Consider the following 66159-nt stretch of genomic DNA (forward strand, 5'->3'; position numbering starts at 1 on the left):
TATTAATGGCACCAGTTTGAACTCCTTATCAGTATAAAAGACACCTGTCCACAACCTCAAACAGTCACACTCCAAACTCCACTATGGCCAAGACCAAAGAGCTGTCAAAGGACACCAGAAACACAATTGTAGACCTGCACCAGGCTGGGAAGTCTGAATCTGCAATAGGTAAGCAGCTTGGTGTGAAGAAATCAACTGTGGGAGCAATTATTAGGAAATGGAATACATACAAGACCACTGATAATCTCCCTTGATCTGGGGCTCCACGCAAGATCTCACCCTGTGGGGTCAAAATGATCACAAGAACGGTGAACAAAAATCCCAGAACCAAACAGGGGGACCTAGTGAATGACCTCCAGAGAGCTGGGACCAAAGTAACAAAGGCTACCATCACTAACACACTACGCCGCCAGGGACTCAAATCCTGCAGTGCCAGACATGTCCCCCTGCTAAAGCCAGTGCATGTCCAGGCCCGTTTGAAGTTTGCTAGAGAGCATTTGGATGATCCAGAACAGGATTGGGAGAATGTCATATGGTCAGATGAACCAAAATAGAACTTTTTGGTAAAAACTCAACTCGTCGTGTTTGGAGGAGAAAGAATGCTGAGTTGCATCCAAAGAACACCATACCTACAGTGAAGCATGGGGCTGGAAACATCATGCTTTGGGGCTGTTTTTCTGCCAAGGGACCAGGACGTCTGATCCGTGTGACGGAAAGAATGAATGGGGCCATGTATCGTGAGATTTTGAGTGAAAACCTCCTTCCATCAGCAAGGGCACTGAAGATGAAACGTGGCTGGGTCTTTCAGCATGACAATGACCCCAAACACACCGCCCGGGAAACGAAGGATTGGCTTCGTAAGAAGCATTTCAAGGTCCTGGAGTGGCCTAGCCAGTCTCCAGATCTCAACCCCATAGAAAATCTTTGGAGGGAGTTGAAAGTCCGTGTTGCCCAGCGAAGGCCCAAAAACATCATACAGAAAACGTTTGACCTCTGTCATTGCCAACAAAGGGCATGTAACAAAGTATTGAGATGACCTTTTGTTATTGACCAAATACTTATTTTCCACCATAATTTGCAAATAAATTCTTTAAAAATCAGACAATGTGATTTTCTAGATTTTTTTTTTTTCATTTTGTCTCTCATAGCTGAGGTATACCTATGATGAAAATTACAGGCCTCTCTCGTCTTTTTAAGTGGGAGAACTTGCACAATTGGTGGCTGACTAAATACTTTTTTGCCCCACTGTATGGGGAACATTCTTGGGGCCATTTACAGAAAATTCCGGTTTTATAAATGTATTTTAACATGCAAGTAGACCAACAGCTAAACAAGTAGATAACAAATAATATATTAAGTAACACTAAACAACAAACTAATGATTAAGATTGCACAATGTATGGGCCAAACGGAACAGATAGAGAACAATAGAGCCTTTTATTGCTTGCCCATAACGCCCATGGCCAAATTGATATTCTTTATCCGTCAAAACAAACAGACAATAATACAATTTGGACTGCGACAAAAATCATGACTAGCTTTAATTGCAAAACTGCGGATACATTGCTGATAACTGTTTAACTGCAATACAAATATATTTTCTGTGCTTGATAGATAAATCAACCGATTTTGGTCGATTCATCTATTGAGCACAGCAAATGTTTTTGTATTGTTGTTAAACAGTTATCAACAATGTACCCGCAAATGTAAATTATTTAAACACAACATTCTATCTTGTTTAAGTTGCTCCCTCAATGATGGCAGGTGAATAGGTAATTTAATGTGATATAAAAATTATGCAAGGTCATTTAATTAGAATTGAATTGAGTTAGAGTAATGTGTATTCTGTCCTACTAGTCCGAGTGTATTCTGTCCTACCATTCCTAGTGTATTCTGTCAGACCATTCCTAGTATATTCTGTCAGACCATTCCCACCATTCCCAGACCATTCTTTGAGGGCCCTAAAAGACCTTTGAATCTTGGGTTCAGACAGAGGGACCACATCCGTTCCGAACATTCTCCAAGAAGGAGTTAAATTAACTGGCATTCCAGTTTTGCCCAGACCTTTGGATGGGCAAGTGTTCAAACTTAAACAATGGGGTTCATTTTGAGCGAAAATCCTGTTTAGTGATACCAGCCAGATAGAGTCATCTGTATGGCCACACAGGCAGCAAGGCACAGTATCTTCTGTGCCACCAGGCCCAGTGTATTCTGTCCAACCAGGCCCAGTGTCTTCTGTCCTACCAGTCCCAGCATCTTCTGTCCTACCAGGCCCGGTGTCTTATGTCCTACTCTGTCCTACCAGGCCGAGTGTCCTCTGTGTTAACCAGGCCCAGTTTCTTATGTCCTACCAGGCCCAGTGTATTCTGTGTTGACCAGGCCCAGTGTCTTCTGTCATACAGTGGGGTCTATATTTTCTTTTCCTTCTGCTCCTTTGCACTGTAGTAGCAAGGGAGTGAACTGGAACAATTGGAATCAAAGTGTAACGACCCCACCACACCACCATCAACAACACAGTTTAAGGGACCGTTTCCTGTTTCTTCATGTCGACTTTTATCATTACAGAGATGAGACAGCCAAGGTCTTTCAATTGGCATAATAATGTTGGACATATTTTGATGGTCTCCTCGGTGACCGCTGTATTATATTTGGTTTGTCTAGAAGTAAGTAAAAAACACCTTTTATATACACACATTAAAGTTGATTTTAAAAAGGACACTACATGAAACGGTTTTATGAATGTATTTTAACATGCAAGTAGACCAACAGCTACACAAGTAGATAACAAATAATATATTAAGTAACACTAAACAACAAACTAATGATTAAGATTGCACAATGTATGGGCCAAACGGAACAGATAGAGAACAATAGAGCCTTTAATTGCTTGCCCATAACGCCCATTGCCAAATTCATATTCTTTATCCGTCAAAACAAACAGACAATAATACAATTTGGACTACGACAAAAATCATCACTAGCTTTAATTACAAAACTGCGGATACATTGCTGATAACTGTTTAACTGCAATACAAATATATTTGCTTTGCTCGATCCATAAATCAACCGATTTTGGTTGATTCATCTATCGAGCACAGCAAATGTATTTGTATTATTGTTAAACAGTTATCAACAATGTACCCGAAAATGTAACTGATTTAAACACGACATCCTATCTTGTTGTAGTTGCTCCCTCAATGATGGTAGGTAAATAGGTAATTTAATGTGATATAAAAATGATGCAAGGTCATTTAATTAGAATTGAATTGAGTTAGAGTAATGTGTCTTCTGTCCTACCCGGTCCAGTGTATTCTGTCCTACTAGTCCGAGTGTATTCTGTCCTACCATTCCTAGTGTATTCTGTCAGACCATTCCCACCATTCCCAGACCATTCTTTGAGGGCCCTAAAAGACCCATGAACCTTGGGTTCAGACAGAGGGACCAAATCCGTTCCGGACATCCTCCGAGAAGGAGTTAAATTAACTGGCATTCCAGTTTTGCCCAGACCATTGGATGGGCAAGTGTTCAAACTTAAACAATGGGGTTCATTTTGAGCGCACATCCTGTTTTGTGATACCAGCCAGATATAGTCATCTGTATGGCCACACAGGCAGCAAGGCACAGTATCTTCTGTGCCACCAGGCCCAGTGTATTCTGTCCAACCAGGCCCAGTGTCTTCTGTCCTACCAGTCCCAGCGTCTTCTGTCCTACCAGACCCGGTGTCTTATGTCCTAATCTGTCCTACCAGGCCGAGTGTCTTCTGTGTTAACCAGCCCCAGTGTCTTATGTTCTACCAGGCCCATTGACTTCTGTCCTATCAGGCCCAGTGTCTTCTGTGTTAACCAGGCCCAGTGTCTTATGCCCTACTTTGTCCTACCAAGCCGAGTGTCTTCTGTGTTAACCAGGCCTAGTGTCATATGTCCTACCAGGCCCAGTGTCTTCTGTCCTACTCTGTCCTTCCAGGCCCAGTGTCTTCTGTCCTACTCTGTCCTACCAGGCCGAGTGTCCTCTGTGTTAACCAGGCCCAGTTTCTTATGTCCTACCAGGCCCAGTGTCTTCTGTCATACAGTGGGGTCTATATTTTCTTTTCCTTCTGCTCCTTTGCACTGTAGTAGCAAGGGAGTGAACTGGAACAATTGGAATCAAAGTGTAACGACCCCACCACACCACCATCAACAACACAGTTTAAGGGACCATTTCCTGTTTCTTCATGTCGACTTTTATCATTGCAGAGATGAGAGACAGCCAAGGTCTTTCAATTGGGATAATAATGTTGGACATATTTTGATTTTAAAAAGGACACTACATGAAACCATAAAAATAACATGTCATAAAAGGGGAGGAAAAGCCAGGGAGAAGAGTTGTGTTTTGAGCTTAGATTTAAAAATGGTGATGGAAGGAATGTCTCTGACGGAAGGCGGCAGAGCGTTCCAAAGGCGGGGCGCGGCCACAGCAAAAGCGCTGTCACCCCTCTGTTTTAGTCTAGTGTTTGGAACATGCAGGAGACCCATGCTACATGATCTAAGGGAGCTGAGTGGTGGTGGAAGAGCTCTGAAGTGAAGGGTGGGGCCAGGCCATTTAGGGCTTTAAAAACCATAAGTAGGTAAGAATTCTATGGTGAATGGGCAACCAGTGGAGGGATGCTAGGATGGGGGTAATATGATCCCGCTTTCTGAAACCAGTCAACAGCCTTGCTGCTGAGTTCTGGACCAGCTGTAGGCGAGAGAGGAGTGATTGAGGGAGTCCTAGGTGAAGAGAATTACAGCAATTCAGCTGTGATGTGATGAAAGCGTGGATTTCTTTTTCCAGAGTGTGAAATTATGAATAGGGTTTCATTTTAGCAATGACTCAGCTGGTAAAAGCTGCTATTGACTACAGCAGCAATTTGCTTTTCAAAGCAAAAGTCTGAATCAAAGATTACACCCAGGTTTCTGGTGTGGGATTTGTTGTAGGGGGAGAGAATACATAGGTTGGGCATGAGTGAGGCCTTAGATTTGGAGAGGCCAAAAATAATAACTATTCGATCTTTCATTGTTAAGTTTTGTTAAGTTACTTTCCATCCAAACGTTTACCTCCTCAAGGCAGTCAAGAAGGGTCTGGAGTGAGTCTGCAGATCTGAGTGGAAGGTATAATTGTGCATTATAGTGAAATGAGATGTTGTACTTTCTGATTATATTACCTAGAGTCAGTATGTATAGGCAGAAGAGGACCAGACCTAAAATGGTCCCCTGGGGGACCCCACAGGACGCAGGGGTAGAGGGTGAGGAGAACTGGCCGATAGACACTGTGAATGATCTATTGCTGAGATAAGAGGAAAACCATTGAACAGCTGTACCACCTATACCAACCCACTGCTCTAGGCGCGACAAGAGGGTGGTGCGGTCGACAGTGTCAAAGGCATCACTGAGGTCTGATAAGATCAAAATGGCATTTTCTCCAGATTCTAGGGTGAGGAGCAGGTCATTTGTAACTTTCAGCAAGGCTGTCTCAGTGCTGTGACGTGATTTTAAAACCTGATTGGACGGGCTCCAAAATCTTTGGAGTGGTTTCACTGGTCTGGTGGACCTCCGCAATTGCTGTTCTACCTCTCTCACTGGCTGAGGAACAGGCACAACATATGTCTCAGAATCCTGAGGACTTCCACTCTCCACAGCATCATCCCTGTGTTGTTCCTCTCCTTCCACAGCTGGGGACAGATCTATCCTTAGTGGTACGGGCATTGGCTCTCCTGTCATCGAAGGGTCAGATGGTTCTGCCTGCCATACATCCTCAGACTCCAGTGCTCGGTTCAAAGGCTGATATGCTCGAGCCACAGCCCTCAGCTCGCTGTGAAGTTCACGTTGAGGTGAATGGTGTCTGACAGCCTTTCTCTCATACACAGTAAAGGTCTGAGGTAGTATGAGCACTCTCCCTCATCACAGGAGGTGACTTGGTGGCTTCTCTGGGCTGAACATGATCTCTGTCTTTGTGGCTTCTTCTCCACGCCAGTATCACGTTCCTCATGGCTGACTGGCAAGTCACTGACAGAATAGAATAGAAAGCTTTATTGTCATTATACAAAGTACAACGAAATGCAATGAGCAGCTCCTTAAAAGTGCATATATAGTTATTGAATAAAAATAAATAAAAATTTAAATACACAGTAAAACGTAAATACACAGTAAAGACCACAAACAGACAACAAACATCAGTGCAGATCTGAGTTCAGTATGGTGACAGCTTTGGGAAAGAAGCTGTTCCTGAGTCTATTTGTTCTGGCATATATGGACCTGAAGCACCTACCAGAGGGCAACAGGTTGAAGAGATGGTAGCCGGGGTGGGTGGTGTCCTTCAGGATCCCTCTGGCCCTGCTGAGACAGCGGGAGCCGTAGATGGTGCTTAAGGAAGGCAGAGGGCAGCCAATGATTTTTTGCAAGACGTTTGCCACCCTCTGCAGTCTCTTCCTGTCGGCCTCCGTGCAGCTGGAGTGCCACACTGACACAGCGTAGGTCAGCAGTAGGTCTGGATGGTGAAACGGTAGAAGGTCACCAGCAGCTGTGTGTTTAGATGCTCCCTCCTGAGAACCCTCAAAAAGTGTAGCCGCTGCTGGGCCTTCTTGACCAGCACTGAGGTGTTGACCGACCAGGAGAGATCAGCAGAGATGTGGACTCCGAGGAATTTGAAGGACTGCACTTGCTCCACACCTTCACCGTTGATGTACAGGGGGGCAGGGGCGGCTCTGTTCCGTCGGAAGTCCAGGATGAGTTCCTTGGTCTTGGTGATGATCAGTGCCAGGTTGTTAGATATACACCACACACCAAGTTTCAGGACCTCATCTCTGTAGGCCGCCTCGTTTCCCCCTGTTATAAGGCCCACCACCGTTGTGTCATCAGCGAATTTTACAATGATGTTCTCTGGGTGGGTGGGACTGCAGTCGAATGTGTAGAGGGAGTACAGTAGTGGGCTCAGCACACAGCCCTGGGGAGAGCCAGTGCTGAGAGTGCGGGAGGAGGAAAGGGGAGGACCCAGTTTCACCTGCTGGGGTTGGTTGACCAGAAAGTCTTTTATCCAGGAGCAGGTGGGTGGTGGGAGCCCCAGGTTGATTAACTTGGGGATCAGAATGTCTGGTATTATTGTGTTAAAAGCTGAGCTGAAGTCACTGAAGAGCATCCTGATGTAGCTCCCCCCTTTCTCCAGGTGACTCAGCGCTGAGTGGAGAGCGATGGCTATTACGTCGTCGGATGATCTGTTAGTCCGGTATGCAAACTGGTGTGTGTCCAGGGTGAGGGGGGGAGACAGGCTTTGATGTGTCTCAAAACCAGTTTCTCAAAGCACTTGGTGATGACTGGGGTGAGTGCTACGGGGCGGAAGTCATTGAGGCTGATAGTGGGTGACTTTTTCAGCATTGGGATGATTGTGGCAGATTTCAAGCAGGATGGGATAACGGCTTGTTCCAGAGACTGGTTGAAAATGTCAGTGAAGACCTGTGATAGCTGGTTGGCACATGCCTTGAGCACCTTCCCTGGTACTCCATCTGGGCCTGCAGCCTTCCTGAGGTTAACTGCACCGAGCACCCGTCTCACGTCCTGTACCTCAAAAGTGAGTGGGGGGGGTGCTGGAGGCTGATGGGGGTTGTAGTGGTGGTTGGAGTGCTGTGGCTGAGTGCTGTGTTTGAGACTCAAAGCGGGCAAAGAAGCTGTTCAGCTACTCTGCCAATGCCGCATCTGAGTCCCCGGATGTCACAGCACAGCCTCTGTAATTGGTGATAGTCTGTATGCTTTGCCACACCTGCTGGGGGTTGTTGAGCTGTTCCTCTATCCTCCTCTAGTGTTCTACTTTGGCCCACCTAATGCCTCTCCTCAGGTCGGCGCGAGGGGCGCTGTACAATGCTCTGTCACCTGATCTGAAGGATGAGTCACGGGCCCGGAGGAGCGTGCGGATATGGCTTGTCATCCATGGTTTCTGGTTTGGGAACAACCGGATGCACTTTTCCACAGTGACATTCCCAATGCAGTACTTGATGTAAGACAGTACTGTGTCTACGAATGTAGGCTTCCCACTGTGTTTGTTCAAAGTAGTCCTGCAGTCGGGGGAGGGCATCCTCAGGCCAGGTGGTAATGGTCTTCTTTGTGGGCTTTGTTTGTCGACAGAGGGGGGTGTATGCGGGGGTGACGAGCAGGGAGAGGTGGTCTGACCGGCCCAGTTGGGGGAGGGGTACAGCTCTGTATGCACGCTTGATGTTGGAATACACATGATCCAGAGAGTTTTCCCCTCTTGTTGGGCATTTACCAAATTGATAGAATTTTAGTAGAACAGTCTTGAGATTTGCTTTATTGAAGTCCCCTGCAATAATGTGGGCGCCATTGGGGTGGGTGCGCTGGTGGTTATTGATGGCATTATGCAGTAGAGAGAGAGCTGTGTTTACATTAGCGTCTGGTGGTATGTAGACTGCAGTGATGACAACAGCAGCTAGTTCTCTAGGTAGAAAGAAGGGTCTGCATCTCACCGACATGAACTCCAGGTCAGGAGAACAGTGTCTGTCCAGAATAGTGCTGTTGTTACACTAAACTTCATTCACGTAGATGCAGAGCCCTCCTCCTCTGTTCCTATCCCATCTGTGTAGCGTGCGGCCTGCTAGCTGCACCGTGGCATCAGGGATTTGTGTATGTAGCCATGTCTCTGTGATGATGAGCACGCAGCATTCGCGGACATAGCGATTTCCAGCCAGTTGTATTTCCAAATTGTCCGTTTTGTTTACCAGGGATCTGGCGTTTGTAAGGTAGAGGCTCGGCAGCGGAGGTTTGAGAGGCTGTTTCCTTAGCCTAGCCAGTAGCCCAGCCCTGCAGCCCCGTCTTTGTTTTCTCTCGCGTTGCTGTCTGCGTCACCTGCCAGACCCGATAACAATCCACGGAGATCCAGCTGGTCTCGCTATCTCGTCAGGAATGTGAATGCGATGAAGGTCACTGGAGATGGTCATCTTCAGTTGGAAACCGATATCCAGTAAGTCCAGACGACTGTAGTGCTCAGTAGAGAAAGTAAACGCTGTGTGCGCTGCCATGGCAACCAATTCGCAACCGATTTACTGGAAAACCGAAAAGATAAATGTGATAAATGTGATAAACTGACGGGCGCTTTGTAAAGGTTTGCTTTACAAAGCGATATTCAGTAAGTCCAGACGACTGTAGTGTTCAGTAGAGAAAGTAAACAAACGTACAACACACAAAAAAAAACACAAAAAAAGGCACAAGTAGGGAGAGTTGTGAGCCGCTGCATCTGTGCGCGCCGCCGCCGTGACGACTACGACTACCAGGCAAGAGGAGGTTGCGGTGGAGAACCCGGAGGGTTCGGTCACCTGTTTCTGCTTGGACACGATAAACTGGACCATCTCCTAACCTCTCGATGACACGGTGGATCTTCCCCTCCCAGTAAGATCGGAGTTTGCCTGGGCCACCTCTCTCAGGCAGGTTCCTGACAAGCACACAATGACCTGGATGCAGCAGAACACCCCTGGCACCTTGGTCATAGTGCCTCTTCCCTTTCTTAGAGGACTTCTTGCTGTTTTCTGAGGCAATCCGGAATGCCTCCTGCATCCGGGAAGCCAAGGTCTGGGCATACTCCTGCCGTGTCTGTGCTTGCCGATCTGGGTCAAGGTTGAAGATCAGGTCGATGGGGAGCTGTGGATGTCTTCTAAAGAGAAGAAAGAAAGGTGAGTAGCCTGTTGCCTCATGTACAGTTGTAGGCATGGACTATGCAGGGAGGATGGTCTTTCCACTCTGCCTTCTTTTCCTCATGGAGCGTTCTGAGCATCTGGAGCAGCGTTCTATTCAAGCGTTCGAGAGGGTTCCCCTGCGGATGGTAAGGAGTAGTTCGGGAGTGAGAAATTCCTGCCAGCTGCTGAAGTCTCTGAAACAGGGTGTTCTTGAACTCCCGGCCCTGGTCATGGTAAAGCTTTTGAGGGTACCCGAAGGGTGGAATGAAATCGTAGAAGATCTTTTCAGCCGCTGTTTTGTCAGTCTTATTTCGAGTTGGATAGGCCTGAGCAAAACGGGTGAAGTGATCTACTACAACAAGGACGTACTCATAGCCTCCTTTACTGGGATCGAGGTGCATGTAGTCGACAGAGAGCAGGTCAAAAGGGGCACTGGTTGTGATTGAGCCCATTGGTGCTTTCTCATGAACAGCAGGTTGCTTTTGCTTAATGCATGAGCACTGGCGGATGACGTAGTCTTCAATGTCGCGCTGCATAAAAGGCCAGTAGAACCGCTGCCTTGCGAGGTGGTAATTCTTCTCAGCAGGCATGAGTGACCTGGAACCATAAGCAATAACCCAGAGTTTACTATCCTGTTCCTGGTAGAGCACAGCCCCCAAACCTTCATTGGATTCATCACTGTGCAGGAAAAATGGCAAATGGAAGTCGGGGTAGGCCAAGATGGGGGGGTTAATCAACATGTCAACAAGGCGGGACACAACAGCAATGTGTTCAGGGGTCCACTGAACTTGTGTCCTGTATTGTAACTGGCCACTGTTTTGGTCTTTCCGGTTGGACTTTGCTGTAAAAGGACTCTTGTTGGAAGCAGCAGGCTGTTCTTGGAGCTTAAACAGTGGTCGGGCTATTCTGGAAAAGTCCTGGATGAATGAGCGATAGTGGCCCAAGAAACCAAGAAGAGCTCTGACCTCTCCCACATTCTTTGGCTGTCTCTCCTTCAAATGCAACACCACTTCCAGGTCTTTGACGGCAGCTTCACACCCTGCTCTCGTAAGCGACACAGCACTGGTCTCAAGTCCTCAACATGCCCCTGGAATGTCTTGGAAAAGCAGAGGACATCATCCAAATAAGGAGAACAGCATTCATCCCTCAGACAAGCCAGCATGCCTTCCATGCAGCGCTGAAATGCTGCTGGTCTATTGGGGAGGCCAAATGGGAGGCGTGCCCGCTCATAAAACCCCCAAGGTGTGCTAAAAGCGGTCAGGTGACGGTAGCTCTCTTCAACAAAGCCTTGGTGTTAGGCACTTCCCTGGTCAAATATGGAGAACCATGAGTTGCCTCCTTAGTTGTCCAGGAGGTCTTGGATGCGGGGAAGTGAATGACGGTTGGGGATGGTTTTGTTGTTCAGCCCACGGAAGTCAACACAGAGCCGCAGGCTTATGTCCTTTTTTCTCACACAGACCACAGAAGAAGAGTAAGCTGAGGTGGATTTTCTGATCCAACCACGGTCAAGCAAGTTCTGAACATAGTCTTTCATCTCTCGATACAAGGGCTTTTGGATGGCATTTTAAGACTTTTGGAAGGGTGTTTCATCTGTGAGGTTGATTCTAAGTTGTAGGTCAGGAATGCAACCAATGTCAGCATTGTCTTTGGCAAACACGTCTGACTCGACGAACAACATTTCCTTAACTACTCTCTGTTCATCCTCTGCTAGATGTGATACGTCAACAGCAGGGTGCCACTTGTCTTTGACCTGTCTGATCTGTCTGTCTTGCTCATCGTTCACGTAGGTCACTGGATCTGTGTTTAGCTGAGCTGAAAAGGTTTGGACAATGTCACGCTGCATGCGCTCAGGACTCAGGACAGGTTTCACATCAGCCATTTCCTCAAGGGTGCCGAGAGTAGTTCTCTCGGTCAGATAAATGGCATGTCGGGTTGCATTTTGGATGGGAATTTTAATGCATTTTGATGACCCACAAGGAACATCGACTAGGGCGGGAAACAGTTCTAGACCCTCAGGGCAGGTGTTCTCTATGAGAGGCTGGAACAGCATGGTACGATTCCCTGATAACCCCCTAACCCGGCAAAGGATTTCATGGACTCGACCAGCAGGGATAGTGACACCTTTCCTTCCTGTGTGCACCGTACACAAGGCTGTCTCATCACTGGTTGTGATCTGGAGAGCAGAGACTAAAGCCTCAACTGTGTTTTCGGGGACACTCAAAGCATCAGTCAGGATCGCAGGATCGCAGGATCACATTAAAGAGCAACTTTCAAGTTAATTGTATAACTTAATTCATACAGAATCTTGCATGAAAATGTCAATTTAAAAATAAATACACAGGAATACAAATGTTTTACAACACCCACGGAAGAAAGTGTACCTATTAAATAAATGAGCTTGTCATTATCGTGGTGGTTGAGTAGGTTTGAGTTGTCAAAATGGTTAATTCTTGTGTTTGTTTTGGAGGCAACAACTCCAACTTGTCTGGCCATCGGGTCCAGCGATTTCCAAATAAGAAAGACAACCATTTCCGTGCTTGGATACGTTTCGTCCAGGCAAAAAGAAGCAACTTCGCTGCCTCCTTGGTGACGAGACACACGGTGTTGTGTGAAAAACAATTCACACCGGACAGCTACAACCAAGAAGATCTGATGGAATTGCGCCTGGGATTTCAACGAAGAGACTGGGTTAGGCTCGCAAATGGAGCTGTGCCATCTGTGCATGCAAGTCTACCAGCAACATCTTGCGGGAGTGAGTCTAGCACTAACAGAGAATCTGCGCGCCGAAAACGGGAGCTTTGCACAGTAAGTCTTATATTATACAACTATATACTGTAAAAAATGTTGCATTGAAATGTAGCCGCCCTGCATGTAAATTTTCCAAATGTATTTTTTTCTTGACGTTATAATGGATTAGTCTTGGCATTACTTTTGTTGACTGTAATGATGATAGTGAAGTTAGCACCATGAAGGCAGGAGAACCCGCCTAGCTGCCGTCAGCTTATAGCTACTCTTGTTACGTTAGCCCCACGAGGCTGCACATGAGCCTCCTGACACTTATTTATTGTGCTAATAACATGATCTTTTTGAAAACGCATCCAAGTAATGCTTTACAATATTACATCGGAGTTGCCTTGGTTATCTTTGAATGTTGGTATCAACAGGGCACATGCGAGGAATTCGAAAATATTAGCTGCTAGCAGTCATCTAAATAATGCATGAATGGGGGATTTTCATGAAAGGATTGCATTTTTTAAAGTTGCGATTTTGGTCTGTTTTCAGATTGTGGGAGAGAGTGCTGCCAGCAAAGATGGGGCGTGTGCAACTACCACTTCAGAGCCTGAAGATGATGGAGATGATGGAGATGGAGACATCTCTATGATGGACCCTGAGCCAGTAGTGGTCCATCGTGGATCTCAGTGCAACATACAATGTTTCCATCGTTCATTAGGTAGTTAGTTTATATCTAGGTTTCACCATACATGCCATATACAATCACAAATAAGGATGACATGTCAACATTTTTAATTTTCTCCATGGTTACTATTTTGCAATTTACACTTTTCAGACAGCAAACATTGAAAATTATGACCTTCATAATGTTAGAAAAAGATATTATGTACTGGGTTGCATTAGATACTACATGCGCTGTTATCAATGAATGTGTAATGGTGAACAACTATTAACATGAACCTCTTTCATCCAAGCTGTTCAGGTAAAGCCTCAGATGGTGGATGTGGGTGTTCGACTCCACTGGCCAGTCCTGAACAAAGTACGTGTACTAATAATTAATTTTGTTATGAGATGCGACAGACTATATGACAGAATATGTTTCATGCAGGATCACCAGCAGCCACTAAACTGGAGAGTGTGGCTGCCAGGAAAGCACTGGTGACAGATGTTCTCAGCATCAGACATTCTCCCTGGAGGCCTACCATTCCCTCATTCTGCACTTTGCTCCCAAACACACTGGTTTCTCTTTTCTTGGGATGTACAGCAGGTAGTGTTATCACTTAAAAGTATCGATACTAATAAAATTAGGTATTGTGACATTTTTTAATTTCAGGATATTGCTTTATTTTGTACTTTTGTGCACGTGCAACACTAACAGCAGGTAAATGGTGACGGAATGAATATGGCTAAAAAGTAATGTAGTGTTGCATAGCAGACCAAAATGTTATTGATAACAGCATTACATATTGTGCGCAAAAGTTGAGTCCTTGTCTTAGACCCATTTGAACTGAAAACATTGATCTCATGTATTGTATTTCTGTTGCATTAGACTGCGTTGAGTTAAATTTGGAGACCTAATGTTCTATCTACTTGTCTCCTACAGACTTCTCTTGGCGGCCCTACATTTCAACAGTAATGGCAACAGAGATGTAGCTCGAACCAGTGAGGGTGAGGCACGCTACGCCGTTCGCTATCCGTGGTTTCGGAAAGGTGGCTGGGTAGTCCGCCCCATCAAGGAGAAACCATCTTACGGTTAGTAGTTTCACTTAGTTTCTCAATATCTTTTGTGAATCTATCTTTTTTTTATGCAAGTCAACCATGTTACTAAATGTGTTCTTAACATTTCTCTCCTCAAGGATACGCAACAAATCTTATGGTCTCTCTGGTAGAGGAATACTTTAGATCATCACAGGCCCTACAAGAAAGCAGCGCTGTCTTTCCTTCACTTGCATTTTAACATGTAATAAAACATACGTGAAAGAAATTGTGAGAAAACACACGTATCGGTACTCTTTAGTTAGTTTATTAGAAACAAATAAATCTAATCTAATCCAATACATTTTACCAGTACAGTTTGTTTCACTATGAATTTATTCATCGTCTTCCAAACGGGGCCACTGGAAACCTTTATATCCTTGTCCTTCTCCTGCAAACTGCCTCCTTATTGCTGCAACAACACATGAAGGTATGGCTTTCCTGATGTCCCTGCCTAGAACTCTGTACGCCCAGCTGACAACCTGCCTGTATGCTGTGTATCGGAACTGTCTGGTGGAGATGGGGACATAATTTAATTTTGATCATACCATGTTTTCATAGTAAACAATTTCAATGGTAAATATTGCATGTCCTGTTGGCTGATATTCTACTGTCCTACACAACACCAAAGTTGTTTTTATAGGAGGTAAATGGAAACATCTGAGTTTAAAAACCTGCTTAACAGGATTTACTGTTTTGGTGTAGAAAAGCTTGTTCTTTAAATTACAGTTCAATTATTTTTGCTCAAAACCTACTCTGGTCTGCTGGCTTGGAGAGGGCCATGCTCCTGTCTGAAGTTCATTTAAGCTATCTGCAGCACAAAATGATTCAGACAGGAGGCTTCAAACCCTGGATGGAGTGTGAGGCAGGCAATATCTTCTTGGGGATCTAGGTTTTGGACAAGGGACCGATGGGCGTCAATCTCCCTACAGCACACACTCTCCACTGCTGACGGCATAGCCTCACATCTACCACACAAGCACCTGTTAAACAAAATGTGTTAAGATAAACTCACTCTCCTTCCCTTCTTGTTGCTCTAATAGTTGGTGTTGGTGCCTTGTAAGAAATGACATGTAGACTACTTATTTCCTAACGCTTAGGTAAGTGAGATACACCCCATCCTCCATTTATGCACAGTATAGGCTGTCAATTAGATGCAAATTCTCTGCATGCCTTACACCCAGTATCTGCATGTGACAATAAAATATCCTTGTAGCAATGACGATATTTACATGAACAGCATATTCCCGTCCTAATCGGAACACTAACTGCTTTCAGACACGTCCTCCGCAGTACTGTATATGCTATCTCATTTACAGCTATAGCCTACAGCATTCATTTAACATCTGGGATCTAATATAAAAAATGTGATACACATGTTGCTGGTGACAATTGCTAAATATATTACAAATATTGCAATGTGATAAACATGAAGACAACGTTAGCCACCATTAGCTATAGCCCGTGGACACTCACCAAGACACCTGCCCAATTCTCCACCGATCCTCCTCACACCACAACTCTATCTCTCTCCTCTGTCCATTGACCCTTCCCCTGACCTCTGCCTGACCCCTCTCTCGCCTAGGCGGCTCATAATTGTATGGCAATGGCCCATCGTAAGAGCTGACATTAACCCCTACTGCAATCTCTTCACTGTCTGACTCCATTACGAAGAGATGATGTTTACCTGTCGTTGCGTCACTACCGGTCACGTCCGGTTTTTTGAGACGCGGTAGTAATTTTTATCACAATTTCTTTCAAAAACTTTTTAAGTGCACATTTATGATTATTTCTTTCACGCAAATCGAGTTTCTACATTGTTTATCTACACGTTCATCACAGGGGTCTTCAAGTTGAAACATGGGCTTTAAGGGTATTGTCATGCTCTTTGACGATCTCGGCTATAACGTTGCTACCTAACAGGGGACAGTGACAACTCTGACAAGTAGGGGCACTCTAATTATGAAAGACCCATGGCGCTCACTACAAATCTGCAAGTCAACCTCAGCCCATCCATCCAGGGGAACTTGTGTAACCATTTGCTGCTGATATTTCAAAGGACTGATCGGGAAAGAGGGACTGAAATGGTTGGATTTTGACATGGGGTGATGCACTGTCTATCCAGGTTTTGCTGACCATCGTCACCTGAGCGCCTGAGTCTAAAAGCATTTCAATAGGCACACCGTTTCCCTATGAGCTGTGCAATGCGTTTCTTTGGGTCTGATTGGCATGGTGTGGCTGATGGCTTGATCTTAAATGTGGGCTTAACACTGTTCACGATCACTGGCTGCCCTTTTCCTGTGACCGCTTCCCGTTTCCCGATGACCTTTGTAAACAGCCAATGGCTCAGTGTCCTGCCTGGCCACAGATAAAACAATGGGGACAGCCCATGGTTCCGCTTGTTACACAGTCCTGGCATCTACCCTTTTTGTCGACTGACAGTAGCTGCGGACGACTAAATTAGGTACTAGGGCCGCCAGACTGTATGCGTTCTGCAGACCTGTCAACGAGGGTCATGTGTCTGGTCAGAGAAGACACTTGTGCAGTCAGTTGTCTGATAGCATCACGATTAGCCTCTAATTCAGCATCAACTAGAGTCGGTGTATTCATGTCAGTCTGTCCATTACCGTCATGTTGGGCAACACTTACAGTCACTGGTCGAGACTTAGATACAACACCCAGGTGCTTTAACCTCCCCTCTTCCTCAGTCATGGACCTAGTCATCTGTTTTAACAGAAAGGCATCACTAATCTGCCGGTCAGCAAGAAACTTTTTGATGTCATGTCTAACGTAGCTGTTTCTCTCGTTGACCTTGGTAGAGTATGTGAAGAAAGGTACCCTGTACAAGCCCCCTGTCGTAACTAAAATCTACACCATGCTGCTTTGACTCAAAAATAACTCTCTGCTTTAACCCCATAAGCCTATATAGAAATTGCTGTGGACTCTCCCTGTCGGGCTGTCTGGCATTACTTAACTCTTGGTAGAGCTCGGTTACACTTTGATCTCTGATGTGAGAGCGGAAGAACCTCTTTAACCCATTAACTGTTAGATCATCATTGTTAGTTAGCATTTCCCTAACTGTACCTGGTTTAATTATTTTAAGAACTGCTCTAATGATCTCAGCCTCACTAAACCCTTCTTGTAAAGCAGTGTCAATCTGCCTACAAAGACCCTTAAAAGACATGTCAGAACCTGTACCAGATATCTGACTGTAACGGGTTCCAATGAAATGCGAGCAGGCAGAGGTGTCGTCCCTCAGCGGGAGATCGTTTTAATTGTTTTTAACGAAAACACAAATACTCCAACAATAACAAAAAGGGTCCGTTCCAAATCGTCTCTTTAGAATCCGGGTGTATTTCCCTTGTTCGGGATCTCGGGGGTCCGTGCTCCGGGTTTCCTTCCTCAGTACAACACAAAGCAGGCACATAAGTATACACTCCCTGATTGGCCTGAGTGCGGACACCTGCTCGCAATCAGGTCCAATCCCCCCGGCCGATCCCGTGCGCTCCCAACCTGCCCATACTCCCCCTGCAGGCCAGACGTTGCACGTCCCCCCCCCACACTGACCACCGTGCATTTTACACTCTCTGCGTGGAAGCAGAGCAGTAACATCAGACAACCTTACAACCTGGTCTGTTACAGTGGAGGATAAGCTTGACTGAGTGGACACTGCGGGATCCAGCGACACTTAGCTGGGCTGGCATCCCTGGATTGTCAGGTGCATGGTTTTCCATTGGTGACGTGTGTGTGTGTGCATGTCCATGGAGGGCAAATCTGTGTTTGTGTCATTGGGCAATGGGTGCAGGTGAATGCCCATGGGTGACGGACACGTGTTGCTGTCCTTGGACGATGGGTGTGTGTGAATGTCACCCGCACCGTTCATGTGAACGGTGGAAACACCAACCTCACCAGACCTGGCATCTGTCAATGTCAGATCATGCAGCAGGTCCTGGAGGGAGAGGAGTTGAGCCATGCCTTCATCTTCCATCGCTTTCAACCTCTCGCTCCTGGTGTAGTCGAGAATGAAGTCGTACAGCTCTGGTTCACTGAAGCTCTCAGTGCTCTCGCTGCCATCTTCGACTGACCTGGCAACCAACTGCAGTTGATTGGAACTCAGCGCTGGAAGCTTTTTGTTAATCTGGAAGATCAGCATCCGCCGGGGGGTTGCGATGGCCATCGTGATGTCTCACTGGTGAATGTAGCTCTCTGGATGACTTTCAACACAGCAGCCTTTCCTGAAGCTTGGACCCCTGGTCTCACCGTCACAGTGACCGCTCACCCTGCTCTTGGATGCTTGATCCCGGACGAGCCCCCAATTGTTACCAGCGCCAGATCTAGGGGAATCTGGGCAGGTACAAGGCCCACAGGCTGGTTTACGCTGTGGGTAATACAAAGTGGAGAACAACAGTTTTCAATCTTGCTCAAGCAATCAACAGTTTATTAACTCCTTTCTGAGTCAAATACTTTAGAATATAATATATATAAATATAATATAATAAAAACAATAAAAAAAACAACACATCAATAATTGTATATCATAAATAAATAGCAGCATATATATGCAAATAGATGGCAGTATAAATATCACATATCTACATGACTTTAGAATATAATAAAACAATAAATAAACCAATACATCAATAATTGTCCATATCATAAATAAATAGCAGCATATATACAAATAGATGGCAGTATAAATACCACATCTCAACCGCCTCCACCCAACCGCACACCAACCAAACGGGACACCAACGGCTTCTGCCAGCTCACCAGCGACAACCGCTAGCAACTACATTCTAAACACTGCAAATCACACTTTCAAACACAACACAGCTCCCCAAACACAACATCAACAAACACACCGCCCATAGGACTGCGTGATAGATTAACCACAGTTCAATGGAATACAGTTTTCAATATTGCTGAAGCAATCAACAGTTTATTAACTTCAGCTACGTCTCCATGGCAACCCACTACGGCAACAGTGCACAGTTCCATCTAGTGCAGCGGTGTCCAAACTTTTTTCACTGAGGGCCACATACAGAAAAATGTACGAAGGGCCGGGCCACTTGGCAAAAATAACACATTTTTAACCATATGAAACCACAATAACTTGATGCATTTATATCTTTGTTTATAGATGACGTATTCATTATTTTTAACCAGTTAAATCAGGGCTTTTCTGTCTGTCTCTAACACCCTGAAAAGGGGAGAAGTAAATAATTCTCTTTCAACAGTATTTACATAAGTACATTGTTTTCGAAAAGAAAGTATTAAAGGCATTAATAATTAATTAAACTTCTTCACAATCAAAAAGTGAACTCAACAGTCTTATTGTTTTCTATACTTGTTAAGTAAAAGCAAATGTAACATGTAAGTATTACTATACAAACTCAAATGAAATGCAAAGAAATAAAATAAATATTACATGTAAAAAAAATATGGAAATTACACACCATTCGTGTGTAATTTCCATATTTTTTTTCTCATTTTTTCTCGCCCTAATGCGCCGTCTCATACTGTATTAACATATGAGTGCTGTGTAATATATATATATATATATTTTAATATTTTATTTATGGATTTTCAATATAATAAACAGGACAACAGACAAACTGTGACATTATAAAAAAGCACATCACTAGCTCAAAAGAAAATAAACATAGACAAGTAGACAGAGAGAAAAAAAAAAAAAAAAAAGAAGAATAAAAGGGCCCTGCTCAGAAATAGTATACATTGACATATAGGACATACCAGGTATTATATAAAAATCAAAAACATGGGGTTATGTTGACAAAGATGTATGAGAGTTAAGTGTTACTTTTCTTCAGTCTTGACAAATGTAGAAGAAATGGTTGCCACATCCTATCAAAGGTTGCAGAGCTGAGGGATACATTGTGTCGAATCCTTTCCATATGTAACAAATTAGTAATTTCCGAAAGCCAGGCCTTAAAGGAAGGTGCCTCATCACTTTTCCAATGAGATAAGATGTTCCTTTTTGCAATGACCATTCCATACTGTATAGTTTTACGGTGCAAATTGGTGAGCATAGAAAGGTGTCGAGAGCCACCTAGAATTGCGGTGAGAGGATCTGGAGAAATATTACAGTTATATACCTCAGAAAAACATTTGAAAATATCAGACCAGAATTGATTTAATTTGGGACAAAACCAAAATAGATGGCCCAGAGTTCCCTCCGCTGATTTACATTTTGAGCATATTGGGGATATAGAAGGGTAGAAGGAGTGAAGTTTAACACAAGAGTAGTGTAGCCTGTGGATAACTTTAAACTGAATAAGTTGGTGTCTCGAATTGATTGAGCAGCTGCGAATGTCACCAAGGTAAGTTTCCCAGTCATTGTCACTTATTGACAGAGCTAAGTCTTTTTCCCAAGCCTCTTTCAAATGGTGGGATGAAGTCGGGTTAAGTAAGTTAAAAAGGTTGACGAATCGTGAAGTAAGTCTCTTAGAGTCGGGGGAACGATTCAGAAGAGTATACAGATCAATGGGAGCTGGTAATGACTGAAAGTGAGAAATGTTTTTACGGACAAAATCTCTAACCTGTAGATAGCGGAAGAAATGCGCATCTGACAATGTGAATTTCTCTTTCAGCTGAGTAAAGGTAGCAAAAGTCTTATTGAGACAAAGGTCCTCAATGGTAGTGATACCCTTATTAACCCAGAGCAGAAAAACGTTGTCCGACAGTGAGGGTGGGAAACTGTGGTTTTGGTATAGAGGGGTGGAGGTGGAGATTTGAAGATTTGAAGAACTTGTAACTACAAAATTATTTCCAGGATTGGATTTAGGGGGCTGAGCTGAGGAGAAGAGGAGGGCAGGCAAAGAACTGATAGGGAGACTCTGTTCAATTGCAAGCCATGACGGGATGGAGGCATTAACATTACCTTGTCGTGGATTTTGCCAGTACATTAATACTCTACAGTTCGCAGCCCAATAGTAGTGGCAGAAGTTTGGTAAACTGAGGCCACCAGCTGATTTGGGTTTGGTTAAATGCTTTTTAGAGATACGATGCGCCTTGAAACCCCACACAAAAGGTAAAATGAGTGAATCTATTAATTTGAAAAAGGATTTGGGTAAGAAAATAGGTAGGTTCTGGAACAGATAGAGGAATCTGGGAAGAGTAACCATTTTAATTGCGTTGACCCGACCTATAAGAGATAATGGTAGCAGTCTCCAGGATTCAATATTCGATTTTAACTTATCAATCATGTCGAGGAAATTCAATTTATAAATTAGCTTGGGGTCTTTAGGAATTGTAACTCCTAAGTACTTGATTTTATCATAGACAATTTTAAATGACAAGTTTTTAAGAAAATGTGGGTCCAGATCACCTGTGAGCGGCAAGAATTCACTTTTATCCCAATTTACAGTGTAGCCAGAAATTTCACCAAATTTTTCAATGAGTCCTAATAAGGGGGGGGGGTAGAGACTTCTGGGCGAGACAGAAACAGAACAACATCATCCGCGTACAGCGAGATGCAATGGTCTACTCCTCCCAAAATTAAAGGGGCAATAGAAGGGTGATTCCTGATACTGATAGCCAGGGGTTCCATAGCAACAGCAAATAATAAAGGGCTGAGGGGGCAGCCCTGTCGGCAGGATCGTTGCAAAGTGAAGGCAGGAGACCTGTTGTTGTTGGTGATGACCGAGGCAGTGGGGCGAGCGTATAACATTTTGACCCAGGAGGCGAAATTCTCCCCCAAACCAAACTCCTTAATTGCAGATAAAAGGTATGACCACTCAACTTGATCAAACGCCTTTTGAGCGTCAAGGGCGAGAACGGCAATTTTAGAATCTTTGCTAAATTTAGTGTACATAATATTCGGTAGACGCCTAACATTAAAAAACGAAAATCTACCTGGAATAAATCCAGTTTGGTCTTCATGGATAATATCTGCAATACATTTATTAAGTCTGTTTGCGAGGATTTTAGTAAACACCTTAAGATCACAGCCAAGGAGCGCAATGGGCCGGTATGAAGAAGGGTCTGTCTGGTTCTTCCCTTTTTTCAGGATCAAAGAGATGTTGGCAGAGTAAAGCGTTTCTGGAAGCAGACCAACTGAAATAGAATGGTTAAACATTCTTAACATAAAAGGAGCTATAATGTCTAAGTATGCTTTGTAAAACTCAATGCCAAATCCATCTGGTCCGGCCGCCTTTCCATTAGGAAAGGAGCGAATTGCCTGTTTAACTTCCTCTAATGTTATGTCTGTATTTAAGTCTGTTTGTGCTGAGGGACTCAATTTAGGCAGGTGGAGAGTACGAAGGAATTCAGAGATATGTGATGTAGCAGTGGTGGACTTTGAAGTATAAAGATCTTCATAGAATTCACGAAAGCATTCGTTAATTTTCTCAGGATCTGTGGTAGTAGTTCCCGTTTTGATCTTAATTTTGTGAATTGTTCTGCTGGCCTGGATGTTCTTGAACTGGCGAGCCAGTAGTTTATCTGGCTTGTCAGCTAATTCAAAATGCTTTTGTTTTACTTTTAGCAGCATTAAGCTGACACGGTCAGAAAGAACAGCATTATATTTCGACTTTAATTTGATTATTTCATTAAGCTTGGTTGGAGAGGCGGTCGCCCTGTAGTCTTTTTCTAGTGGTTTGAGTTTGGCTGTGATATCTGCTAATTCTTTCTCCTTATCCTTTTTTATTTTAGACTCGTGGGCTATAATATTTCCTCGTGTAACAGCTTTAAAGGCCTCCAACAGGGTGGAGTCATTTACCTCAGATGTGTCATTTTGATCAAAGTATTCTGTTATTTTGTTGGCTGTTTGCTGGCGGAATTGGATGTTGTTAAGTAGAAAAGGATTGAACCGCCAGTTGAACGCAGCTTTAGTTCTACCAATATTGATTTTTAGTTCAACAGGGCCGTGGTCGGAAATTACAATATCATGATATTTGGAGGAGATTATATCCGAGGTCAAAATGGCGTCAGTCAAAAAGTAGTCAATTCTTGTATATGATTTATGAACGTTAGAGAAGAAGGAAAAGTCCTTATCATTTGGGTGTTGCAGTCTCCAGATGTCAACCAGGTTCATTGACTTAACTATATTATTAAGAGCAATACTGGCGTTAGAGGGACTGGTGGGGCGGGTGGAGAGTCTGTCAAGAAAGCAGTCCAGAATTGTGTTAAAATCTCCACCTGCAATTAAGTGAGTAGATGATAAATCCGGGATAAGATTGAAGACTTTCCTAAAAAAACCAGGGTCATCGAAGTTGGGCGCATAAATATTCAAAAAGGTTACATGTCGTGACAGAATGCGACCTGACACGATGAAATAGCGGCCGTTAGGATCAGAAATAGTTGAAATATGTTCAAATGGAACATTCTTTCTGATAAATATGGCTACACCTCTAGCCTTAGAAGAAAAAGTTGACTGGTATATCTGAGATATCCAAGCACATCTCAACCTCCATTTCTCATTATGTTTGATATGCGTTTCCTGCATAAAAATTATATCTCCAGATAGTGACTTTAAATGGGAAAAAACCTTGCCCCTTTTTAAATTAGTCCTTAAACCTCTGACATTCCAGCTGAGTAATGTTAAGCTGCCACCGTGTGGTGGGGTGAGAGGGTCATTAGCAACCATAAAAGGATGATAAGTATATGACCACGTAACATATCCAAAGCATAATTAGCGGGGTACATATTAAAAAGAGCAGGTAAAGAAGAAAAAACAGAAAAACATACAGATTAAATCCCTCCCCCTGTCCCCCTCCCCAAACGAGGTGGGACGAAAAAACCATGAACACTGAGAAACAGCTAGACACTGCAAGAAACCGTCGAGCTAGAATACTACTCCTGACTAAAGCAGAGAACATAACTATCTCCACACTCGTGTGAAAACAAAAACAAACACTTACGTATTTAGCGGTTAAATAAAACTCAATTCTTGATGAGACTGAGAAACATTAGAGTACCACTAAAGTGTCTTACACAGGTGACTGGGAGCGGCAGCAGGCTGGATATTCCCCGGCCGGGGGTACAGCTCACTCCGCAGCAGCGGAGGATGTGATGAATCTGTCTATGATAGTCTCGGCATCCTTGGCATCCTGAAATATTTTCTGCTCTGTACCGTAGTTGAAGGTCAGTCTGGCTGGAAAGAGGAGACCGTGTTTGACCCCGGCGTCCCTCAGTTTCATTTTTGCTCCATCAAAGGCGCGGCATTGTTCGGTGACTTCAGGTGAGCAAGTCCGGGTACACGCTGATCCTGGCACCGTTGTAGGTCAGCGGAGCATGCAGCCGAGCGAGTTTCAGGATTTTCTCCTTCTCTGGAGGGTGATTAATTCTGGCGATCATGGTGCGTTGACGTCCGGCTGCGGGTGGACCGATACGGTGCGCCCGGTCAACTTTGAGTCCGCTGGTGAAGTTGTTGGCTCCGAGGAGCTGCGGCAGGAGCTCAGTGACAATCTGTGTTGGGTTGCTTTTCTCAACTTTTTCTGGTAGGCCAGTGATTTTAATATTGCAGCGTCTAGATCGGTTCTCGAGATCTATTAGCTTACGTTTAGTTGACTTGTTGATTTCCAGTAGCTCCGTGCATTGTTTCTCCAGATCTGTGATGCGGGACTCGTGGTCGGCTGCAAAGCCCTCCAGGTCGGAGATGCATGATGTGTGGTCTGCCAGGGAAGTCTGGACTTGGTGGAGTGTGCAGTTGAGCGTGTTAAATCTGGTGTTCGTGTCTTCGTCCAGTTTCCCAATGGCAGCCATGACGCTAGCCAGCGTGGGCTGAGAAGTTGAAGGTCTATTGGCGCTAGCAGTGGCGCTAGCAGTGGCGGTACCTGGGCTGCTAGGCGGGCTTAGCTCGGGGCTAACGGCCCTGACCGTATTCATGGCAGGAACTGTCTTTCCGCTTTTCTTCGGGTTTGAGTTCGGATGCGTAGGTTTCTCCTTAGCTTTGTTTTTGTTGGAACCGCTCATTTTTGAGTAAGTGTTTATTTTTAGCAGGTATTTAACGAGAGTGTGGAGGAGCTACTCGAAGACACGACTACTCCATGCGGCGTTCACTAGCGCCCCCCTGTGTAATATATTTTTAACTCGCCTATAGTGGGAACAGCGTTACACTCAGTGGGAGCAGTGATGCTGCACTTTGGACTGAAGGATGGCTGGCAGGTCCGGCGTAAGTTTGGTGGTTGAGATGCGAAGGACATCACAGAGATGGCTGTCTGTCATTTTGCTTCTCAATCGGCTTTTGTTCAGGGTTAAAAGAGAAAATATTTGCTCACATATATATGTTGAGACGAACAGGCTCATCATTCTTTTTGCGTGGCGCGTCATCATAGGAAACTTGGCCTTTTCCCAGCTCCGGTAGAAGTCGGGTAGGGAGAGAAGCTGGTGCTGATTCTTCAGATGGTCATCACGCTGCATTTCGATCAGTTCAATCTGCAGACTCTCTTGCACTTCTTCTGCGGCCATCAGGAAGGGAGTCGAGAACAGCTTTATTTATTTTTCAATGTTAGAAAAATCGTGGAAACGCCAACTGAACTCTGTCATGAGAGTTGCGATCAGAGACACGTATTTATCCTTTTTAGCAGAAATATTTGCCTCTGGAAAAGCTGCATTGATTTCTGACAGCGTGGGGATATGCGCAACATTGAAGTTATGTAGTTGTGTCTCAAAGAGACGGAGCTTGACACAGAATGATTTCATGTGCACATACAGTTGTGGCACAAATTGGTCTTTTCCTTGTAGGCTCTTGTTCAGTGTGTTGAGATGGGCTGTAACATCGACTAAAAAAGCCAGGTCTGCCAACCAAAGAGGGTCATTCAGCTCAGGAAGAGGTCGGTCCTTCTCTTTCAAAAACTGGTAGATTTCCGACCTCAGTGAATAAAACCGCTTCAGCACGGCGTCGCGACTAAGCCAGCGCACTTCCGAATGGTAGAGTAGGTCCCCGTATTCAGCATCTACATCAGACAGGAAAGCTTGGAATTCTCTGTGGCAGAGCCCTCGTGCTCTAATAATGTTGACGGTTTTCACAACCGTGTTCATCACATAGCCAAGCTGGACTGTCTTGGCACAGAGGGCTTCCTGGTGGACGATACAGTGCATTTAAACAGCGGCGCCTCCGCACTCTCTGGCCTTTGCGCACACCAAAGAGGCCATTCCTTTACGCTCGCCTGTCATAGCCGGAACCCCATCAGTTGTTACTCCACACATCTTGTCCCATTTAAGTCCAGTCTTCTCAATTGCATCCGACACAGCTTCAAACATGTCAGTTACTGTTGTTTTGCCCTTTAAACTCCTCAGATCAAGCAGCTCCTACGTAGTGCAAAAGTTGTTGTCAAATCCCCTCAAAAATATCAATAGCTGAGCGGTGTCGTGGCATCTGTAATCTCGTCACATGCAATTGAATAAAAATCCAAAGCACAGGCTTTTTCCAACACTTGGTGTCTTACGTTTGCTAATAGGTCTTCAATTGTCCGCACAACTGTGTTCCTGGACATACTAACATTGTTAAATTCCTGCATTTTCTCAGGGCACATTATTTCAGCAACTTTTGTAAGGCACTGCTTTACAAATTCACCATCGGAGAAAGGTTTCCCATGTTGTGCAATCAGTTTTGCTACCTCATAGCTAGCTATTGTGGCACTTTCTTGTGTTTTGTTGGCCCGGCTTAAAAAACTGTTGTTAAGTTTGCAGGCTTGCCGCCATCTGTTTCACTTTAATTTGTCGTTCGGCACCAGTATAGGACATGTAGCTGCTCTGATCTTTAGTTTCATAGTGTCTTCTTACATTGTAATCCTTCATCACGGCAACACTTTCCTTTCAAATTAAACAGACACCCTTCCCCTTGACTTCTGTGAAGAAGCATTCATTTTCCCACCGTGGCTGAAATTTTCTGCACTCACTTTCGATCTTCCGTTTCTTTGGTTCTGCCATCTTTTCTTACGGGCGGGAATTTTTTACTTTGATTGCTCTTGTAATGGGGAGTCACCTGACTTGTTTGAACAATAGCTCCACCTAGTGGGATTACTAAAGCAATAAAGAAATGCAATAAAAATGTGCTGCGGGCCTATCAAAAGTGGGCCGTAGTTTGGACACCCCTGATCTAGTGGCATGAAAATAAATACAATAGCGGTTAATATTAACCGCTATTGCAATTAACCGCTTAAACCAGAAAATGGGAGGGGGGAACTGTTTTATAACACAAGCCATTTTCTATACCCGTTACATGAGCATTTGATCACATTATAAAATTAGTCAATTTATGGTAACAGGGGTAATTGTTCAATAGAAAGTGTAGTATACTATGCATGCAAATCAATTATTAAGTAGCTTTTACTTTTATTCAGGGCTGAAAAGTGCATTGACATTTTAAAATGCAAGGCAACTATTATTGGTTAGTTGAAAATAATAATCATCATTGAGATTAAACATCTCTTCCAGTGCCAAGACAGGCAGCAGTAGCATACAGTCACACATAGCATACACACAAAGCATAAAAAAATTAAAACAACTAAAAGAGTCCGCAGGGGGGAAGGGGGATATCAATATTGCCAGACTCTTCGGGAGGCTCAAGGAAAAGAGTAATATTAAGTTTGAGCAAAGGTGTGTAAAGACATTTCAGGAGGCTCAAGGTGGAGAGTAAGATTACGTTTGAGCAACAAAGTGGTCTTGTGGTGGACTCTATAGACATTATTCAACTGTCCTACTACTGTGTTATTGACATGTCTCTTTAAAATCACGTGACTTGTGTGTTGATATGCCGGTCGGCGCGATGTTTGAATTTAAAGTTTTTTATATGACAAAATGAACGATCTGCCGTTTCTTGTCGAGGTGAGAAATTGTCTCTTTTTGAGAAATTGTTCCTTCCTCTTAAAAACATAACGTCTTACCTGGGCGAGTGTGTCACTGCGTTGTGTGCGTGTGTGTTCTTAACTGGGCGTGTGTGTCGATGGCAGAGTCGGTATGTTTAAAAACATAACGTCTTACCTGGGCAAGTGTCAGGTCCCATGGCATGAACATCTCACTTTATGAGGTTTTCTAACATTAATATGAGTTCCCCTAGCCTGCCTATGGTCCCCCAGTGGCTAAAACTTGCGTTCGGTGTAAAACAAGCTAGGTATCCTGCTCGCCTTTGAAAAAATGGAAGCTCAAGCGAGCTGATTTGGAATGCTGCCCCATATGTCATCATAAGAGGCCAAGCTACCTCCCCTTTCTCTGCCTTGCCCGCCCAGAGAATTTTGCCCCCCAATGAGACAATGAGCTACGACCTTGCGAGTGCCACATGTGTTTGTGTGTGTGTGATTACACACAGTGTAACGTGCGTTACACAGCTTTACACAGTCTTTTTTATTTGGATAACCGCTCTGCTGTTGGTGTTATGGTGCATAAGATGTCGGTTCTCTGATGTTTCTGGTATTTTCACAACGAGACTGTAGTGGGGGTTATCTCCACAACGAAGCACCACCGGCCGGTAGCAGGCAGCGGGCAGCCGGCAGCCAGCAGCGGGCAGCCTGCAGCAGGCAGCCGGCAGCCGGCAGCGGGCAGCCGGCAGTGGGCAGCCTGCAGCAGGCAGCGGGCAGCCGGCAGTGGGCAGCGCGCAGTTCAGTCAGATTGATGTGGAACTGGAAGAACCAGAGACGTTGGAGAACCTGACGCAGTCGTTTGTGATTCATAATATCGTCTGGAGGCGCACCCAGTTTTTTGCGGTGATAATATCTATTATATGATATCAGGGCTCTCAAGTTTTCAACTGAGTTCAGAGTGAGATTTTTTCGGGGGGGTGGGGGGGGTGGTATATTACATGTGACTGCATACAAATGTTTCCACAGACATGGTGACTAAAGTATGATAGTAAGCATTATTGGCCCTTAACACTGATATTCAGAAACAACAGTGCCTTAAAAGGCTATTGGCTTAAGCAACACCAGTATAGGCATATACTTTTCCCTGAACTTTTAAACGTTGCAAACGTGCAAAAACATAATTATATATTCATGTGGCATTCAGTCCAATGCTTAAAATATATCTGTGGCATTCAGTAGGCCAACACTGTGGTAAAGCGTGTAAAGTATGGCCAAGTGTTTCTTTCTGTTCAATAGATAGAACTTTATCAATCCCCTGTAGGAGAAATTTGTTATTGTTTGTCCCTATAAAACAATAATGGTAAAAAAATGCTGGGCAGGCCCTTTCTGCGCCGTACAGGTGTCGCAGCAGTGGACGTGCAGCTCAACGTCCCGTCGACAGCCCGGCCAGTAGAACCGCCCCCGCAGGCGATGCAGGGTCTTGGCGTTCCCGTAGTGCCCCGCTCTCACAGAGCCGTGGACCAGCTGCAGCACCTGGGGACGAAGCACACGGGGCACCAACAGCTGCAGAATGTCCCCCTTACCCCTAGGGTCCTGCCAGCTGCGGTGGACCACCCCGTCGTGGAGCTGGAAGCATCCCTACTGGGAGTGGTAGGCCTTCACCTCAGGCCCTTGCGCCGACACCTCAGGCCAGCTGGGGCGCTGCCCCGCCTCCAGCCAGTCCCTCACTAACGGCAGGGTCTCGTCCGCCCGCTGCTGCTGCTCCAACTGACTCGCCGTCAGCCGGAGCCACCCCTCCGCCTCACCGATGGTCCGGTCAGCCTGAAATGCCGCACGGCCAGGACCACAGCCAACAGCTCCCGTCGGGTCGCGCAGTAATTGCGCTCCGCTGGACTGAGAGTGCGGCTGAAGTAGGCCACGGGACATTCCCCTTCTCCCACCCCCTTGGAGAGGACCGCACGACCCCCACGTTACTGGCATCGGTGTCGACGATGAAGAGACGGCCAGCGTCGGGGTAAGCCAGGACCGGGGCCTCGATGAGGACCACCTTGAGTCGGGCGAAGGCCGTGGCACAGGCGTTGTCCCAGACATATGGCCGGCCCGCCTCGGTTAGGCGGTGGAGGGGGCTGGCGACCGTAGCAAAGTCCTTAATCAACCGGCGGTAGTACCCCGCCAGGCCCAGAAAACTCTGCAGTTCACCTGTGTTGGCAGGGATTGGCCAGTCCTGGACCGCTGCCGCCTTGGCCGGGTTAGTAGCTACGCCATGCTCGTTCACCACGTGCCCCAAGAACAACGTTTCCCTGGCCAGAAGGGAACATTTGGCAGGGTTCAGCCGCAACCCGGCCCGGCGGATGGCTTCAAGAACCTCCCGCAGGTTCGCCAGCGCCCCGCCGAAATCGCGGGCGTGCACCAATAAGTCATCCAGGTACACGATACAACGACTCCGGGGAATGTTTGCCAGCAACCTCTCCATCATCCGCTTGAACGTCGCCGGCGCATTGCATAGTCCGAACGGCATGACCCGAAACTGCCACAGCCCCTGCCCGATGGTGAACACAGTCTTAGGTCTGGCCTCGGGCTCCAACTCCACCTGCCAGTAGCTGCTACGCAAGTCCAGGGAGTTGAACCAGCAAGACGCCCGATGTAGTCCAGGGCGTCGTCGATCCGTGGAAGCTGATACGAGTCCTTCCGAGTAACTTCGTTGAGGCGCCGGTAGTCCACGCAGAACCTCCAGCTGCCATCCTTCTTCCCAACCAAGACGGCCGGAGCCGCCCATGGACTGGACGAGGGCTCGATCACCCCCCCGGCAGCCATCTCGCGGACCTTCTCCTCCGCCACCTGTCGTTTGGCCAGTGCTAATCGGTGGGGCCGCAGGCGGATGGGCCGAGCAGAGCCGGTGTCGATGGCATGCTGCACCAGCCCTGTCCACCTGCAGTCCTCATCCCGGGCCGCGAAAATGTCCCCGTACTCCTCGAGTAACAGCCTCAGCTGTTGACTCTTCTGTATGTCGAGGCCAACTCCACTGCGCAGCCAAAGCGCATTGATGGCCTCGGCGGTCTTGGGGGAAGGAAAGACAGCAGACACAGGGCCGCGGGGAATGCAGGAACCGGGCAGAGGCCGAGGCTCCCGGGGCACAACCTGGCGACTACTCCGCTGGCCGCCAGAGCCCCCGTGCTCTCCCCGTCCGAGTCCCCCGTCCAGTCTCCGCGCCGACGGTGATTGTTGCTCCGGCCATGTCCACCCTGGCACCCCAACGGGTCAGCAGGTCCAGGCCGATGATGCATGAGTCCCGGATGTCGGCGAGCCAAAACTCATGCATCACCTCCTGGTCACCCACCCGGACGGCCAGCCGCTTCCTCCCCCTCATCCCGGTCTCCTGTCCCGTCACGGTCGTCAGGCGGACGCTGGTCACCGTACTCCCCCGAGAGTGCGCCGGTGGTGCCCGGAAAAACGCCCGGACGCACCAGGGAGATGGTCGACCCAGTGCCCACCAAGGCCGTGCAGGGTCGACCGTCGATCCTGCAGCGGAGGTAAAGGTCCCTGGCGCGGCCCGGACCGCCAACCAGAGCACACCAACCGTGGAGAGGGGTTGGAATACGGAGCGGTGGTCCCCTCACTGGGCCGCTCCGCCGTAGTTTCCCGCTGGACGAGATGGTCTAGCCCGTGGTGCCGGTGCCGGGCAGTCACGGGCCAGGTGGCCTGGCCCCCCGCACCGGAAACAGCGCCGGTCAGCTCCGGACTCCCGTCGGTCGTCGGGTGGTGGACGCTGTGGTAGACGCTGTCGGGGACGCTGGGGCGAAGTCCAGGCCTGGAAACACTCCGGGAGGCACCGGATGGCTGCAGGTCGGATAACTCCTGCTCCGCCCGTTCCGCCACGTCGAGTGCCACCTCGAGGTTGGGGGGCCCGGCGAGGCGGACGTGCTGACCCAGCCACGGCGGTGCGAGTCCCAGGATCCCCTGCGCGACCCCGGAGGAGTCGCCACAATATGATATTATTTAGATATAGAGCTCCAGGACTGTAACGCAATTGTTGTACACTTCTTTGTTATTTGGATAACTATTCTGCTGTTGGTGTTATGGCACATAACACGTCGGTTCTTTGATGTCTCTGGTATTTCCACAACGAGACTGAAGTTGGGGTATCTCACCCATCATTGAGCCCCGCCGCCCGCTGCCATGAGGCACCACCACCATGAAGCACCAGCGCCCGGCAGCGGGCTTCGGGCAGCGATATGCCATAAGAAAGCTTAGACTCAAAGGAGTCCAAATGTATAAGCCTCATCATTTTGTGAGCGTATTTCGATGAACTAGATGTGAAGGAATAAGATCAATCAGTTACCACCACACACACACACACACACACACACACACACACACACACACACACACACACACACACACACACACACACACACACAGAACTCAAAGCCTGGTGTGAAACAGGAAGGAGCATGTACCCTGGGTGAGGAACGTGCTCAGCAGTTGATCCGTGGCCACGGGTTTGATGTCGGTGCGAAGGTTGACAAATCTTCCCACCACTAGGGGTGCTCTCCTGAAGCCCAGGATCCTGTGGCAAGTAGAGCAGCCGTGATGTGAGACCGAAAGTAACAAACCACCCTCATCTCCCCCCACCCCACATGGGTCATGGAATAATACCTGTCGAGGTGGAACGCAGCCACCTCTGCGTTGTGTCTGTCGTAGCCTGCGTACGGTTCCCCCTCCACCACATAGTCTCTGTTGTAGGCCCTACCTGGGAAAAGACGTAGGAATTGTTGAGGTCTTATCGCTATATAAACACTATTAGTGTGCCTCTTTTTTCCACCCCATATCTTTCAGTTTTTAGTATTGGCTAACAAAAGCTCTACAATTCTAAAATATATTCAAACTTGATCACATTAGCTGTTTGTTTAACTCTTCACTTTATTTGTTCCAAACCATTTTAAATATTTTAAATAGTATGCATGTTTACTCCATTTAGACTCTGTTCAGATCCCTTCACTTGATTAAAGCCATTTAAAATGTATTTTCGTCTTATAATATGTTGCTTTACTTAAATATATTTTCAACCTCACTTTGCACTACGGCACGAACCGCATTTTCTGCAGGAAATGCATTTTCTAGTTTACTTTATTGGTGATGATCAGCTGGTTATTAATATTTATTAACAGCTGAAGGTGATAGCAGTAAGTGAATTGCGGATGTTCTTTACAAAGTAAATCTTCATTGCTAGATGCTATCTGTGTGAGAGTCTGTCTTTTGACATGTTCATTCACAAAAACAAGGATGGATGGCGGTTGCCTCTTTCAGTTCAATTGATCATATTTGAGTGACATCTAGTGGAAAAGCATCAAAAGAACATTGATATTCTCAGAGACGGAAGTTGCATCCCCAAACACAAAAAAATGCTATGATGAATTATTAAATCCTTCAATGTTTCCATAAAACAGTCGTTATATTTTTGCTAGAAATATAGGCAAACAGAAATATAGACATTTCACAGCATTTCAAGTAAAGCAGGAACAAAAATACAAATATTTGATTGTCGGGGCTGAAGAGTAAAGTAATCATATGTATTTTTAGATAGATGCAGTTATTTTAGTAGTTGACAGGGGGAGCTAAATAGCTAATACCAAGACAGAATTGCTTTATTTTAATACTTAATTGAAAACTGCAAAGGTCTAATTTACGTTGATTAACTGGTGTAATCAACGTTGAGAGCTACACTAAGATTCATGGTATTTATACATCCATGGCAACTCCTCATATGTTCTTATAACACATCCATGATAATATATACTATGGGTTTATACCAAAAGCCAAATGTTTGTTTTAGCTGTTCTGAGCTATGAATATCATTAGGTTATTTTTTAGATTCAAGTATAATGTTAAGTAGTCGTTTTTATTTCATACGTACCATTTTAAGCAACATTTTACTTACATACCTGTGGTTTCCACAATCCTATCAGTGACGCACGTCTGCAATTCGTCAGACTTGTGGCTTCAATGTTTTCTGTTTGACCAAATCTAAATTTCTCATAACAGGAACACAGTGTGGTTGAGTTGTGAACTTCTTGAATAAGAGGAGGCGAATAGTTCAGTGTACATAAGTCAAACCTTCCATTTAGCATGGAACATTATATTTGTCACGTAGGAACTATGAATTTTGGTCAATAATGAAACTGATTAGGGAGTCCAACACCTCCATGATGGGTCTCACTGGGGTAACAATGTCACATGCACATCATCTTTGAAGGGGAAAAAAAAAGACCACAGAGATAGAAGCTTGTAACTATTCACACAGGAAGGAAGTCGAGTTTGAGATGTCTTTTGTTTTTGAGGTCTGCTGTTTCATGGTCTTGCATGTATCAACTTGCACGCCTTAACACAGTACACAACTATTGCTAACTTAGGGGCATGCAAAATGCCGTGCAATTTTTACACCAAAACATGGAACATAAAAATGTACTTCAATGTATTGTAAATGTCAAAAATAACAAAAGGGATGAGCACTTTCTAGAGAGGTGCAATGGCAATCTAGATGTTAACTGTAATGTAAACAATCATCATTTGAATATCTATTTTCTTGTTTCATACAATTCAAACATTTTATTAACAGCGTCTTGACAAGGTCGCAAGCCCACACCAGAAATAAATATTAAGAGATCAACAAAATAAATCATAATTCACCACTTTAGTGTTTTATGCAGTGTCATAAAAGCTGTCATTTGTTATTAACAATTATTTATCTATGAGCTTCACAATTGCCACATCTGTCACTTTACACTTTATAAATGCGGTCAAGTCCAATATATCTATTCCTTTTTCTACTTGCTTCAGAGGGCTTCAGTGATTAGATAATGTCAGAATCAGTCTAATACCATGATGCCTAAGTCTCAAACGGGTAAGCAAAAATCATGAGGGGAGAAGTGGAACCTGAGAGCGAAACTAAAGAGGTCGACATAACTGAAACTTTCTATAGTTGTACAATCATCTGAGCTCAATCATGAGAAAATTATATAAATGTTTCTGGCTGAAAAACACTTTATTGCATGAAAATAATGAAATAATTTACACATGTATTGTCAAAGTCATTCCATGCTAGATTTTGTAGAGACCAAAGAAGTTGGCATAATGATTGTGGCTCAGTTCCATGGGGTGGGAGACGTTAACAAACACTCTGTCCTGCTTCTCAAGTTCCAGTGCGGCCGCCAGGTAGCTGTCTGAGGTCCACACGCTGTCCTCTCTGTCGTTGCACGCATCCTTTCTGTTGGCCACCATCAGCATCAGTGGGTCGGCACGCCCGGCTCGCCTCACAAACACACTGTGAACAAAGGGGTGTGTCGGGGAGCACCGCCTCATCAGCTCCACCCTGGAATAGACATGGTGGACTCCTGTGTGATTGACCAGGAGAGCTCCATCCTGATAGACGATTCCTCCCTTTGTGAATGCGCGGCCCGACTTGGGCTCCCACAGAAGGTGGGTCTTTGGCGACAACATGTTATGGATACGCCCTGCGGGACAGACAGGAATGGATTTCACAGATTGAAACCAAATGGTGTGGAGCAGAGGGGCAGAGAAGAGAGGAGAGGACGATAGGCGAAAGGAGAAGAGGTGAGGAGACGGGAGAGCAGGAATTGAGAGGTGGACAAAAGAGGTAAGGAGAGCGAGACGCCCTCAGGAGGGGTTACATATTGATGGTGAGACAGAAGAGGATGAGAGAAAAATGCATGAGATGCGAAGCAAAGAGAGGAGAAAAGAAGGGATGATAGGGGACAGAAGAGGTGAGGGGGGGGCAAGGAGAAGTAGGTAGTAGAGGAGAGGTGAGAGGAGGAGAGAGGAGGGCATGAGAGAAGAGAGGAGAGGAGGCTAGACGGAGGGAGAGGAGGTCAGACGTGAAGAGACGAAGGGAGAAGTGGAGGAAAGAGATGATATGATGAGTGTAAAGGTCGGCAGAGGAGGTTACTCCTACCTATGACATGTGCTGCAGGTCTTACTTCATCCATAACTTTCTCCAACACTGGTTTTTCAAGCCCTGAAAGAGCAAACAATCATTTTAAATCTGCAATCCCTTTAGACAATATATTTGCCCTGTATTTACTGAATCAATATTTTGCGATTAATTGAGGCAACGTCGGTCGTACAATAAAGAGACTTACCAACTTGCTTTTCATGTCTGAGAATGCTTGTGTCTGCGGAATGCATCCTATCAGTCTGTCGGATGAAAAATAAGGAATTATATCCATAACACATCACTAAGCCCTTTTAGTTCGAAATAAACATTCCTATTATAGATAGACATGACAATACATGACAAATGAAACTAATGCAACAAATTGTACTTAATAATAACCCTAGAAAATGACACCGTACAATCAAATCATTTTTGTCATTAGTTACAAATTTCTTAATTCAATGCAAAACAGGATCTTCCATTTATCATTCTGAATATATTTTGAGTTTGACTGTACATGATGTACAGGTTTTACTGCACATTTGATACTATACATTTGATTTGACTTAGCTTATACTTTTTCTTATAAACCATTGGAATCAGAAGCTACTTACTTTATGTATTAATCGCAGATCCGCCTGTAAATTGTGAATCTGGTAAGCTCCAAATCCCAAGGTGGTAAACACCAGTAGAAACAGAAGCAAGAGAACTGTTGCCCCACTGTGACTGATGCCCAGGCACCCATTACTTTTCCTGCGGTGGCTCTCATGGGCTGCAGGGGATGACCAGTAAGGGGCCATTCGTGGAGGGGGGACCGGTGGGCAATCCGGATCTTGATGCCCATCCACATGAAAAACTCCAGGATATCGATGTCTCTGATCGTAGCTCATGATGCACGACTAAGAGCCAAGTGAATATATGTGTTTGATTGTGTGTGGAGGCCAGGCTTTACATGCTAGAGGTGTGTGTCTATGCTGAGCAAAAAAAAAGAGGTCTGTGTCAGAAGCCACAGTTTCCACCCACAGATACATACATGAACTGTCACAAGTTCTCACACCGCCACTGCAAACATTAGCTTTCACATTTAAGGATTGGTGTCTTGTCATTTTGACGACTTAAAAATGACATATGGCTAGTTAACTTTTGCAAAGAGCATCACAAAACTGATAAATTCAATAAAATATTGAATGCTAATATTCCTCTTTAAGATTTTTAACTTCGCTTGATGTCTCATGATTTATATTAAGTCACTCAGTCACATGCACGAAACTATTCATTCTCCAAGACAGAGAATGTTGGTTAACATTGATAGAGCACTTTCGAAAGTACAGAATCTTAGTGGGAGGATATTGCTGCCACATGAAAAGACAACAAATCTGAATTGGCTTTTATTCTGGTTGTGTGCCAAGAGATTCCAGGAACAAAAAGGCAGCCCACCAAACAGACAGAAACGACAGAGATTAATATTCTCCTTGCTTAATATCTCTGGACTCCGTAATTTACTGGAGAGCTAACTGGTAAACCTCCTCTTTGCACTCAATGAAGAATGGAACACAGTATTGTGGGATGAGTGGGGCACCTGGGCTTGAAGGTCCCCTGGGAATCAAATGCTGCCTCACTATGGCCACCCCAGTTTCCATAAGACTCTTACCATTCTAGAAGGCCTGTTCACTTGCTGAGTACAGAGATTGCTTACCGCTGACGGCTTGGTGGGCTGCCTGTGGGTTTTGATTTAACCTTTCTCATAACCTCATAACCCAAAACCAAATGTGCAGAGCCGTTTCAAACTTTTACGACTCATTAATGGCAAGTCTTCTAAAGCACATCTTCTCAATAATTAAAAAAAATGGTAATCGATTATTGCATAAATATTCTTTTTTTTACTTTGTATATATTTCAGTTATCCTAACAGCAAAAAATGATAGGAGATAATAACTTTTAAAATGTTGCCACTCAGGAACTATTATTTCAAAGAAAAAAAACAAGCAATAAAAAAATGCATCCCCTTTAACACCATTATATATCTATAATTTTTTTCCCCCCGTCATCTATGCAATGACATTAAAGAACCAGTCCAATTAACTCAACCACATGTTTAATTTCAACGAACTCTGAGCGGTGAGTGTGCACTCTGCAGGTCTGTTCATCAGGATATCAAGGTCAGGCCTAACCATAGACTTGGTTATGTGCAAGGCATACAATGGTGTTTCCCAGAACTCAATGGTATACACCTCCTACGGGCTGGTTAGACAGTTAACTCCTCCCGGCGGAGAGTCTCAAACCAGCAGTAGTCATACACGGTGCACAGTGGAGCATGACTTATTCTGACTCAGCAAGCAATGCCAATCTTACATCCGATCAGAACAAAACCAACACCCCTACCAACCACAATCCCTCTCATGTTCAGTTATGTTACTATGGTTTGCTGATTATGACTACATCCACCAATTCTATCACGATGGCTGATATTCTACCTGAGAATTACAATGTATTTCCATGCAGAGGTTTCAGCAATTGTCTTGTCACATTATTTCCACCATAGATGAAAATCAGTTTATTTTATTCAAGTTAATAAATGATTCAAGGGGAGGTAGGAAAAAAGACACAATACAAGAACGGATTCATATTGGCATAAATCATGTGTCAGACTCCTCATCTGAAGAGGAGTAATAGCTGAGCCCCAGGAGGACATGGCCAATTCTCTCTGCCTTTGCCCCGATGTCACTCAATGTCTCTGGTAGCCTCTCTGTAGTCTTTTTTCCGAAGCCCTGACCTGCTGTCGGTTTGTTAACAATGACTGCAGGTCTTCCAGCAGACTCCCTCACTGTCTCATGTACCCCAGTCGCACGGGTTGTTTGACCAAGAGTTCTGAGGCTCTGGCCCAGGAGGGAACCAGAGAGGTTTGGCAAGCCGGCGTGCAGTGCCTGGGTAAGGTTCTGTGAGGTGTGTGAAGCACCCGAGTGAGTTACTGGCCCTCGAAATCCAGCAACCGCCACTGCAAGGCGTGTATGGTTGAATGACAGGGGCAGATCCTGGTCGACATAGACCGGCTCTGAGCTTTCTACAATAGGGTTGAGTTTGGCCTCTGGTTGGCTCATATGATCCTCTCTCACTTTGGATAAAGACTTGTTACTTCCATTTTTGCTGGCCAGGTCCCTTTCCACTCCGCTCACTGAACCACTGGTGTCCTCCATCCAACCACAGCGTTGCTTCTTAACTAAACAACAGAGAAAAGAAAGAGGTAAATACTTAAAAGTATGACTGCATTATAATCTTTCTAGTCCCCCCTGCAAAATTAAAGCATTCATCGGCTTGAGGTGTGTGACTGATTAAGTCTTTTGGGTGACCAAACAATCTGTGTAAAAAGCAGTGGTTGGTAAAATGCCGAACCAAGTTGTTTAGCTTTCTAAGTAGCTAACATAGCATGATAGATTTTACTATACACTATACATATATATATATATATATATATATATATATATATATATATATATATATATATATATATATACACACTATTAATGTTATTTCATCAACTCTGTGGGTCAATGATATTCAGAGCTGCTTGATTGTTAAATTTAATCAACAAAAAATAATTGAATATTAGTAAATAAAGTATAAAAAACTGACTGGTGGTGGGCAGAGTGTCCCACGTGTCTGCTCTCTTCCTGCTGTAGGCCCGAGGGGTCCATGGTTTGTGTTTACAGGTGGGGTCAAGAGCACGCAGTTTGACGATAAAGCGCTTATACTCGTGCTCCAACTCCTTGATGCAGAACTGAAACTCTGCGATTTTCCTCTCGGGGTAGTGGATGAGCTGTGACTGCTGTGGGTTTTTTAGAGAGCAATATCTTTGATAACGTTCCACAATAATCTGCAATGGCCACAGAACGTATTACAAACAATGTGCTTGCCTACCTGCAAGTAATACTCTATTTCACTCTTAATGCTGGGGATCCACTTTTTCACAGAGGAGGCAGAGTTAAGAGTAGACTGGGAGAGAAAAGTAGGTTTTCATCAGAGAACATCCATATAGATCATCATGAATGTAGACGGTTATTGTTACTGGTATTGTTACATGATATTTGTCATTATTTACCAGTTTGGGTCTGGGGGCGTGTGCATCTTTAATTCGGCCTTCTGCAAATGAAGGTATTAAAAATCAAATGTATTTGTCGCATATACTATTGTTATTACGGGTTAAGGACACATATATGAGAAATACATGATGCATTCAGCGCCAATAGCTTGGTGAACTACCAATAAGGAGAATGTTTCAAAGTTGCCTGTTGCAAGAATTAACATGTTGTATGGATAGCTAGCTAATCTGGTTTATGTTTAATCTGAGTTCATCGTTATCATAAATGACAAAATATAGGTTAAAGCGACTTGCCATCTCTCTCTTTCTGAAGCCACAGTCTATTCAATCGCCCTTGTTGTTTCTCTTCGTTCCTAGCCATTTTTTTCTGGAAATGGGCTAATGCACATGGACTCGGACCAAAACAACAGTGTCACGTGACATAGGGCATCGTCATTCAGCACCACGCTATGGTAGGTTACATAGTAAAGCATGACACAAACAATGGACATAAACATATGAAAATAACATTTTAATTATTTACATTTTCATTATCACAATCCAAAAAACAAAACCAAAACCCCCGATAAAATTAATCTGAACCAATGGTTTACATTTCGATGCTATTTTACACTTCACTATAAGTCTGATGGCTCCCCCGTATGGTGAGCAGGTGAAACTGTTTCAACATGGATTGTACAACTGGGCTCATGCATCTGCGCTACAGCCGCACCCATCTACACAGCTCCCGTTATATATCAACAGCCCCAAGACTGAAATTGAGGTCACATAAACACACAAACAGAATATCTTGAACTTGAATAACTATTCTCTTGAGCTTTTTCTTTATTTTGTTTTGCTCCCCACATTGCCAACAGGAATTAAATTGCTGAAGGTTAGGCCTTCAGCAAGAAGCAGTCACACTTGACTTTGTCTCTTGGCTGTCGTCTATTTAATAAGAACCATCTTTCTCTTGATTATAGCTACAATATCCCTGTGTTCCTGTGTGTCTTCGCTCTCTGCCACCTGTAGTGGAGTCTTCCCCACGTTATTAACAGCCTGCAGGTCAGCTTTGACCCCCTGCCTGCCCTTCCCTGGTTCCCAGCTCACCAGTTCCCTCACTGCATCCCTGCGGCCAGCCCGGGCGGCGCAGTGAAGGGGAGTGTCTTTACAGTTGTCTAGCGTGTTGACCTTTGCCCCCGCCCTCAAGAGTGAGGCAACCGCCTCGGTGTGGCCCTTCTCGGCGGCGGTGTGGAGCGGCGTCTTCCTCCACGTGTTCCTCTGGTCTACTCCATGTTTCTTCTGCGCCGACAGGAGGAGCTTCACCGCCTCGTCATGCCCCCGGGCTGCCGCGTAGTGAAGAGGGGTGGAGCCATGCATGTCTTTAGCCCCAACCCTCGCCTTGTGCGCGAACAACGCCACCACAGCTTCTGTTTTCCCCGCTGCTGCTGCCAGGTGCAATGGCGTTTTCTTCTGCTTGTCGGAGGCATCAGGGTTGGCTCCGGCTGACAGCAGCATGTTCACCACTGGGCTTTCTGCCTGGGTCGAGGCCGCCCAGTGCAGTGCTGTCCTGCCCTGCCGGTCCCGGACCTCGGTGTGAACCTTGACCTGAAGCAGGCGGTTAAGTGTGTCCGCATGGCCACGCCGGCTGGCTAGATGTAGAGGGGTGCTTCCATCTTGGGCCACAGCATTTGCCTTTAAAATGAACACCAAAACGCAAAAACACCTGAAGTTCATGATGAAACTACACACAATGAAAAATTCAAAATGAAGATGGTATTTATTTTTATCTCTGAATTTACCTGGGCTTCAGCTTTTAACAACATCTCAACCAGCGCTGGGTGGCTGTGGAGTGCTGCCAGATGTAGAGGTGTGTATGCCTTAGGCCCAGCTGTGTTAGGATCCAATCCCTTCGCCAACAGAGCCTGTACCAAAAGCTCACTGCCGCTACGCACAGCCAGGTGTAAGGCTGTGGCCAAGTTTGGTAGACTGACATCCAGTTTGGCGTTTTTAGCTGCCAGAACTCTAAAGAAACACATGTATATATATATGTATACATATGAATGTTATCTTGTGAATATGTTCATGTATAAATGAATATTAGTAGCAGAGCTGAACCTATATTGGAAGAGTCTGAGCATTGCCAAAAGGGAAGATACCTGAATGTGTCTGTGTGGCCCAGCTCAGCAGCCAATAGGAGGGGAGTGTATCCCTGTTGGTCACACATGTTGACATCAGCACCACCGTCGATTAGAATATCCACCACCGCATGACAGTTCTGTTTGACTGCTGAGAAGAGAGTGGAGCCCATAGCTTCTGGACTGAGGGCTCCTCTGGAGTGAGCTGAGGTTGAATAATGATTGATTACTTATATTTTAGGAAACACAACCAGATATCAACGAGGTGATGATTGCATCTGATGAAAATACATTTAAAAAGTACTGGGATCATTCTTTTACAAAAGAGAAAAAAATTGTTTTTCCTGTTCAATGTTTACTCAGAACATGTATAGCATGGACTCTGAATATTCATGCTCACCTAGCAGTAGCCGGAGCATTGAGCCATTGTTGAGGTTCACAGCTTCATTTAGGACCACTTGGTCCACTGCAGCCCCTGCTTCAAGAAGGACTCCTGCTGTCCTTTCATTGTTCCCACTCACGGCATAGAACAGCGCTGTTTTATCCTGCCTGGTTCGGACATCGACGGCAGCCCCTGCCTGCAGCAGCTTCCGGGCCAGGTTCTGGTCATCCTCCTGGGACGCTCTGTGGAGGAATGTGGGCTCCGTCTGGTCCTCAACCCCTCTGCCCCTCTCCTCCATCAGAAGGGCTCGGGCGCAATCCAAGTCCTCGTTTGTTGCCGTCAGGTGGACGGGATTCTTCCGCTGTGCGTCCAAGGTGTACAGACAGGCGCCAGCTTTCATGAGAGCCCGTACCACCTCGCCGTGGTCCCTGTTTGCCGCTCTGTGAAGGGGCGTTCGGCCCTCCTGATCTCTCAGGTCCAGTCTGGCCCCTCTGCGTAGGAGGAGCCCCAGGAGGGATAGATGGCCGTGTTCGGCAGCTACATGCAGTAGGGACTCCTGGAGAGAGTTGACAGCATTCACGTCCACGTGGTTCAACATCTTTTCCACTATGGATGGCTCCCCTCCTGCGGCGATGATGTCATATATGTCAACTTGCAGGTGTTCTTTCAGTTCACGTCTTCCTATTTTTTTAGACGACACGCGGGCCCCCCTGGCTTCATTTCGGATCACTGAAAATGAATCGGGCCTTGAGGATAAGCGTTTTGTCTTCTGAGTGTAATGTTCCTGAGGTTTCCTACCCAATCCTTCCTTATCCCGTTCCAGTAGGTATCCAATCAACTGCCTTTTAGGATCTCCAATCTTCCCATTGGCTGATCCCAAGTAGGCCTTGATTTGATTGTAAAGCTTTGGTTCAGCCTGCATGAGGCATGGATGGAAGAATTTCCGACATGCCCTTTCACCCCTGGCCAACACGATATCCAGGACAATGGAGTTTTGCTCCTCTCGGGTCCTGATGTTCAGAACCACAGATCTCTTAGCTTGGGTGACCACCCCCTCTGTAACCAGGAGATCCAACAACGCCTCTGTATGCCATATCCCATATTTCAACTCGCTCCGCTTCGCACCGACCACCTGGATGGCGTAGGGATTAGAGTACATTACTGCTGCCTGAGTGGAATGAAAACCTTTCACTTTGTTTAGCATAGTAATTCAAATGTTAAGTCTTAATAGTCAGTACATCCGGCTTTACACTCTGCAGGCCACTGCTCTATTCTGTCTGTTTATTCATTACTAAGTGACATATCACACCTTAGCAACCAGGTAGGCATATAGGGCAGCTATTAACAATGCAAACACACACAAAGAATCACTGCTCAGGTAGCATAGCCATAAACACAGCCCTAATTATAGCATAACTGAATGTTGATTCAAAATGTAACTACATTAAAATTAAAATTTATCACAAAAGCTTATTTAAAGAATTACTTGTCGAAAACATATTGTGTTAGTATTGTCCCTCTTTTGCGTATGACTTCAACGTAAATTTGTTATGTGCCGTGCTTTTTTTAAAGGACGGCTTCAGCATTATTTTGAATGTATTGATGCGCGCGTGTGATTTCTACACGGCGCTTAACCACTTGCACTGAAGTGAGTCACTTCCCGTAAACCACGCCTAAAGTGTTGACGTAGATCTTCCGACTGCTCTCTACTACCTTATATGGTCGTAAGGGGTGTTCTGGATGATGTCATCCGCACCAAATTTGGGCAAGTTCAATCTAGGACGGTAGTATTTATTTTTTCAAAATAACTTAAAGAAACGGTGTATAAAAAAATATATGTTCTGTTTTACAATAACGGTTTGCAAAAGCCCTAGGCTATAATACATTATAAAATTAGCCTAATCGAATAAATCCAATCACACATTTGCAAGATAAACAAATACGTTATCAATTGGTCTACACTTGCAAAATTATGCACGATAGAGGGAGACATGTCCTTACATTAGTTTGATCGACTGTGGACTAGTGCTAGGGTTTGGATAGTGATGTAAATTAGGCAAATGTGTTTCCTGCCGCCGTTTTAAGCGGTTTGTAATTCCCGCTCCCTTAAATAGTAGGCTTCCCATCCATAGGTGGGTTTTATTGAGTATTGTTGGGCAGCCTCATCAGAGAAATACCTTATTAATGGTCCAGAATATGTGAAATTACGGCATCATTTTTGATTTGGCTTGACTATAGCGAGTGTCACTTCATTTTTAAGAAGCACCGCCGCCTAGTGGTTAGAGTAAATATCACCCTGTTGGCGCTGTCAGTTTTTTTTTAGGGCTACGAGGATACGAGGGTCTCTCGTTTAATCCTCACCTTAGTAAATACGTCTCACGTGATTTAGTACGTTAATTACACCCTATCGCTCTGAATGATCACGTTTGTTGGCCTACTTTTAGAAGGCTACCTTGCTTTCAAAAATATATACCCAAAATAGGGGAACTATCTATAAGAGTGTAGCCTGCTGGACAATATTAAGCCTACATAGGCTTATACTGAATATATTGCATACGTTTAGTGTAGGAGAGTATAGAATGCCAAGTAAATGGTGCGATTTGATTTGTGAGAGTGTAGGCTAACCTGGTCCTTACATTTTTCAAACGCAATGCATAATGTTTCGCTATTTTGATAGTGGGAGATAAATGGGAAAAATCCTAACTTGAATCTTATGGTCTCCGATTTTGACCCTCGATGGCAGGGGTATGGACGGAGGCAGGGCTGAGGTATCAGGTTTTAAATTGAATTGAGTACAATATGCAATATGTGGCCAAGTGAGGTTCTACAGTTCACACATTGGCCTAGATTGGTCCGTTGGCCTGAATAAACACTATCACTTAGCTCGGATCAATACAGACTCTAATGGAATTTACCTCCAGGTACTGAGAGCTAAGAGCTCTTGCAACATGTTGCAACATGTTTTATTGTGCTAGCTCTGAGCACAAGTGTAGCCATTCCCTACACACGCACACAGTTTTCTTTTTGTATGGGTTTATTTCATACCTTAAATATTAATTCGTTTCTGAAATCTCAGAAAACCAACATAAAAAAATGATACAGTATTATTACAAAACATATTACACAACATAAGTATCCTACTATATACATATCACAATGAGTGAAACCCCATTAAACAACTTTAGAAATGAACAAGTCAATCTTGAAGCTTTTCCAATGTAAATAAACAGTTTCTTGCAATTAAGAAAAGTACATTGTACTGTATTAACTGTATTAAGAAGTCAGGCAGCTTTGAGTCCGCTTCTCAGCCTTTCCGAGGGGGCAACACGCCTGAAGGGGGCGTCTCGTGGCTACAGCAGCAGCAACATACACCACAACAAGAAACCAACCAATAACCACTGTCTATTGCAGGATCTTCTCACCCGTTAATACTGAATTTCTTTGATGGTCACGATCAGGCCCATGCAGAGTTTGTTGAAGTTCGACAATGGGTCTGAGCCCTGCTCTTCTGCTTTGTTTAATAGACAAACCCGATGTCCTGCGTGGTGTTGTCCACTCACGGGCTCCACTGTCACTGCCCACAGCCCTGTCGGTTTGCGCCACTTGGGGCTGAGTGGCACTCAAGAAAGTACTGGCCCCGGTCCCGCCAGTCTCTGCCATAATCCCACCAAGTCACGACTCCGGGAGATACAGCCCTTTTCACTATCAAACGATGTTTCCATTTCGTTCAACTTCTACAGTCTTTGCTATTCACCCCGATGTGCTTCTCAAAAGGTCTGAAGTTGCTGTGTAAGCATCAGTTGGCACCCGCTGTTCACGTGGTTCATCACCTTCTGCTTCAGTTGGGCCACCTGCTCGCGCAGCATGTTGGCGGTGGACGAGAGCTCCGAGTTCTGACACTTGAGGTTCTTCACTTTGTCCTCGAGCCTCGATATTCTCTCCAGTTTCCTCTTCCTGCACTTGGAAGCGGCGATGCGGTTCCTCATCCTCTTCCTCTCCGCCTTGATGCGCTCCTGGCTCTCCATGTTGATCGGGGAGAGAGGAGGCGTCTCCCCGGGCATCTCCGGGACCGTCTGGGGTTCCTCTTTGAGCGCCGTGATTCGGGACAGCGGAGCCGAATGATGCTGCTGCCCGTACATGGGAAGTTGCGGGGCGGCGGAGAAAGATATAGTCGGGGGGGACGTTGTGTAATTGGGGGCCGAGACCGTGCTGATGGCCGGGTTGAACGTGTTTAAGTCCTCGTACACGGGCGACTCAGATCGCATGGTGCTATTGTTATTGTATACGGCGGTGACACCGGCCGCGGAGGAAACAGGAGGTGGTGGTGGCACAGCGTTGTTTACCCCGGCGGCTGGCGGGGCCGATGGGGCACTCACAGGAGTTCCGTTGGGCATGTGCTGGTGATGCAGTTCTGCCAGTGCCCGGACGAACCCCTCCGCGAATCCCTCCTGCTCGTCTGTGACGTTCTTGGGGCAGATGAACTGCGTTGGAGTCGGCGTGGTCGTGATGAGGCCGTTGCTGGACTGTATGATGAGCCGCTCCAGCTCCGGGGAGCCGAGTTTCAGAAGACCCACGTCGGGAGAAGTCAGAATGTCGCTGGCTTTCGCCCTGAGGTGAGGCTTCAGGGTTCCCGATGGATCGGCGAGGTTCAGTGTCATGTTGTGTTTCAAGGGCTTGGGGTTGTTGTATGATCCGTAACCCGCGTTGTCATGTTGAGAGAAGGCGTTGAGCGGGTCGTCATAAAAAGTAGTTTCCATCCTGGTAGACATAGAAGACAAGCCCACAAATGTCAAGTCTCTTTAAAAACGACTTCTAGTCCTCGTCTCCGGGTCTGTCAGCTGTCAGTGGAAGATCATCGGATTCCCACGCAGTCCTGTCTGAATCGCCAAAGTTTGAAAGTTGAGTTCGGTGTGAAAATCTCTATTCTGATACGATATTGACCTTCTTTGCAGAGCAGATGTCTGTGAGACTGCTGTAACGGGAAAGCGCTGTTCTCTATAATATAAGTGCTCTCTTAACAGTGTTATAGTAAAAAACACCAAGTGCTGTAGCTGTCTTGCCGGGCGCTACTCTGAGGAGTCCCGCGCGGTAGTTTGGTGTATATACTCTGAGCAGGACAGCGTGGAGGCAAAACTTATCTGCGAGCCCTGGCTGGCTAAAAATAGCGATGATGTCATGCTTGGGCTCTCCCATTGGCGGAGGTGTTTCACGGGGCGTAGCCGAATATTCAGATAAGGTTCGTTGCCTAGACGACCACCCAGAAGAATCTAACTATCGCGTTGGATTGTAGGATGAGGTAATGCTGGGAGACGCGCGGTGCATTCTGGGATGACGTATTGTTTTAAGTGGCGGGATAGTTGGTAGCCTTCAATATTAAACACACATTTTAAGGACTTTTTCCCCAAAATGCTTTCAAAGTAATAACCTATATCAATTTTATATGTTTATATTTAAACACACTGTTCTAAATTTCCGTTAAGCGTTTAATAGCATGATCATAAATTGACTGCGTTCTATTCTATTCTATATTATATTATATGATATTAAAAATTTACCTTTAAATTCACTATGCCTCTACTTCTATAAATAGACTGTGTTCTATCGTACTCTAATTAACAATTATTCGCCGAAGGAGAAGTGAAGTGGGGGAATTATTATTCGCCGAATGCGAAGTGAAGTGAAGGGGGGAATAGCCCCCTCGACCTTCGGTGTCGGGGGGAGCCTGAGGTGACGAGACGATTGTCACGCCATGAAAACAATATCCCGAGTTTGAGATCTCAATCATGGGATATTGCCCAATATCCTGAGAAAGTGAACCAATCAAATTGCGCCGTAGGAGGTTCACGTGTAGCATATACAATCTACTTTATTATATTAAATGATATTCTAAATTGACATTTAAATCAACTGCCTGTAATTGTATTATTATAAATGGACTGTTTTCTATTGTAGTCTTATTTAATATAGGCCTACTAGAATCTACTCAAATATATTATTATATCATATTATATCATATAATACATATCAATCATATTCTATTCTATTATATCGTATATTAAATTCAAAGTTTTAATTTCAATTAGTCTCTGATTGGTTGATTTTCTGATCACTTTCTGTTGATATAAGTACCTTATTGTATGATTATAGGCTGATTTGACTGTATTGTATTGTATTCCCCAGTGTCCACACTGTAAACGGTGTCCTAGAGCAAGATACCCCCTGCTCCTTAATGAAATCTCACTCACTGGAAGTCGTGTTGGATACGATTGTCTGCTGAATTAATTATATTAGTTAAATAGTAAATATGATTCTGTTCAATAATAGTTATTTCAGAACAATAATATTTTTTCTGAAATTTCTCTTTATATAAGCCTCTGATAGTAATAATAACCAAAAAGTAATCATAATAATAACAACAACTACTAATGCTACTACTTCTACCACCACCACCACTACTACTACTACTACTACTACTACTACTACTACTACTACTACTCCTACTAATGCTACTACTACCACTACTACTACTACTATTACTACGACTGCTACTACTAATGCTACTACTACTACTACTACTACTATTACTACTACTACTACTACTACTACTACTACTACTAATGCTCTACTACTACTACCACTGCTACTACTACCACTACAACTTCTTCTACCACTAAAAGTACTACTACTACTACCACTGCTACTAATAATAATGATAGGAATCCACTGAAATCCAAACAAACAGAAAGCAAACAAAAAAAAGAGTAAAAAAGTCACTAGGGGGATTGTGTCGGGGCAGCCACCCAAAAAGCTCTGTCACGGTAGTATATTCATTATATAGTATATTCATTTAGTTATTGACCTATTACATTATACTCTGTTATTGTATATTCTATTGCCAGTAAATATGGCAAATAAGAAATCAACGAGAGAGAGAGAGAGAGAGAGAGAGAGAGAGAGAGAGAGAGAGTACAGTCTGTGTGTTTGAGGCAGGACTGTTTTAATTGTCATTTTGACAATTTCAGGGAGTGTCCATGTTATTATATTTTGACAGCCTTGGTGGTCCCTTGGAAACGGGCATATACGCAGGCAGAAACACACACACGCACGCACGCACACAAATACACACACACACACACACACACACACACACACACACACACACACACACAGCTTAAGGTAACATAAGGTTACCTTGAAACGTATCCTAAGCTTTTATAGCTTTTAGCAGACCTCAGATACAGGGCCAACGTCAAGCCTCTCATTCCCTGCTCTCTTTCTCTATTCTACTCCTTTAAAACAATGTTCCATGTTGACATTTATGATCTATCTATCTATCTATCTATCTATCTATCTATCTATCTATCTATCTATCTATCTATCTATCTATCTATCTATCTAGCTCTCTATCTATCTATCTATCTATCTATCTATCTATCTATCTATCTATCTATCTATCTATCTATCTATCTATCTATCTATCTATCTGTCTGTCTGTCTGTCTGTCTGTCTGTCTGTCTGTCTGTCTGTCTGTCGCGCATTCTGTCTCTCTACAGATAGCTCCTTCTCTTTAAAATTAGAAACATATTTTTGTTAGCCATTGCATTGTTCTCCTGGAGAAGACCCACCATATCAACTACCTTCTCCTTCAGCTCGAAAAAGGAACCATCTCTCTGCAGATGGCACCTTTCCCAATGCTCTTGTCATTGTGTGTAATTAGTGTAGTGCAGTCCATTATCTCCAGGCACACAGTTGAAAATCACAGTTTTTTTTAATGGCAGGGGGTTAACAAGTGTGCCTTACGTATTCCTCCTGAGACCTCCACAGTCCAACTGTCTGGGTCACAGCTTGCCCCGCCATCTTTACTACCCGGCATCTCCTGGGCGCCACACCTAAATATGTCCCACTTGTGTGACAAGTAAATCACTCCCTTGGCCTTAGTCGGCTCACAAGAAGGGCCAGACACAGGGAGAATAAGAACATAATAGACCGCAATATACTTTTTATTGCAAGTAATGTTTTCTTTATGTACCGTGGTCATTCTTTGAAAATGAAACATGTCTTCTATGATAGCAGTAAAGTAGAATATAATCTGATGTAATTGGTGGATTTATATGGTGGGGTAGTGATAGCTTGTTGATTTAAGTGGTTGAGAGTTATCGATTTGCTTTATTGATGTCAAGGCTGCTTCTTCAAAAGAAAGGAACAATGGAAGAGTTTGTAATTAGGCATATCTTTTTCATTTTCATGTAGAGGACTTTTTGGTAGATACAATTGTAAACATGACCATTCATACACAAAAGCTTACCTACATAACACATAGGAATACATAACATTCCATTACAAATCTAAATAAAGCGAAAGTACTATAACACACCCTGGAACCCTAGAAACATTCAAGATGCAAAAAAGAATGCTTGCCAGCCAGATAGTCCATGTTTAAAATGTAACCTCGCTTCTGCCTTCCCCTTTCATTTACTTCATGGCAGTTTCATTGATTCTGTCATTGTTTTATAATGGTGACTCACAGAGGACAACCTGGGTTATTTAGATGCTTGTTCACCTTCAGCTTTCATCTGACAGACCCTAAAATATTCATCCTCTTTGGCATCCTCCTTCTTCTATTCATGAGCAGCGCGCTCCTTCTGAATTAAATGGCATAACATAATGATGTGAGGTCGTGTGGGGGGGGGGGTGTTCAGAGAAAATTTTTAGCTTCATCAATTTTCTCTGAACACGCTTGAATACTGCTAGGGTTCTGTCAGCAGTCTCCTTCAGGCTCTTAGAGGGTTATCTTTGCCAGCAGGCCCAGTCCTGCAGCAGGAGGGGGTCCCTTTTAAATGTTCAGCTGTGAACCTGCCCCAGGCCATTATTATACCATACCAGTGTCATGATTTTTCCCCACGGTCATTTTCTTTATGAAGTAGGATGTAAACGTTCATATCGATAGCTCATCATCTTCTCTGTTGGCCAAAGCTCTATAAATCCATTGATCAGTTTATTTTAAAGGTATACTGTTGTAGTCAGACATTCTCCTGTTTGATGGAAAAAAACTTTAGATATGGGCAGATAATCAAACATTATTCATTATTACTGTAAGATAACAACCAAAGCCTCTATTAAATAAAGGATTTATGTCGGGACAAACCTCAAATGTTTTCCTGCTCTGATGCTTTATATCCTTTATCTTGTACTTGAATTGACTGCTTACATCTATTATGTCGTGATTTAAAATGAAGACCATATATATGACTTTTTACCTGTGTCCTCTATTACATGTTTACTCACGCAAAGTGTCACATAGTCCTTTTACTATATCAACACCTATTTGGTTTCATTGACAGAACATTCATTTTCACATTAACAATGTGTTTCCTTGTGCGCACACTACATTGAATATTAATCTAACATCATATTTGCTCTCTCTCTCTCTCTCTCTCTCTTCTCTCTCTCTTCTCTCTCTCTCTCTCTCTCTCTCTCTCTCTCTCTCTCTCTCTCTCTCTCTCTCTCTCTCTCTCTCTCGTCCTCTTCCCCCCCTTCCAGGTGTTATCAGAGCCAGTAGCCAGGATTTGGACTGGCAGGATTTCCTATGTGTTGGAAGCTTTTGGCCAAACTGTATTGTTTGACGTGTTTTCGTACTACCTCTTTGAGGAACGTTCGCAATGGTGCACTCTCCATCTTTGTTTTGGTATTGATAAAATCCATGAAATAATTAAAGTTGGAAAACCAAACAGCCGAGCTGCCAACCTCCCCCCTCCCCCACCTCCCCAACAACAACAGCTGACTGTTTTAGTCAGTCAAGGGGATGAAAAATAACTATATTCTACCCTATGGCCCCAGATGGGAGAGACAGGCTGGCTTAGGTAGTGAGACAGGGAACACGCACAATGCTGTTTCCCTGTTGGAGCAGTTGTTGTTTCAGCTGGTTGAAAAAAATGAAAACATTCCACTGTGTGGATTGTGTGTCCGGCAGGCTTGTCTTGTTTGCATCTGTTTCTGAATGTGCACGTGTGATTGTTTGATGTTTGTACACGTGTATTTATCACCACAGCTGGTGTATATAAATGCATATGAGTGGAATTTTTGAGTGACACTATTTTGCTTATTTCAACCACACTATGTGGGCAATGCATGCAATAATCATGGTAATAATTAATATTATAATTATTAATATTAATAATTAATATAACCGCAAGCGGTGATTAACGGGGTCCGAGCAAAATTAAAAAACGAAGTAATGGAAGATATATTAATTAGTGCTGTCAGTTTAACACGTTATTAACGGCGTTAACGCAATCCAATTTTAACGGCGTTAATTTTTTTATCGCACGATTAACGCTCTTTCGCATTGGCAAACGTTGTCGTTTTTTCACCTGCTGTCCTGCAATAACTAGTAACGTTAGAAAAACTACAACACCATACCGGATCTAGCTACACCGGAAACAAAACAACAAGCACGCCGCACAAACTTGTTGGGGCAAGCAAGGATAAGGAGCGGGTGAAAAAGTCCTTAAAAGTGTACGTTTGTGTTTGTGTGTCACTCTGTTCGAGCCTGCACGAGAGTTCAATGCTGTTACGTCTTTCTGACCAATCGCAGTTCAAGGCCCACCTGGGCTGTACCACTTCGGGAGGGGCCGCTCAGTTACTCCCCTCTAGACAAAATCGACTTGGTGGAGACGCTGACAGTTTGTTGCGTCTGTTGTATTGAGTGAGTGAGAGGTTGCGGGCGCACAGCTCAGGCTGCCGGACGGCGCTGCAAGGAACTTTTATGAATGCAATATTGTTATCCTGCAGTAATCAGCCCGACAGCCCCAAAATGTTAACGGCCCACCGGGAATTCTCAGACTCTCCCGATTACCACTCTGCCACCGTGTGCGTGTGTTTGTGTAGGCGTTATTCGGTAGCCTATAGGCCTACGTAGGGTAGGAATATTCATACTGGTTTAAATAATAAACGTTATAGTATTTCCCATCTTTGCTGAGCAAGAGTTTTGTTCGAAAGTTCAGTGATTGAAACAAATAAAAGCCTGGGCTATTGAAGTTTTCATGCACCTACCCGATGTCAAGTGAACCGGGTTGAATTCACTGCGGGTCTCTCTTCTTACTGTCCTTCTCAACACTCTCTGATCTCACTAAAAGGCTAGCAGCACGAAATCAAGGGATATTTAGAATAGAAAAAAAAAATCGTGAGTTAACTATGACATTAATGCGATTAATCGCAATTAAATATTTTAATCGCTTGACAGCACTAATATAAATAAAACATTTAATTGTCATATTCAAGGAAAGACGTTCCACTTATAAACCTGAACTGCAGCCTCATTCACATGGTCAAAATGTCTATTGATAAGCACACAACATCCAGAAAACTCAAAGCACACATTTCTCAAGTGAATTAAGGGCTTTCTTCAAAGCATTTACCTGAAAAACCTTTGAAATTCTGGGAAAATTAAACATTTTTAGTCAAGAACACTAACGGAAGAAGTATAATTATGACAGAGTAAATTATGAAGGAAAAATGGTTAATGAAGAAGTTCCCCTTAATGCCATACTGTGTCTTGGCAGTCCGATTCTTGATTGCCAGAATGTTGATTGCCAGATGAATTTCAGGTGCTGTTCAATGTTGTGTTTCTTAAATGAGTGGCAAGGACAGAATGTCATATTCAGCTTGTTCATAATGCTCTAATTAGGATTCAAACTCTCAACCTAAGGATCACCAGTACACGGCATTATCCCATTGAGCCACTGACATTTCTGAACTGCAAGACGCCTCATTCACATGGTGAAAATGTTGATTGATAAGCACACAACATTAAGAAAACTCCAAGCACACATTTCACAAGAGAATTAAGGGCTTTCTTAAAAGAGTACAGATCTGAAAATTTGCAGCGTTAATGGTATCCACCTAATGATAGCCGTATGGTAGTGGTAGTAGGGTGAAAAAGATGTGTCTGATTTTAGAGATTAATATGATGAATTCATATTTTTTTAAAGTAGCGCCACCTTTGGGTGCACTACCACAATTCGGGTTTATGGGTAGTGGGGGTTTTTTGTATCCACCTAATAATAGCTGTATGTTTTTGTTATACAATAAAATGGTCATATAAGAAAAATGGGCTAACTGCTCCAACTTTATTGGCCAATATTTCTCAAATGGAACTAAATTAAACAAATTCTGTTCAATGATTTTGTGAGGCTTGGTTTAAAGATTTGATGTGGCGATTTTGGTGAATTCTTGATTATTTTTTGTAGCCTGTGAATCTTTTTATCATGTTTAGCTTTAATATGAAATTGTGGGAAAAGTAAACATTTTTAGGGCATCAGACCCAGTTTATAAATGCATCTGATTCTAGAGATTAATATTCTGAAATAATTTTGAGCTCAGGTCAATCCGGTGAGGAGAAATAAGCCTAATTCATGATTTTTTACAATAGCGCCCCCTTTGGGTGCAGTACTACAAATTTGGGTTTGTGGGTAGTGGGGGTTATTGGTAACCATACCTGAAAATTTCAAGAGTTTTCGACTTACGGTATCGGCTGCAGTATGACTTTTACAGAATTTTAGGGGAAAAAAACACGTTACAGAAACAATAGGGGCCAAGCAGCTTCACTGCTCGGACCCCTAATTATTATACTATTATTAAAGAGAAGTTTTGAGTTGAAATAGTTATTTGATTCAAATTCATTATTACACATCTTCATATTTATTTCTTCATCTTTTGAATCGGCCTTCGCCCAGATACAAATACATACACGCATATATGCATGCACGCATGCACCCATGCACACACACACACCCACCTACACTGCATTAATAAGCTGTGCTGGCAGCCATGTCCATTTTTATAATGAAAAAGAAAACAGTGCTACAGCGACAACCCTGCTCATTATTCCGCCCTCCACCGCACAAGTGGCCTGCTTCAAAAGTTTATTTGGGGCCCTTTTCATAATAAAGGTGCACATAAAGTCAACCGCCTTACCCAGCAGCCTCTCTGGCACCCAGTGGCAGAGAAGACTTTATTAGCCTTGATAATTAATTGGCGCTAACTACCTAGAATAATCACATTTTAGATTTATGATCTGGAATCCTAGGGAACATTGATTGGCTCTCACTCTATTCTGACCCTTTCAGCTTGCCATAATTCATTTCGGAGGGAGTGGCCCATGACATCACATTCAGATGGCAGGGGACACAGTGGGAGCTGTTTCACTTCTCATTGTTTAGTCTGCTGACATCCTTTCTTTCTGATAAAGCAATCCAATGTAAATTCCGTAATTCAGTCCACCAATAGAACAACTAATAATAGATTAAAGAATGCACAGAAAGGGGTTAGTGTGTGTGTGTGTGTGTGTGTGTGTGTGTGTGTGTGTGTGTGTGTGTGTGTGTGTGTGTGTGTGTGTGTGTATATGTCTGTGTTTATGTGTCTGTATGAGTGTGTCGGTGTATGTTTGTTGTCTCAGGGAAATTTAATCTAGGTGAGTGATTCTGGCCCTCATTATGCAAATGAAATAACACACATTTTAAAGGAAAGCCACAAACACACACACACACACACACACACACACCAATGTGCACGCCAAGGTGAGCACAGGCTAAATGGTCGCCTTCACACGTCTAATAGTGTATGGAAACCTTCAGAGCTTTTCACATGCCCAGGTTTGCAATACATCTGAAATTGTGTGTGTGTGTGTGTGTGCGTACTTATGTTGGTTTGCATGCATGTGTCTATGTGCATCTTCGAGGGCTTGAATGCCTGTGTGTGTGTGTGTGTGTGTGTTTGCGTATTTGTCAGCGTGTGTGTGTTCTTGCGTGTTTGTGCGTGTGTGTGTGCACTTGGGGGCCTCTATGCTTCTGACCAGCCTGTTACAGGTAGGTGAGTGTATGAGTGTGTCACATGGGAACATGATCGATAGCTATTCAAACCCCACCAGTCCCTCGAACCAGATGGAGGGTCGGTGCATGTGTCTGTGTTTGTGTGTGTGTGTGTGCGTGTAAGCTGGCATGTCAGCCGATGTGTTTGTACAGGTGGGATAGCCCTACTAGCCTGTTCTGCTCCATTTACCACCTCCTTACTGTTTGTGTGTGAATCTGTCTGAGTGTGCAACACGCAGCATGCACTTCTGTATTTGTGTATCGAAGGTGTGATTATGCATGTTGCTATATATACATATGCGTACATATGTCTGCCTGTGTAAGTGTGTGTGTGATTGTGTGTGTGTGTATGTGCGTGTCAGTGAGTGTTTGTGTGTATTACCCGAGTGTGATTGGGGGACTTTCACAGTCTATTTGTGTTTGGATTTGCTGGTTAGGCTCTACCTGGCATTCAGAGGCAATAAGAAATGAAGAAGTAGGGTATGGGGGCTTGGTGGGGGGATGGAGGATGTGCGTGACCTGTGGGACAGAGTGGTGTGGCAGGCAGGGAGAATGGGGGGTTGAGAGAGTTTCATCTCAGATGTGTTGTTTTAAGTGCAACAACGTAGTGTGGTCGCCACAGAAACAGCACAAGCACACTCAACAACAACAAAAAAACACAATGACCATGGCCTTTCTCTGTCATAACGTGGAGGGAATATGTGCACTTTACAGAGAGGGAGACAAAGAGATAGAGGTAGAGATGATGATGGACAGATGGAGAATGGAGAGAGAGAGATGGAGAGAGAGAAGAGATGGAGAGAGTGAAGAGATGGAGGGAGGGAGGATAGAAAAGGGATGGAGATAGGAAGGATGGCATGACGTGAAGTTGGAGAAAATAGATGGAGAAAGAAGAGCTATGGGGGATACGTGCAACACGATATTCAGCATCATAGTACAGACTGGCGACATAGAGAAATGCACAGGCTATAATCGAATAAAGTGAACATAACGTTCCCTTCATGTATTTGTGTAGTGGGTAAACCAGTAAAAATATCTGTCAAATATCTGAACTTGTTTGGTTTTTGCCAAACCACAGTATCAGGAAGTGTGTTGATCGCTGAACATGCCTCTCAAGATTGGTACGACTGAAACTCTTTGTAAAGCACAATGGATGACAGAGTGACATATCTATCTCTGTGTGTGTTTCTTTGTGTGTGTGCGCATATGCATGTGCGCAAAGTTATGTGCTTCACCTGCCTGCCTCTCTCAGTGTGGGTCAGTGTTTGTGCGTATGTGTGTGTGTGTGTGTGTGTGTGTGTGTGTGTGTGTGTGAATGACAGCAGTTATTTTTTACCTTCTTTGTATCTGAGGCGGGCCTGCAGTCTAAGTGTGTTTGCACCCCCCCCCCCCCCCCCCCCCCAACTCCGCCACCCTCACCCCCTACCCCTTAACTCCCGGGTTTCACAACTCTGAATCAACCGCAAAACTCACAGAGTTTCACCTGTTATTGCCAAACCTTTTCTCAGAATCTTCCTCTATCACTCATATCTTGCAGTCTTGACTTTTTTTTTGTCTTGAATTTCTCTTCAAATTAATGGATGTCTTAAATCAGTTGGTTGTTCTGTTGCCGTGTCGACGGAACAACAAATCTTTGGAGATATGTGGCACCTTCCAACCACATTCCAGAATGTACTGTTTTGGAATGATCCTCCATTGCTCTCTCTCTCTCTCTCTCTCTCTCTCTCTCTCTCTCTCTCCATTCTGCCACTCCTCTGGATCAATGGTCTCTTTGTCCCTGGCAGAATTAACTTGAAAACAGTAGTCGTGGACAAGTGCCGCTTACTAAAACAGAGGGACCCATACACTCTCATTTAACAATACACCAATGCAGATCCGGGTCAATAACCGTATTCATTGTCAGCAAAAGGCTACTAAACACACATATTTGTAGGCTAAATTAAGCGCAGCACAGTTTTACATAATGCTCCATCAGGTACTTTATGTCAATGAGTTGGTGGGTCGGACGTGCGTAGTCATGAAACTTTTCACTATTAAATTTGCACTTTATAAGTGTTTACGTCTAGGGCTGTGTGCATGTGTTGTGTGTCTGGTAGACTTGACACAGTCTCATCTAATTAAGAATAACTGTGACTTTGAGATGTCAATAGATGATATTTATACTACCATTTATACCCCCTCTCCCACCCCTTTATGCATTCTAGATGTATATCAGAGTCAAGCAAAAATTGAGGAAGTTAGGCCATAGCTTGAGTCTGGGTATGTATATTTGTCACAAAGATTTCACACAATTCACCTCCAATTAGAAAATGAACACTCAAAATGCTTGGAAAATTTACTAAGAAGACAGTTCAATAAGAAGGAGACAAAGCATGAGAGGGAGAGAGGGTGAGAGCGAGAGAGAGAGCGAGAGAGTGAGAGAGAGAGAGGGTGAGAGCGAGAGAGAGCGTGAGAGAGAGAGAGCGAGAGAGAGAGAGAGAGAGAGAGCGAGTGAGAGAGAGCGAGAGTGAAAGACATTTGCATGCAGCACGGATCCGACAGTTGTGAGCTGCAGTATTTGGAGGATGTCTGCGTTGCACGAAGAGGCAAACCCTGCTATTTGAGCTTTGTAACAGAGCACCATCAAGATGATCTGGTCAGACCTGTACATACACACCTCCCCTCCAACCCCCCGCCCACCATACCCAGCACCTCAACATCTCCCACACAGCTGTGTCGTTAGCAGCGAGCACCTGCCAAAAGCGTTTGAGTGATGATGTGGAGAAGAACGAAGGACGAGTCGATAGGTGATACGGAGTCTTCATATTTTGTGTCCTGCATCAGGAATGTTGGGCAGTGAACCATCGTCATGATATCCTGTTACCGCGCGGAGCGTAGAAAACCGTATTGATCCGTTCGATGCGGCTATAGAGGCACAGAAGTTGTAATCTTACCCCACACACACACACACACACACACACACACACACACACACACACACACACACACACACACACACACACACACACACACACACACACACACACACACACACACACACATTATGTATTATGTGTGTGTACACTGCGTTTAATGTCCATCTGACTCAGCATACCTTTTCGCTTTGGTTTGTTTGTGTTTGTGCTTTTGTGTGAGTGTGTGTGTTTGTGTGTGTGTGTCAGTGTGTGTGTGTGTGTGTGTGTGTGTGTGTGTGTGTGTGTGTGTGTGTGTTTGTTAGCCTGGACCACAATTAAGCAGCAAAATGTGTGCAAATTGTGTTTGTGTGTGTATATGTGTATGTGTGTGCATGTGTGTGTGTGTGTGTGTGTGGGGGGGGGGGGGGTTGTGTGTGTGTGTGTGTGTGTGTGTTTGGGTGTGGGTGGACAAATGTGTGTAAGTGTGTGTGTGTGTGTGCGTATGTGAAATGCCCTTCCACTCTAAGCTAATCATTAATCTGTATTTACTCTGTGTGGCCAGGACCACATCAACCATTAGAAACCACCCGCAATATGTGTGTGGGTGCGTGCGTGTGTGTGTGCGTGAGTGTGTGTGTGTGCTTGTTTCTGCTTGTGTATATGTGTGCGTGTCAGTGTATATCTGTGTGTATCTGTGCGTATCTGTGCCTGTTTGTGTGTGTGTGTGTGTGTGTGTGTGTGTGTGTGTGTGTGTGTGTGTGTGTGTGTGTGTGTGTGTGTGTGTGTGTGTGTGTTTGTCCGCTGTCAGACTGGTTTTTCAAAGTACTCACCGAAACTGGCCTCGTGCAGAAGCACAGCTATACAGCGTTTATGAGATGCAGGCAAACATGCACATGACCTGACTGAGTGATGGGAGAGCTCAGCTTGTCTCGCTCTGTAAGTCCTGCTTAAGAGGCAGTAAGCTTTGGCTCTTATCATGTTTGTGTTCTAGTCTACACTCCACTGTACGTGTATGTGTGTGATCCTGGGCATGTATGTTTAACTATATATAATGGGTTCAACAAGACTCTCAAGAACATTGACTGCTGGTTCAAAACAGGATTTATTTGATGTATAAATCCTCTGGTAACTTAGAAAATCAATTTAGCCTTGTGCTCTCCCCAATTTCTGTAGTTACCATCCTCCCCTGGTTTGTGTGTGCATGCACATGTGTGTGTGGTGTGTGTGTGTGCATATTTGCGTGTGTGTATGTTTGTGTGTGCATTTGTGTGTGTGTGTGTGTGTTTGTTCATATCTGCGTGTGTGTATGTTTGTGTGTGCATGTGTATGTGTGTGTGCGTGTGCGTGTGCGTGTGTGTGTGTGTGTGTGTGTGTGTGTGTGTGTGTGTGTGTGTGTGTGTGTGTGTGTGTGTGTGTGTGTGAGAGTGAGAGAGAGTGATAGAGACAGAGAGAATACCCAGATGGACCCCTGGGGCTCAGGTTGTGTGTTTGGTCTCTTTCAGACAGACCATTACTGTGGTGTTGTAGGTCAAACCTGTCACTCTGGCCAGGGAGATAACCTTGATGTGTTTTGAATGAATGTAAATCAGCTGTGCATGTCGGAAAGGCGAGCATCATCATGTTTTAAAACCTTAATTATATGTTTCCTATTTTGCGTGTAGTTTGATTAAGATGAGAATATTCAACCACAGATTTGATTCTTCAAATTGATGTCCTTCGGTCTGTCAGTCAGGGATTTACCAGTTTAATCCCTCTGCTAGTGTCACACATGTGTCACAAATCGGACGCTTCACAATTCAGACGTTAGATATTAATCTGACATCTAACTTTAGATGAATAACTAACTACTGATACCATACAAGCTTGTATCAGGGTGAACAGGGAATTTCACAGTCTTCTCGCTCGACTAAACATGTTGTTTGAGGTGGGGATCTGTGAGCATAGTTAGCACAACACAATCTTGGCAAGCAGTGGTCAGCTGTAAGAAGGCCCATAAAGTTCCAAATCAACACCGTGTACGAAACTTGCACCATTTGAAGCTTCATATACTCAAACAGGAAGCACAGTGTAGCTCCGCCTCTTGCCGTTTCTGGTTTCCGGATCAGGCACCGGACATTTTCGCGATAACATCCTAGGACCGCTGGATCCCAGACTAGTGTTCATGTGTCTTTGAGCCGTGTCCATGTCCATGTGGAAAGCACTCAAACCCCTAGCTGCTCACGATGAGGAAGAGGTCACAGTTTATTAAACATTCAGTCCATGCACCATAAATATTATTCCAAGGATATCACACGTAGCTGAATTCCACACAGGGATAGAAACGAGTAGCAGGGTTGCTCTTTTTTCAAGGAGGGAAAGAAACAGCCCCAAAAAAAAAACAAAGGCATTTTTTTGTATTGGGCTAGTCACGGCTTCAGCAGATAATGAGGAAGTGTGTTTTCCGCCCCAGGCAATATTTTTTTTGTGTGTGTGTGTGTGTGTGTGTGTGTGTGTGTGTGTGTGTGTGTGTGTGTTTGTGTGTGGTGAGGGAGACAGTTAATCTGTCCAAGGAAAACATGGCAGAGCCTCCAGACTGTAGCTCCAGGTTACTTCAGTGCAACCCAGGACAACACTCTGCTCCCAAGGGTCATTGGGTCCCTGAACTCCACAGCACACTCTCCACCTTCTCTCTCTCTTTCTATCTGTCTGTCTGTCTGTCTGTCTGTCTGTCTGTCTGTCTGTCTGTCTGTCTTCTTTGACATCTTTCCTCCTTTCTGTCTTTGTTTGTTTGTTTGTTTGTTTCTTTCTTTCTTTCTTTCATTCATTCTTCTATTTCTCAGTTCCTTCTTCCTTTGTTTGTTTGTTTGTTTGTTTCTATCTTTCTTTCTTTCTGTCTGTCTTTCTTTCTTTTTTCTTTCTTTCTTTCTTTCACTCTTTTCACTCTTTCATTCTTATCATCCATTTGTTATTGTGAGATGAATGTAAAAATGAAAAATGAAAAAAAAAACATTAATCTCAAATCATAACCCCACCCCCTTCCCAATCCTTACTTAAAAGAAAACAACCCAGTTCAACATTCAATGTGGCGCCGCCAGTCCAACGTCTGGCCTCCCTCTGTTTGCATTGTTTTAATAATCTTACCATCGACTTCAAAATACCATCAATACTGTTACCATTAAGTTGAGCATACGGTCGGATTTCAGCCTGTTATCTCAGGACAAACCTTACCATTGTATTTTTACTTGAAAGGTGCTATATCATGTTAAGTCTTCTCTGTCTGTCTGTAGATTGTATTAATGCAGCTGGTGAGCGCTAGTCATTTAGTGAAATGACATTACCCTCCTGTTGCTAGTTGTAAACACATTCAATGGAGAGGGGGGAATTCTAACTGATTGGTAGGTTTACTTTAATCGCTAAACGGCACAGGGACTGTCAAACCTGCTTATTTGAATGGCTTTTAGAGGTTTTGAGAGGAAGTAATTTCTCTCTAATAACTGTAAATGAGTGGGTTTACTGGCACTAACTGCACATTGTGTGTGTGTGCGTGTGTCAGCCTTTGACGGACAGGTCACTGACACATATGATAACACAGCTGCGTCTAATTTGCCCAGCCCGTGGAGCGATTAGACTTTAACTGATTATCAAAACTTTCTTAATAATCACTTTTTTTGTCACCCAGCAGACTTCACACCCTGCTTGACTCATTGTAATATCAGACCATATATATACAGAAATATTGTTGTAAGAAATTGCCTACATTCTGCGTCTCTGAATGACTTGAAGTATAACTCCATGAAATGCCCCTTCAACAAAGTTGTGAGAGGACGATGAATTAAAGCGAAGAAGTAAAAAAAAGCAAAACGAAACTCAGACACCTGCAGTTTCCAGCCAGTTTGTTGTTTGTTAGTCTTTGGTCTCTTGCGCCTCCTCGTCTGGATTCGGTGTGGAGGTGCTGGGTGAGGAGGTGGGGGAATGGGAGCAGACAGACGTCATGGCTGAGCTTGTGTGGGAGCTCCAAGCGTTCGCACGTTCACGTCCTGTCCAACACAAACACCGTGGTGGGCCCTGCGTGGGGCCGTGACATTGCACACGATCAATGAGCACCGGATTTGCCTGTTAGTCTTTGACACAGGTCTGCCCACAAACGCATGTGTCATGTGCGTGTGTGTGTTTTCTGTGTTGTGTATGTGGTTCCGTGTGTGCTTTTTGTACATGTCTGTGTGCTTGTGTTGTTATAACTGACAGTGGGAAGTGTGTGTGTGTGTGTGCTCTGTGTGTGTGTTGTCATTGCAGTAAAAGGGAAGGTTGTGTTTGTATGTTCTGTGTGTGTTTTCTGTGATCTGTCTGCGTGTGCCTGTGCATACGTGTCTGCGTGTGTGTTTGTGTTGTTGTTGCCGTGTGGGGGAAGTCTGTGGTGTGTATGTGTGTGTGCTCTGTGTTTTGTGTTGTGTGTGTGCGTGTTGTTTCTGTGTGTGGGAAGTCAGTGTGTTGTGTTGTGTGTGTGAGTGAGCGTGTGAGTGCGTGTGTGTGTGTGCTCTATGTGTACATAGGAGTGTTTTGTTTGACAGGAAGGAAGTGAAACCAGTTGAGTCTCATGCAGGCTGAGCTCCTCTCTGTCGAAACCAGGACACCTGGGCCCTGGAGGGCCTCAAGGCCCAGTCCCCCAGGTCTCAGAAGCCCCCTCTGTGTGTTTGCTGAAACTGTGAACCTGTGTTTCTCTCATTCAAGGTCATTTGGAGGAAAGGGAAAAATAGCAATTCATCGTCCAATGTTTGGTATCTAAGTGGGGTCTTTGCATGTGTCACAGTTAGCGACATCGATAATCATTTTAATCAGGATGAATCACTGCAGTTGAATAAAATATACTAAATCAATCAACTCAAATCAATCAATCAAACTCAAACCAACGTATTAACTAGCCCTCCTCCCCCACCCCAATGTCACAGTGACTTTCAATTGACTTTGAATTCCCCGAGCACACACCTTCTATGAAACATGATCCTGCCTATGTTTTTGGTTCAAGCCCTATCTGTTCCCCTGCGGCCCTATAGATGTATATGTGAAGACCTTTGGAAAGGCAAGCCTTTGCTCAACTCTATGAATCTGTTTGTGTTGTTCTGCTGTTTTTCCCTTCTTTGATTTGAACAGTGGAAAACACATGGAAGTCACTGAACCAAGGTCCGAGCTTGTTTTGAGTGTCAGGATTTTTCTTTCCGCTGGAGGCATTTACAACCGGGGCAGGGTGCCAGATCGACTACGCCCCCTCTTGCCTGTAGTCAGGGTTCTATTTTTATATTAAATTGACGACGAGAGAAGAAAAAAGGTTGATGATGTGTGAGTGATAAATGGGGTTGTTTGCCATGGTATTCAGGTGTTATGTGAAGGCATGTTAGAAAAACAGTTTGAATAAACAAACAAGCATGCAACGGTGCTTTTATTCAAATCCCCTCCTGTTCGGGATCACTTAAAATGCCCATTCTTGCTCTCTGGTGATGCAGCGGTATATGCTAACCTACATTCAAGGAAGGCTACTCTCACAAATCAGACATTCGATTGTTGGTGAGCTTTCCTCTGCATCATATTTTTCATCAAGTGGCTGGAGGCGGGAATCTGTACGCCAGTCATTGGCGAAAACAAACCCGGCCAGCAGAAGTCAACTGTAAAAAAGTGCCTGGAAAGGTTTCGAATTACAAGGGAACATGGTGTAAACCCGCACCTTTAATTTCTTCAAGCGCTGTGGCGTCTCCCCACATAAAATCAGCTGTAACTTGGTAGGACTCCTGGATCCCAGATTACGCTAACTGTATGTGACAAAAAGACACATGAAGTTATGTGGAGTAAGGGGAAAGCTGGGGCGGGCTACGTAGACCCTCAGAACACCTGTCTTTATCTCTCTCTCTCTCTCTCTCTCTCTCTCTCTCTCTCTCTCTCTCTCTTCTTCCCCATCCAATCTCTGTTTTGCGCATCAGTTCTGGGAGCTGAGAGCTACTTCCTGTAAATCTTCTCTAGGCTTCCTGTCTGAGAAGTCAGAGGTTATCTCAGAATCCTGTCAACCTACTCTGGCCACTACAGCTGTTTCCTATGCTGATTATGGATCAGGGCAACACACACACGCACGCACGCATGCACGCACGCACACAGACACACACACACACACACACACACACACACACACACACACACACACACACACACACACAGCCAAACTATTGTCCATGTGTGGATGTGTCCAGGGAGTTGAGAGAGGCTGCTACTGGAGATATCAACTCTTCCAGGAGTAACTCAGACTGTGGTGCACCAGAGTCTCCACGCCATTTCCTGTCCAGATGGGATGATGGGTCCGTAGTCGCTCACATATTCATGATTTTCTCTTCACACAGAGATCAACCTTTCAAGTAACAGCATGCACGTGCATACGTGTATGTATATCCTTTCTCAATGTTTACATCCCCCGATTTATGGCTGTGTATTTGTAGAGGGTGTGCGGTGTACGTTTGTGTGCATGTGTGTCTGTGTGTGTGTGTGTGCCTTCCAGCATGTGTTGGAACATCTGCTTTTCCCTGGCTTTGTTTTTCCTTCTGCACTCAGCCCACCCGACTAGACTTTGTCTTGGACTTCCTCGACCTTCTAAGAGGGAGGATGGGAGAGAGAGGAGAGAGAGGGAGAGAGGGGGGAGAGAGGGGAAGAGAGGGAGAGAGAGGAAGAGAGGGAGAGAGGGGGGAGGGGGGGGGGGGGGGGATGGAGACATGCTTATTACACGGCTACATGCCAAAACGAAAAAATTACTTCACATAGTGTGTCATTTTACAATTACCATTCGTAGCGTTGATCAGCAGAGAAATAGTCCGCCAAAGACGTTGACGTCGCTTAGCAACCGAATATGCCGGGGTTAATAAATTACCAGACTACTTGTGGAGTGATACCAAAGACGTG

At 44.6% G+C, this 66159-nt stretch overlaps 4 protein-coding genes across 4 annotated transcripts; all 4 read right to left on the reverse strand.

Moving 5' to 3' along the window:
- Positions 1-34055: 34055 nt before the first annotated feature.
- Positions 34056-36818, reverse strand: faslg (Fas ligand (TNF superfamily, member 6)). The gene is made up of 4 exons (XM_079740637.1): positions 36505-36818; positions 36096-36150; positions 35909-35971; positions 34056-35450 (listed from the first exon to the last, which is right to left on the reverse strand). Exons 1-4 carry the CDS (start codon positions 36778-36780, stop codon positions 35038-35040), a joined length of 807 nt encoding a protein of 268 aa, XP_079596763.1. The 5' UTR covers positions 36781-36818; the 3' UTR covers positions 34056-35037.
- Positions 36819-37934: 1116 nt separating this feature from the next.
- LOC307078385 (uncharacterized protein) lies at positions 37935-40373 on the reverse strand. The gene is made up of 5 exons (XM_079740156.1): positions 40281-40373; positions 39987-40027; positions 39806-39880; positions 39521-39713; positions 37935-39107 (listed from the first exon to the last, which is right to left on the reverse strand). Exons 1-5 carry the CDS (start codon positions 40345-40347, stop codon positions 38527-38529), a joined length of 957 nt encoding a protein of 318 aa, XP_079596282.1. The 5' UTR covers positions 40348-40373; the 3' UTR covers positions 37935-38526.
- Positions 40374-40913: 540 nt separating this feature from the next.
- On the reverse strand, positions 40914-43083 carry caiap (CARD- and ANK-containing Inflammasome Adaptor Protein; the record flags this gene model as incomplete). The annotated part of the gene is made up of 4 exons (XM_079739332.1): positions 40914-41660; positions 41768-41912; positions 42125-42308; positions 42504-43083. 4 exons carry the CDS (start codon positions 43081-43083, stop codon positions 40914-40916), a joined length of 1656 nt encoding a protein of 551 aa, XP_079595458.1.
- A 2436-nt stretch (positions 43084-45519) lies between these two features.
- Positions 45520-47578, reverse strand: jun (Jun proto-oncogene, AP-1 transcription factor subunit). The gene has a single exon (XM_079739379.1). It carries the CDS (start codon positions 47252-47254, stop codon positions 46253-46255), a length of 1002 nt encoding a protein of 333 aa, XP_079595505.1. The 5' UTR covers positions 47255-47578; the 3' UTR covers positions 45520-46252.
- Positions 47579-66159: the final 18581 nt, after the last annotated feature.

Source organism: Pollachius pollachius (genome assembly GCF_949987615.1).
Source record: "Pollachius pollachius genome assembly, chromosome: 7".
Classification (NCBI taxonomy): domain Eukaryota; kingdom Metazoa; phylum Chordata; class Actinopteri; order Gadiformes; family Gadidae; genus Pollachius; species Pollachius pollachius.

Bases quoted from the DNA above. Each gene is read 5' to 3' on its own strand.
- faslg (XM_079740637.1), bottom strand. From the start codon at position 36,780: ATGAGCTACGATCAGAGACATCGATATCCTGGAGTTTTTCATGTGGAT. The intron at 36,151-36,504 runs GTAAGTAGCTTC...TTCATCCGACAG, and splicing joins ATCTGCGATTAATACATAAA to ACTGATAGGATGCATTCCGC. The intron at 35,972-36,095 runs GTAAGTCTCTTT...TTGCTCTTTCAG, and splicing joins CAGACATGAAAAGCAAGTTG to GGCTTGAAAAACCAGTGTTG.
- LOC307078385 (XM_079740156.1), bottom strand. From the start codon at position 40,347: ATGGCTAGGAACGAAGAGAAACAACAAGGGCGATTGAATAGACTGTGG. The intron at 39,714-39,805 runs GTAGGCAAGCAC...AAAAACCCACAG, and splicing joins AAATAGAGTATTACTTGCAG to CAGTCACAGCTCATCCACTA. The intron at 39,108-39,520 runs GTCAGTTTTTTA...TCTGTTGTTTAG, and splicing joins GGACACTCTGCCCACCACCA to TTAAGAAGCAACGCTGTGGT.
- jun (XM_079739379.1), bottom strand. From the start codon at position 47,254: ATGTCTACCAGGATGGAAACTACTTTTTATGACGACCCGCTCAACGCC.